The sequence below is a fragment of the Mya arenaria genome, chromosome 3 (genome assembly GCF_026914265.1).
Source record: "Mya arenaria isolate MELC-2E11 chromosome 3, ASM2691426v1".
NCBI lineage: Eukaryota > Metazoa > Mollusca > Bivalvia > Myida > Myidae > Mya > Mya arenaria.
In genome coordinates this window covers 24,319,486-24,391,574 of record NC_069124.1, presented here as the reverse complement: position 1 = coordinate 24,391,574, position 72,089 = coordinate 24,319,486, and the positions used below count along the sequence as shown (strand labels likewise).

The 72,089-nt window shown below is 33.6% G+C and overlaps 2 protein-coding genes across 2 annotated transcripts in view; both read right to left on the bottom strand.

The window, feature by feature from the left end:
• Positions 1 to 7,272, bottom strand: part of LOC128225873 (sushi, von Willebrand factor type A, EGF and pentraxin domain-containing protein 1-like) — a 20,036-nt gene extending 12,764 nt beyond the window's left edge. Inside the window, exons 1-2 of the mRNA XM_052935771.1 lie at positions 7,009 to 7,272; positions 6,279 to 6,501 (exon numbers count right to left, since the gene is read on the bottom strand). Coding sequence (XP_052791731.1) covers positions 6,279 to 6,501; positions 7,009 to 7,272 — 487 coding nt within the window. The remainder of the gene's footprint in view (positions 1 to 6,278; positions 6,502 to 7,008) is intronic.
• A 41,844-nt stretch (positions 7,273 to 49,116) lies between these two features.
• LOC128225872 (uncharacterized) lies at positions 49,117 to 50,592 on the bottom strand. Its single transcript, XM_052935770.1, has one exon. It carries the CDS (start codon positions 50,590 to 50,592, stop codon positions 49,117 to 49,119), a length of 1,476 nt encoding a protein of 491 aa, XP_052791730.1.
• Positions 50,593 to 72,089: the final 21,497 nt, after the last annotated feature.

Genomic DNA, 72,089 nt, shown 5'->3' with positions numbered 1-72,089 from the left:
CCCACCCCATTAATTCGCTATTCTTACGATGTCTTTCATATACGTATTTCTCTCTAAGCTATATCTTCAAACATTTTCATTTTAATTGACCAGTCTAGCCACCGTTTAAAAAGACAATTGATCAATAAGTATAACATGTTTACTATTACATACTGTTAATGTATGTGTAAAATGATACAACACCTACTCAGTAATTCTTCTCTTAGCAGAAAATTTAAGAAGCTGCTGGGATCTGGGATTCCTTCTTGAACCATTATCTACATAATGTATGCATATTTATAGACTTCCGAAGAGGGACAACGCATGTCGGTACAAGAATATAATGATTTATTCAAATTTGAGTTGCTTCCCTTAGACGAAAAATTTTGCGATAACTTTACCGTTTTGAGGTTTTACCATTTGCCTTTTTGAAAATTGAACTTAAAAACAGCAATTTATGGTATTTGAATAATTTATCACCGGCTTTATACTTTATAATGACAAATCAATAGTGTCGTCTGATAGTGCAAGGTATAAGGAAAATTAAAAAATCCTTACAGGGCCTCATGCAAGCGAGCGCGCGCGTTATGACGTCATCCCCGCGTGTAGTCTAAAATAATAGACGTGTTATATGGGATTCTTCCAATCCCTAACGTCTAAACGGGAATGTGCAAAAAACGGGGGTGTTTTAAAAATATTGAAATTGTTTTAAGTGAAGTATTTTATGGTTGAAATTGATCATAAAGAGTTATATTCATATTTTACCATGTAACTGAAATGTTATTTTGCACTAAACAAGCATTTAATGCATTAAAACAAGTTGTTTACCTTTCCAATAAAACGAAAGTTGACTGACACAGAAAACAATTATGTGAAGGGGAACAACTCGATACAATCGTAATAACTCGGCCTCCTCCGACAAAGCTTCGAGATAGACCTCGTTATACAATCGTAACAACTCGGCCATGGCCAAAATGTTCCGAGCGATTTAAAACTGTGCCCTGAAGCCTTGCAGGTGCCCTTCATGTATATATCGTTATGTTTTGACAGAATGAAATGAAAAAAAGCCGTCAAACTCATAATTATAAGTTGGGATATTTATTTTTTGTGTACGGAACTAATGTAAAATAACATTATCTGTTAATATTTCTTTTTTTATGATATTTTATAGACTCTATATGCTTTAACCCGGAATCCTAATCGGAACAACTACCCACTTTTGATACTAAACAATTTGTACGTGAAGGATTTGCCATATCAAAAATCTAAAAGAAATCCGCCAACGTAAAATTATTTGGACTACCCCGCGTGCAACTAACAAGGTTATAAGTGTAAACAATATTTATTTTGGTCAAATTCCACATACTACTTACATTTTAACGCAGAAAACAGCTGATATCTGTCAAAAGAGATGACGCAATAAAACGCCATACTAATTTGTGTAAAATATTTCGTTTTGACTGGTTTAAACTGGGTTGGCGAAAAAGTGGTACGGGCGAATAATAGGTCGCTAACCAGTAGAGTTAATAACTTTATTAAAATCTAAAAAAAAATAAAAAAAATATGATTTTGTAAAAACGGCTCTCCAATTGGTGATATTTCCAATTGGAGAATTCCACAGTCAATTTCTATTCATAAAATTCACCAATTGGAGAATACAGAAGTTGGAGAACACAGAAGTTGGAGAAATCACCAGTTGGAGATTTCCACAGTATTACAGCTGCTGGGTCAAAAAAAGTTGGGATATATACATGTCATCATATAATTGCTAATTAATTTAATATTGATAGAATATTCAAGAAAATAACAATGCAAGATGTTAGTTGTTACCTGATTTCGCGTATACCATCGGCATTTTCAACTTGTGTGCAATCTAAAGCAGTTTTATTATATAAAACTGCGTCAGATGTGTAGTTTTATTATTCCTTTTCAGAAAACTGTTTTATCAAAATGCATATTTCACTAATAAATCTAAAAAATCAAACTGTTTGCTTAATTTTGCATTTTCCAAAGATACTTCTTGGTGGTACTTGGTTATAATATTGAATTTTTAATCGACTTTAAGGTTAGAGAACACTGAATGTATTCCTTAAGACCACTCGGTCAAGGATTACCCGTGAAAGCGCAAGCACTTCAAACAGGGTCCTTTAATTATTTTTCAAAGCACCGATGAAGGGGTACAACTTTCATTGGTTAAATCTTACTAAAATAAACAAGCTCGATTTTGCTAAAGGTGAATAGCTGATAAAATCACTCTCGAGTCCGTTTCCTGGCTAGAAACTGTTACTGTGTCACTTTTGAAAGGCCATCCATGAGATAGTACCCCTGGTGGGGATCGAACCCACATCGTCGTGGGTTAGAAGCAGAAACCTACACCACTAAACCACTTTCATCCTTAAGGTACCGAGAGGCAGGCATCACGCGGCAAAGGGATCGAGCTAAATGTACCATGGAATGAACCCACGACTACGACTTCAATAGGCTACGCCTTAACCAATAGGCTACGGAGACGGTATTAATGCATGTACTCAATTGCAGATTCAGGGGCGGGGGGGGGGTCGGTCCCTCCACCCCTTTGAATCGTCCGTTTATACATTCTCAGTCAATATCGGGGAAAATACAATATTAAGATAAAAATGCCCTATTTCGGACTATAAATTAGAGGAGTACACCTACCCCGGCCCAACATTTTAAGCCATTCAATTTTTTGTTCTGAAGGAGGGGCGGATGTGGAAAGATTGAGCCAATGAGTTTCTGTAATCAGAATTGTTGTTTCGTAATGTTATAGTTCCTTTAAACCGTTTAAACGTTTTAGGACATCGAAATAAACAGACGCATGTTCAGTTTAAACATACTCTGTATACAACGTTCTCGTACTCCAGTGCGATGATGCTCTGCATTATATTCATCATCCGACCTCTGATGAACAGGAATGACAACGTTTAAAAGCTATTATTTATACAATTATGATCATCTGACTGACTGAGTATCTGCCAAAACTTTTCTATTTAAAGAGACTCTCTCATGTTTTGACACCAGACATATTTTTTTCTCGTAATGCATCTGAACACTTATATTTATTTTACTCCTTGGTACTGAATTTGCAGAAATAATAGTAACCAGGTTGATTTTCTTTTATACTTCAAGTGCATTTTTAAAAAAGATGGGAGCAAGCCCATGCCGGTGCAGATAACACATCATCGAAGATTATGTCAATCAATTGATTGTGCAACAGCCTTTTGTTGAATCGTGTTTGTAACGCATTTCAAAATTTTGGACTTCAAAGACTATATATTTTAGCACATATCAACATTTAGGGTTCCAAGTAAAAGATGCATTTTCAAAATTCTGAACGCTTCGCCTAAATTTACTCAAAAACTCGAGTTCGAAAGATTTAAAAAAGTATGTCATAAACATATCCCCTTTAGCGGCTGAGGAAGCCGGTTCAAACCATTCACAATATACATCTCTAATAAATTTGCCAAATAAAATTCAACATGGGTAAAAAATAACGTATTTTATGTATTGCAACATATTTATAAAAAGATAAAGTCAATTGAATCAAATGAACATTTTCAATGTACTTTCTTTCCCGCGGTAAGTGGACTTTTCATCTTACTCCAACAAGTGAGAAGTATGGCTGATTCTCTTCGTGACTGAAATCAACTTTTTTAAACACTTGGTGTATTTCAAATCTAGTCCATATAAACATCCCCTTTAGATTCTTTGACGATTGCATTTTCCATGGGAGATCACTGCGTAGGATAAACATACAAGTGTTGTTTAGCCACACTGTGGTTTCAATAATGTCAGGGGCGTAGCTACCCCTGTATTTGTGTGGATTCATAAATGTGCTGTGGGGTTCGGGGGCATGCCCCCCTCAGAAAATTTTGAAAACCATGGTGCAATCTAGTGCATTTTTGGATCATGTAGTCAAGTTCGCATACTGCTACTTTGGTTTTTTTTTTCAGAACCATGTTTTTTCAGCCGCGTATTCACGTATAGGCGGCTACACGCCTGTATGTTGTGCATATGAATGTATAATTTGGTTTATATGATGCATCCTTAATGTAACACCTCATTGCTGCTACATCGATAGAAACTTCATTGGATGTTAACAGTAAAAGAACTAGCACTGACGTTCCCAATTTTTGTCTGGGTCATTTAAATAATAGAAAACTTACAAGATAAACAGATTTGTTTTGACTTCTTTAATGAATTATATAAACACATTGTACAAACATATCATGACACTTTTAAACAAAAAGTATGTTGTCAATTAAACAGTATGCTAGCTTTAAAGATTGAGGCAAACCATTGGAATTTTACAGCGGTCTTAAAAAGGTGTATTTAAAGCTGCAATCTCACTAATTGATCGTTTTGACTACCTGCACTCTTTTATTGTTGGTCTATTTATAGCCATCTATTCAAAGCCATCATTTCAACTATGAAGTTATTTTTAACTTTCAACTTTTTTATAGCATATATTCAACAAAATATACCAAAAAATACAAGCTATGAACAATATGATTGTTCAACTTGCATTGTCCTTGACCTTTTAAAATGACCATTTTCCTGTTCTGTTTATTTGTAAGTTGTGCCCTGAGGAATGAAGTATGACTGTATGAATCACAAAAAGCAATAAAAAATCCCCGGTTACCCCTGAAATTTCTAATACAGCAGTAAAATCATACAATTTTCAAGATTGATTGTGCTGCCAAATCAAAATCAAAGCGCTGAAAGCGCTGCAAGACTGTCGTTGACGTAACTGAAGCAAGCAAACACTACCGCAAAGTTCTTTCAAATGAAACGTGATCAAATGATTTCATACAAATGATGAACACTCTTTAAGGTAGATGAAGAAGGATAAATGTGATTATAATAAGCACAAATATATTGGCCCTACTTAATCATGTATCCAATGGCCTACACGATTCTTAATTCAAATTTCCTAATTTTGAACCGCTTTAAATTAGTTAAATGCATATTCATTATGTTAAAATTGCTTCAATTTATGACGTCGCTTATAACAGTTTCAGTAAGCAATTACATTCCTTCATTTCATTAGGGTCTGTTGAAGCCAATGTCTTTAAAATGCAAATACAATACAAACTATACCCAAGATTCAAGGGACATAATAAAAATATAACTTTAAAATGATGCTCTTTCAAGCCTAAAAATGCCTCCCAGAACTTCTATCAACAGAGTCCACATATGTACAAAATTTGTGCTCGAGTTACTTTCTTTGATATAAAAGTGAAAACAAATCTGCATGGTGCTGTGGCATCATACCATGAAAAAAACTAATATCTTTAAAATATGTTTTCTAGTTTGTTTTTATTATAAAAGTGTTAATAAATCTGCATGGTGCTGAAGAAAAAAAACTAATGTCTTAAATTTCAAACCTGCAGCATTAATTAGCGCCATGTTGTCAAGAATATTTGGACAATTGAATGAAATATGCATGGACCGAAATGACTGCTGGTTTTTCATTGACAAAAGATGCCTTTAAAAGCACTATATTTGATTTTGTGGTATTGACTATTAGTTTCCATAGATCACAATAATTGGAATATGTGTTAATAACATATTGTAGTCCTATTTCTGTCTCTGACATGATAATTGTGTCATCAGCATATAATAAAATAAATAATTTAAGGAACGTATGCATATTGTGATTATGAGCAGGATCTTGAATATCAACACCGTCATTCATTATATTTTGGGTAAAATAGGAGTGCAAGTCATTTAAAAACAGCGATAAAAGGAGGGGGGGATAAATTTTCGCCTTGGCGGACGCCAATATTACTTGGAAAGAAGTTTGAGTATTCTGAATCTTTAATAACACAAGATTTTATCTTCGTTATATATGTTCTGTATAAGTTGCAGATATTTTCCATTGATACGAGGGGTGATCAAGAATTAACGGGATTGAGTTAATTCCTTTTTAAGTATACGTGCGAGGGTAAAGAAATTCGTACAGTTGTATAAACAATCTTTACTGGATTATATCCGAAAATTTCAAAACAATATCACAATTAATATTCATATTACGTTCATAAACATAATGTATACCAGCAACATGCGGGGACAGTCAACGTTCACAAATGACGTCGTCCGGCGTCGTGTAACAGGTGGTTTCATTAATCATTTTTCAATATAATCTCCCTTGACGGAACTGCATTTTTGATGCCTTGAGATCCATTGGTCAAACATGTCTTTAAACCACTGAGTATCTAAATCCGAAACAGCACGATGTACTGCATGTGACAGTTCAACAAAAGTATCAAATCTGGTACCCTTTAAGGCAGCCTTTACCACTGGGAATACACGAAAATCCAGCGGAGCTAAGTCCGGAGAATAAGGAGGGTGTTCCACTGAATCGCAACCAAGTATATTTATCTCCAACTTGGTGGATTCTGCCGTATGAGCGGGGGCATTGTCCTGGTGTAACACTATATTATCCATGGTAACGTCGGGCCTCTTCTTCATCAACGCACGTGGCAAATCTATACGCAGAACCTGAATACAGAAAACATCAATGTCTTAGAATAATTTTCAAATCTACTATTTATTTGACTACTTTCATATTGAGTGCCTATAATTATAATATTAAAATATTGTGTTATGATTTGTTTTAAATATTGACCATACCATTATTAAAGAAATATTTTTTATATTCTAAATTTTCAACGAACCTTTCCATAGTAAGCAGCATTAACCGTCTGTCCAATCGGCACTGCGTGTTGTAGAATCATCCCATGGCGGTCGGCAAAGAAAATGTACATTTGCTTGCCTGTTGTTCTGGTAACTTTGGCCTTCTTAGGTGTCGGTGATCTCGGAGTCTATCACTGACGAGACTGCTCCTTAGTCTCAGGATCAAAAAGGTAAATGAAGGTCTCGTCACAGGTGATAATGCGGTTCAAGAAAGCCTCCCATTCCCGTCGATAAGCTTGTAAATACTTCCTGGAGGCATTAATCCGTTTTGTCCGGTGTTCATAGTAGGCGGGGTATCCACCTAGCACTGACCTTTTTCATGTTCGGTTGTTCAGAAATAACTCTCTGGACTGTACCGAAACTATAACCAGTTATGTTACAAACATCTCGTATTTGTGTCCGCCTATCTCTGAAGATGACGTCCTTTACAGATGCCACTAACGTTGCGTCTACGGAACTCTTACGACCACGCCCCTTTTCATCTTCCACAGACGATCTGCCGTCACGAAAGCGCCGATGCCAATCAAAAACCCGAGTCTGAGATATCTTCTGTCCTGCAGACGTCTTCTGTATCATTTCATAGGTTTTCGTCGGCGAATAACCACAGCAAAATCTAATGACAGCGCGAATTTCTAGCGGATTTTTTGACGCCATAATTTTAAACAGGTAGTTACGCTTGAATTGCTGTTGTTTTTAAACGGAAACAACAATGGCGTTGAAAATTTGTCAGATGACGTAAAATACGTCTAACGTTAATCGTGGTATTTGGTGCTGAAATATCTCTCATCATTATAAAGAAATTGACTTGCACATTTTATGCGATAAGTTGTTAACGACAGCGTCCCCGGTATTACGTCACTTGGTTGCTATAGTGATTAATAATATGGAATAACATAGATCTGCAATAAAACTAATTTCATAAATATCTTTGCCGTAGATAAAAGAGTGTATTCAGATTTTTTTATGAAAATCTTTAGTAAAATAAAGGAAATGTAGGGACAGTCCCGTATTTGTATTAATTAGTTTTTGCCATAAGCCTGAACGCCATACAGTGTCAAATGCTTGATTTAAGTCAATAAATGCACAAAATAATTTCTTTTTTTTCTGTTATTCAAATACTGTATTAAATGGTTAAGTATAAACATGTTGTCCGTCGTTGAATATCCTTTTCTGAAACCGGCTTGACTGCCATTAACAAGGTTATAAAGGTTATTGGATTCAACGTATTTATCGAGGCGATTATTTATCATACAAGTAAATAATTTACCAAGGCAACTGAATAATGAAATTGGTCTATAATTTTCCGGACGGCTAGGATCACCTTTATTTTTATAGATAGGGTTAATAACACCGGTTGTCCAACACTGTCGGACAACTCCTTTGTCTAAGATTAAATTGAATAAAATTACATATATATCTTTGAATATATTAAACGTGCTTTTTATATGCTCATTTTTAACATGATCGATGCCACACGCCTTATTGTTTTTGAGTGTTTTTACTGCTTTTTCAATCTCTTCGACGGTTATTCTTGCATTAATTTCTTCGTTAATGTCATTATTGTGTTCGTTTTCTATATCAGCTATTTCTACAGCTGGAGAAAAAAATTACATCTTTAAAGAAATTATGCAAATCGTCCAAGCTAGCTTCATTTTTACTCATTTTTTTATTACTTAAAAACTTCAAGTATTTACGCGGGTCTTTGATTTTTAAGTTTCGTAAGTTATTAATATTTTTGTTTTTATCTTTATTTATGAATTTATTCATCGTTGATTTTGGTCATATAATTTGCTTTTAGTTTTAAGATTTTCCTTATTCTGTATATTTTTACGAAGTTTGTATATATATTTAGCCCTGTGAAAGTCTCTGCGTGCTTGTTTACATTTTCTTCGAAACCATTTTGGCACGATATTATATTCATGATCTTTCAATTTATTACAACTTTTGAAATTTGTAAGACCAAATTCACTTTCGCACGAATTTTTGAATACATTATTTAATGAGTCGACAATGTTATCTGCTATTTCTTGAGTAAAACTATTTGATTCGGAGCATGTTTTGAGACGTTCGTGGATAGACGATACTTTTTGTTAATCAATACTTTCAATGAATCTTTTACTTTTTACATTATTCCATAAGATCAGTTTATATCCCTTGTTGAAAAAAATGTTATGCATGTTATCCTGCATTTCGAAGTTGTATGTCAAACTAACAGAGTTGTGTGCATCGGATAAAATTTGGCAAAAATCATTTACTTTAAGACAGTTTATATACTTAAATAAGCTTGATGTACACATAAAATAATCAACTGTACTAACGCCTTTACAGGTTGGGTTTACTGTCATATCACCATGTGTTCGTCCATTCAAAATATAAAAAATATTTAGCTGAAGGTATTCGATAAGCCTACTTCCATATTATTACTGGATTTGTCACTACTATTGCGTTTAATAAATACATTTTCCGAGTTTTCAAACTTACTAAGTTCTCATAGAAACTCATCGTAAACTGCTTCAAAGTGTTGCCTTTCAGCATCAAAGCACTTAGTTCTGGCATTAAAATCTCCGAACATGCAAGTATAATTGTATTGGTGAGAAAGCGTCTCAAGATCGCTCTGTATATGTAAAAAGGGGTCCTCTATTGAATATAACGAATTTTCAGGTGCTAAATATACTACACCGCATAAAATATCTGTATCTGTTTTACTAGTTCTTTACTTATGGAGAACCATAATACTAACGTACTATCAGTGTTTACAATCGTTATATATTTAGATATATAACTTTTCACTAAAAGCGCAATAAAGCCTGATTTGCGCGAATTAGTAAAAATATATTTTCTACTTTTAGTGAATATATCATACCCTTTCAATTCTATGAAATCAAAATCATCAATGTGCGTTTCTTGGAGCCCAATAATGTCATATTGGTTTTCTAAATTAATGAATTCGGGGCAATGCAGCTTAGATTTAAAACCGCATACATTTAGAGACAAAACATGTAGATTTCTAATAGTGGTGTTTACATGTACGCTATTTATATCTTTATTTTCACCAACACTTAAATATTCTGAGGATGCACTGTAATTGTTAGCACTTTTATCAAACGGTAACCTATTTTTTGAAAGATCTTCAGTTTCATGCAACGTACGGTTTTTATACATGTTATAATCGACTGGAAAATTCGTATTATATTGATATCGATTAACACCCAGTTCTCTACTTAAACAACTAGTATTTTCATTTTCATAATACAAACAATCATTATTTATGTAAGCATCAACTAGACAATTCAAATTGTAGCGATTGACATATAAATCGCTAAGCAGGTTATCCACCATTATATAAGATAAACAATTATCATCCAAGTACCCATCAACTAAAAAATTCATGTTATATGAATTAACATACATTCGACAGCATAAGCACAGTAACTTACACAATCAAAAGTATCATATTCATAGCAATATTCATTTTCAAAAACATCTAATTTTGATTGATACAAATTTGAATCAACCTGCTTTTGTTCGTAATAATTGGATGCAATTTCAAAACTATTTTGAATTTCGGTATTGCTAATAAGTGAAATACATTAAGAATTGTTAGGGTATGAATTGCGTGCAGGAAAATAATCCCCTACAGCTATGCAAGCATTACAATATTATTATATAAATCATCAGTGTTTGGATAAGGCTAATTATGCACAAGATCGCTGTTGCTACTTAAGGGGTCATAGATCAACAATGACTCTCCTTGCCTGTCTTAATTTCGGAGACCGTCTACAGCGGGTTGAGGTTTGGCGGGGGGGGGGGACAACCAGTTCGATGGCGGCACTGTAGTCCACGTCGAGGATCTCTTCGGTCACTGTCGGAAGTGTAGGGGAGCCAGCGTCATCGATCCGTTTTGGGGCGGTTTCAAGCTCGAGGGGTGACACAGCCTTACGTTTGCTGTCAGTCAGTATGGTTCGATTAGGGGTATCGGCGAAAAGCCCTGCAAAGCGATTCGGAGTTTCAAACCCTGCTCGGTTGTCACATGGATGGTGGGTTTGGGATTGTGTTTGTTCCGAGAAGAAGTTCGGTGGGGTGTGCGGCCTTGGTCTAACGTCCGGTCGTCGGGGCACCGTGTTGCTGTAACGGAACGTCGGTGAGGGGCCTCCCATCGGTATATGGTTAGAGTGCTGCCTGTGTGGTTGTCTAAGGGGAGAAGCCATTGACGGATGGGGTACAGGGGGGCGATGCTGGCTGTGGTGATATCCGCCTTGATTCCACTCCGTGAACAGTTCTCGGGACGTTCCGTTGTGGTGAGCCTCAGACGTGTGTGATCTGGTGTCATCAAATTGGTTCCCAGGGCGGCAGAATGATTTCGTAGTCGTAGAACCGTTCACATAAAGCTTATCGAGCACTAATGACACCTTGTTCCCAAAATCAAGATACTCCCTTACAATCGGGTACCTTGTTTTCCTGATTTCTTCCACTTTGCGTGGGATATGTTCATATATTTTGTTACGTCTTTGGGTCTTATTTAGTATTTGCCCGGCTCGTCGTACTACCTCGCGCTGTGATAATGATTCGAATGAGGAAATGATGGGTCTGGGACGTCCATTTGAAGAAGGTTGATTTGGTCTAGCAATGCGGTGCACTTTAGTGAATTTTATATTCGTATCGTCGACGCCACAGTGTGGCTAGAAACTTCGTGACGTTCAGCTAGTTCTTCATGAAGCACTGCCCGAAGGACTTCTTCCGTATTTTCTCTAGGTACATTTGGTCCATTAGGACCTTGCAGGGCCTCATCTACACCAAAAACAATCAGATCGTTCTCCATGAATCTTTGTTGTAAATGAAGACACCGTGATTTTAAGTCTGCGTTTTGTTGGAAATAAGTGTTTAGTTTTGAATCCATTTCTTTGTTATATGTGTTAAGTTCCGATATTTGTTCTTGGATATTCCTTTTATTGGATAAATAGTCATCAGCAATGTCACTAAATGTTTGGCAGGTTTGTTCTACTTCTGATATCCTTGATGAGAGTGATTTGTTTACATCCAGGACGACATCAAATTTGGATTTCAGGTTAGTGATATCAATCTCTAGTGCCATAAGTCGTGTCATACTGTTTTCCATTGTAATTAGCAGAGAGTTTACCTCTCGTGTACACTCGTGTCTTGGCTTTGTGTTTGGTGCATGTACCCTTAAAAACCGGGTGGCTGGGAGTAGTATAAGGGGTGGGGTCCGGGGTATGGTGGTATGAACACGCTAGGATACTGTGAGTGCTCGTGTTTTGTCCTAGGGCCTGGTTGAGTTTTTGGAGTTCCATTTCCGGTAGCGTTGTTTCCCTTTGAAGATTTTTTGGATTCTTTTCCAGACATTTTGCTAGACATATAGTTCAAATTATTAAAAATATTACATATAGTATATTACCAGTATATTCCACTGTATATGCAATTTAATTTCCGGGATTTTCTTAAATATAGGCGGAAAATTGTCTGGAAAAACACAGCCTAAAATTAAGGCGGTATCACACTGGTACGCCATAATCCAAATCCTTTGTGTGTGCACTTTTAGAGAAAAAAGGCTCAGAGTCACAAAAAACACTTGATCTCATAGATATTTTTTCACTGTTCACTAGATCAATAGTTCCTATCACTTTTTACAATAAATGTATCCACTTTTTTCTTCAAAACCTTTTTTCTACACGCTAATTAAAAAAGGTGCTCAATTGTTTCGATAAACAAAAATATTTTCCCGGTAATTAATATCCTCACATTTGAACATATGTTTGTTGAGTGGAATAATAATTAATTCAGTGCATTGTTCAGGGAAGTAACACTTATTCACATCGTTATTACTACATATCACACATAAGCAAACAACGTATCTACAGTTTCAATAACATCAATAAACAAATACGCATTGCCACATGCATTCAATTGTTTCAATGATTAACAGCATTTATTACTTATTGAATATTTCTAATTTCATCCAGTTCTTGGAAGACAGCATTTAGTTAACAAAAGCTGTGAAGAATATTCAATTTAGAGGAATTGCATTATTGATTGTACTATGGAAATATATACTAGATATATCAATGAACGTTTGGTAACATGGGCTAAAACAAAAACATATGCGTTTAATCAGAAGCCGGGTTTCGTTCAAAAATTGGATCTACTGACAATGTTTTTGCTTTCCATAGTTTGATAAATCATGTTCTAAATATGAATGAACAGTTGATTTGTTCATTTGTTAGTTATTTTTTAAAAAAATGATAATATTGAACGACCTAACATTAGGTATTCATTATATCTTAGGTAAATAATTCGATGAAACTGTTTAAAGTTATAAAAAAGTATATATAGTAGTGGTTTTTGGAGAAATTGGTGAATTGTTTTCACTAGTCTGGCGAGTACAGTTTACTACATTTAGGGATGATAACTCTCAACTTACTTTATTTTGACAATGAAAATGTTAAGCCAAAGTTAAAATTATCTCAGTAAATACAATGCTTATCTGTAGAAAGCAACTATTGTAGCTGCATTTAACAAGAAACGGTTCCTTCTATTATAATTTTAACTATATATGTATGGAATTGAACAGAATCATATGTACGCTCATTTCAGACGGATGATTTTACATTGTGCAGACTAAATACGAATATGACAATTAATCATTCTATTTATGCGTAGCTTACTTGGATCACAGACTGGTCGAGTGGCCCAACCGCTTGTCAAACATGCAATCATCTCTGAACCCGACGATGTATATCCAGAATTACACGAGTACGTTACTCGTGCACCGAGGAATGTGTTTGTGGGGGCTGTGTACGTGCCGTGTGGCACCGCTAGTACAGTGCCACAATCTGTGTATTAAAAGCTTCTTGAAGAAAAGATAGGACAACTTCTTAATAGTGAGCTTAAATTCTATGATTTAAATTATATATTTAAAATTGCTTTAAATGGTTTTATTCTAGTATATTAACAATTCAAGTGTATAATTATGTAAAAAATATAAACAATAGTTCTTGCATCGGTAAGCTAAGTTTAATTAATCTTTATTATTTATGAAATAAAACAAATTATATTCACAATCTTTACTACGATGGGAATTAATTAAATTTAAATGATTTCCAAATATTCGTATCAAACCTTCAGCATTTTATTATTATTAAATGGACATTTTGCACGGGTTCAGTACTTTTACACAATGACATGAATTTTTTTAACCAATAAATAAATTGGTAAGCATTTACTTAACGAAAATGGTAGGCCAGCGATAAAAAAAATATGTAAGTTCATTGAACACGGTTTTAATTGGACCTTTATTTTTTTCAGAGCTGTGGTGTTTTGTTCACACTTAAAACTGAAAGCAGTGTTCTGTGCATGCAAAAAAAACAGGAAAATTTGATTTCACAAGCCAGTAACCTAATATGTATACATAGAGCCCACATACCTCGAGTACAAGTTGGGGATTCACCACCCAATTGGCCGTCAGTTTGACATGTCCGAACTAAATTGCCATCAGTATGGATGTGACCTCCTGCACATGTGTACGTTACGGTCGTGTTGTAAACAATCGTTGCTCCCGAATCTTTAGAAGCGTCTATAACGTCCGCTACTGAACAGGTTACTATGGTAACGAATAAATAACAACATCCTTGGGTATTTAGATTTTATTACAACCTTAGCTAGATATACATAGAAAGTTTAACTATTGTTATATTTAAAACTTCAAATTTATGTAATAATAAATGAAATTCGTCAGACGGATATTACGTTGTTGAGAAAGTCAAACCTAACAATATCTGAATCAAATCGATACACTAAATACGAAGATGACGATTAATCGTTTTATTTGTTTGCAACTTACCTGGATGACAGACTGGTCGTGTGGCCCAACCGCTTGTCAAACATACAATGGTCTCTGTACCCGACACCGTATATCCAGAATTACATGAGTATGTTACACGTGAACCGAGGAGTGTGTCTGTGGGAGCTTTATACGTGCTGTAAGGCACTGCTGGTACGGTGCCACAATCTATGAATAAAGAGCCCTTATTTACTTTTAATATTTTTTCAAATATTCTAATTCAGATTATTAACGATATGTGTTTTAATGTTGTACAAGTACAATTTTGTATATGATTAAACTCATACTGATTAACGTTTATTATTTATGTATAAACACAAATAATATTTATCATTTTAAATACGACAAATAATAATCAGGGGGTCCAACGTGTTTTGTGGTTTCTGAATTTTTAGTGAGGGAAATGTGTGATGCGGAATAAAATGGCGGTGTTCGAAGAGATTTTTGTGTTTTGGAAGGATATTTTCACCACATAAGTAAGTTTTATCACTTTCCTCGCAATATAAATAAGCCTACCCGGAGGCCACACGTGTAAGGTTCTCTCATTTTTTTAACGAAATGTTTTTAGAGACATCAACAAAAAAGTTATTAAATGTAAAAGCTGAACGATTGCTTGTTAACAAAGTGAAAAAAGAAAATTGCGTGACTTGAAACAGTTTTTTTTAGTCGAAGTTAAGCAAAGTGAAAATAGAAAATTGCGTGACTTGAAACAGTTTTTTTTTAGTCGAAGTTAAGTTTAGCAGATCACAAATGCGGAAAAAATATCGACATTTTCATTAACAGATTCATTTGACAATTGGTCATTGCCACACTCATTTAATTGAAAGAACCGATTAACAACATTTATTATTTATTTATCTGATAAAGCTTCAAAAGTTTTGGGTAGACTGTATTTGGTTGATAAAATTTGATAATATCATTAAAACAAGAATCATAATTATTATCATCAAAAGTATTGGTAATAATGTTTTCGAAATATTAGTAAAATTTATCAAGTGGTAGTTTATTTAATTAATATGAAGATTATGAATTAAAATACTTTGATAGCCATCTAAGTTTACTTTTCTAAAATTTTAAAAATTTTAAAATACATCTTTCAATTTCTGTAATTAACATTTGTAACGAAAACTGACTGACACAATATTTTGTTCCACATGAATCTGTTTGCATTAAATTTAATTTAGCTCCTCTCAATACAAGCTGCATAAGTTAATTAATAATCAAACGAACTTGGTCATAAAACTTTCAAATACAACCTTGATGAGACAAAATATTCACAAAGTTGTATTTTGCAACTGCTAAAAACAACTCGCTATACTAAATACGAAGTTTACGATTATTCGTTATATTAATGCACGTCTCACCTGGATGACATACTGGTCGTGTGGTCCAACCGTTTGTCAAACAATTAATGCTCTCTGTTTCCCTCGCCGAATATCCAGAATTACACGAGTACGTTACATGTGCACCGAGGAGTGTGTTTGTGGGAGTTGTATGTGTGCTGTTAGGCACCGATGGTACAGTGCCACAATCTGTGTATAATAAGCGTGTTGAAGAAAAGAAAACATTCTAAGTAATGGGCTTTTATCCCTTTAGTAAATTTAACATTTTTCAAATCTGTTTTATTATAGTTTATTTACAAGTGCGGTGTCATTTGAAGAAAAGTAATGCAACTAGGATTTCGTGCATCAGTAAGCTCATTCTGACTAGCCTTTAACATTTTTGTATTAATACCAATAGTATCCATCTTGTTAACTACGGTAGAAATTTAGGTTAAATTCAGTTCCACTTTATTTTGTTATAACCTTGAGCGATTAATTTTTACCAAATTGACGTTATAACAGGTTCAGTGTTGTTACGAAACAAAATTATTTGGCTTACAAAATAAATACAATACTGAATTGGATTGTTAAGTCTTGGGTTTTCAATTATACAACGATAATGGTAAGCCCACGATATATATCATGTAATTGGAAACACAATTTAAATATAACCTATAGTAGACCGGTGTTTTTGAAGTTTGCATTTGTTTACTGAAAGCAGTGTTTAATAAAGGCAAAAACGATTAGAAAGTTCAAATGTTCTTCATTAAACAGTATCCGAATATTTATATCTCTAACTCACATACCTCGAGTACAAGTTGGAAAAGTACCATCTAATTGGCCGCCAGCTTGACATGTTCTTACTAAATTGCCATTAGTATGGATGTGGCCTCCTGCACATGTGTATGTTACGGACGTGTTGTAAACAATCACTACCCCAGTATCTTTGGCAGCATCTTTCACGTCCGGTACAGAGCAGGTTACTATTAAACGAATAAATAACAAACAAAAGACTTTGATTGCAACTTTGTACACTTCGAATATGATTGCTGTATTTGGGCACAACGTACGATAACATAAATCATCATTCGAAATACAATCAAGCTAGTTACTTTTTGATTTCAATTACGTATGCTCATATTTATTTTTTTAAATATAATTTATATATGGATTACATGTTAAGTGTTAAATAAACATGTTATAACTAGGGTTATTAATTCAGGTTCAATGTATATTTATAAAAATGTGTATTATCAAAATACTAATCTTAATAGCCGGTTATCATCTCTAACACTATATGCCAGAGTATACATATAAGCAAAAAAATGGTATCTACAGTTTCGATTTAATATTCATAAAACGGATATCATATAGCTTCATCAGAGTTGTTTCATTACATAGGCTACTTAAATGTTGATGATATAGATAGCTCTGGTCACTTTCCTATTGTAACTCAACTTTCAATTTCTATGCAAGACACTAACGATACTTATATTCGTAATAAGCAAGCGGACCGCGAACCTAATATACAAACGTTTGATAGTTTCTGGGGTGAACGCATGGCAGATAAGTTTGTATCTTATTTTTCTTCTACGATTGACTTACACAGTCGTTCAATTTTAGATTTAGTCGAAATCTATATAGATAGTGCAATTTCTATGCTATTGGATATTTATAAACGAGCGACGGGTGTCATTCAGTGTAAGAAAAAGATACCGCCTAATAAGTCGGATCAACCAAAATGGTGGGACCGAACTTGCAACCAGTTGAAACATATTAAAACAGTATTATTGCGCCATTTTAGGCATACTAATGACGAGTTTGAGTTTAATATGTATAAAGAAGCACGATAAAGATAACGCCTATATTGAATATAATATTTAATAAAAACCTTTCATAGGGTGAATTTCCAGACAGTTGGGGTACTAGTTTAATAACACCTATATATATAAGTCTGGTGCTAAAAATGACCCAGCCAACTATCGTGGTATTTCTTTAACTAATGTTATATATAAGATATTTTCAAGTATTGTTACAGAAAGAATCACATACTGATCATAGCAATACAGTGTTTTAGATAAATCGCAAGCTGGTTTTAGGGCAGGTTATTCTGTTGTTGATAATTTGTTAACATTACAATGCCTTATACAAAAATATTTGTCAAAACTAGGCGGCAGATTTTACGTGTTGTATGTTGATTTTCAAAAGGCCTTTGATTCTTTGGGTTACTACAAACTTATTATTAATATGATAAACAAAGAAATAAAAGGTAAACTCATAAACGTAATACTTTCGATGTATTCTAAACTCAAAAATCATGTAAAATTAAATAATCATGGTTGCTGTTTTGATGACGTCATAACAAATGATGACGTAAAGACATTTTTTATGCTACTGAGTGTTTTAAGTGTAATATTGGGACAAGGCAGGGAGTTTTATATTCTCAAGTTTTATTCAATCTTTTTATCAATGACCTATGTCAATATCTTAAAGATATAGAGGATATTTGTTTATTTCAGTGTAAGATCGTATTTTATTACACGAGTGTCATAGAAAAACATATTTTCACGAGTGGCGAAAATATAGTTGTTCTATGATCACGAGTGAAATTAAATACGATCTTACACTGAAATAAATACATTTTCTGTTTCTTTTATGCTTATTTTCGGAGTTTTATTAGTTTTTAAATTTATTTCTTAATTACGCCCTTTTTTGAAAAGCGTGTTATTTACGCCGCTACCAGTGGGGCGCCCCTCCCGCAAAATTGTAGCTGTTTACTTTTCTATTTCCGGTTTGTTGAGAAATAGTTCTCTGCTATTCATTCTTATAGTTTATTATTTGCTCGTTATTTAGTGCAAAGCTTTTATGAACAGTAATCAATGAAGATTTTTAAGAGCACATATGTTCCAAAAAATAACGAAAATACTTTTATTAAGAGGGGCATGAATACATAACCAAATTACTACGCCGCATTTGATGAATGATAAGTTGGAAGGTCATATGTGTTAGCAAAACAAATGCGGATACTCATTGGATTTTAAATATTTTCTCTTAGTTTAAGACTGCTTGTTTTTTTATAGTAAATGAATATTTAGTCATCTTACTGTCAACGACCAGTCTGTTTTGATCAAAAGGTTGTTTTCAAGGTTAGGAGTGAATGCCACGCTAGTTTGTTGACAAATTTTGAGGCGTGGGTGGGTTAAATATATCGGTTATCTGTAAATTGTTGTGTGAAATTTCCGGGAAGCAAATACATTTGAACGATGATATAAAATTATATTTATGTTCGAACGGTTGTTTTTGTCGGTAATTTGTTTGGTATGAAAGCAAATGTTCGAACATTCAGCTTCAAGATCAAGAAAATGTTTGAAAAACGGGATAACCGGTAATCAACGGTAAGTTGTTAATTCCCAGATATATATTTATCTAAATTTATAAAATATTTCTTTAAATTTTTAACATTTTTTTGCCAACATTGACTGGTTCAAAGTGAAGGGTTCTGTTTTGATCAAGGGGAGTAACTTAAAAAAAAATTAAAAGTAGTTCTGAAAGTTAAATGAAATTTTCGCTGTTGTTATTTCACTGTTAAAACCCCATATTTTATCGAAAAGCGTGAAAAAAAATTGTAACCAGGGTGCTTTTATCAGGGACAATATTTCTGATATACCCAGTTTATTGTACGCAGATGATGTGGCAAATTGCGCTGATACTGCTATAAACCTTCAACGACAATTAAACGCTATTTTCGATTTCTGTAATGAATATGGGATGAAGATTTATCTGAATAAAACTGAAATTATTAATTAAAAACGGAGGCCCATAACGCCAGTATAAAAATTGGACACAACTAATAAAAAATCGTCAGAATTACATCGATGTACAGATTTATGGGTTTATTGTTTACTCCAACATTATTCTGGTCTGCAGCTAAATCTAAAATAGCAGCTCAGGCATGGAAAGCTATTTTTCCAATTAAAAACTATCAGTTGTCATTTGGTAAGTTTAATCATAATGATTTGTTTTAACTTTTTGATACAATGGTCTCCCCGATATTGACATTTTGCTAAGACATTTGGGGTTTCAAGGAATGTACTGAGATTAATAAAAGAAAGCTTTTATTTTGTAAATATTTTCTCGGATTTATGAGGTCTGTAAATATTTATGTGGCTTTAGGTGAATGTAGTAGATTACCAATGTTCACTATTTTTGTCTCGAAACGTGTAAAATATTGGTGCAAAATATTACAAATGCCTGAAAATAGATTCCCTAGGAATTCAAGTATTATGATAAAAAGTCTGGATAGTTTAGGTAGGCGTATTTGGGCAACTTATATAAAAGAAATATTGTTTACAAATGGTTTTGGGTATGCTTGGATTGCCCAGGATGTTGGAGACATAAATATATTTATATATCATTTTAAAACAAAAAATGCTGATTGTTGTAGACAAACCTGGCTTGATGATGTAAATAATTCCTCACGTTGTGATACTTATAAATGCTTAAGTCATTATTTATTATTGAGAGATAATTTAATATCAGTTTACCGTTTCCTGTACGAAAATCATTGGCTAGATTTAGAACCGCTAGTTATAAGTACCATATTGAAATTGGTCGATTTTTTAGTATTGATAGAAATGATCGCTTCTGTATTTATTGTTTATTGGATAACGACATACTTATTGAAGATGAATAGCATGTAATTTTTAAGTGTTCAAGATTTAATGACATGCGGGAAAATTATTTGTTTTCTTGTCTTTACAACAATCTCCACCACCACTACTACTACCACTAAAACTAGATGTTTACCCCCCCACCACCACCAGCACCACCACCAAAACTTATACTACTACCCTACTACTACTACTACTTCTACTTCTACTACTACTACTACTACTACAACTACTACTACTACTACTACTACTACTACTACAAATACTACTACTACTACTACTACTACTACAACTACTACTTCTACTACTAATACTACTACTACTACTACTACTACTACTACTACTACTACTACTACTACTACTACTACTACAACTACTACTACTACTACTACTACTACTACTATTAACACTACTACCACTACTACAACTACTACCACCGCCACACCACCACCACCACCACCACAACCACTACAACAACTAATACTACCCCCACCACCACCATCACCACCAACACCACAACCAGCACCAACATCACCGCCACCACCACAACTGCTACCACCACTAATACTACTACCACCACCATCACCACCACCACCACCACCACCACCATCACTACCACAACCACAACCACCACTACTACTACTATACTATACTACTACGACCACTATTACTACTTACCCCACCACTACTACTACCACTAATAAAATACTGCATGCAATTTTTTAGACTTGGATTTGCTACATATTATTCTACAAGAACAGTAAGCCTACAGTGAATAACATGTTAATGTAGGGAAAGAAGGTTAAAACTGAAAACAGTGTTTAATGAATGTAAAATCGATTAGCTGCCACAAATATGAATGTGACCTCCTACACAAATGTACGTAAAGGCGGTGTTTTAAGAAATATTTTCCCAATCTTTTGAAGCGTATTCTACGTACGGTTACAGGTTAATGTGATAACGAAGATATTCCAGACATTAGCTCTTCGATTGCAACTTTGTATTTATGCTTAAAATACATAAACGGACTTGAACAGATTGCATCTTGAATGCAATCCAGCTAGAAAACATTCGATTACAATTGCATTACTTTGTTTTTAATTAAAAGTAAGCGCCGCCTGCAGAACGTTTATATGATGATGTTCAATATAATTACTGGATGAAACTACTGGTTAAGAGTAAAAATAAGGAAGATAAGTTTATAAAATTGATGTTCTGAATTCACGTTTAATGTTTTTTAATTACAATGTGTCAAAATTAGTTGTATTTGCCGATTAACGTACATATCGCGACATATAATGTAAATGTCAATCTAAAGCTTGCTAATTTATTTATCTGGCTATTGTTTAATGTTATGAATGGCAAACATAGATTGAGAAGAAGCACCACCTTTTCGATATATTACCTATTTATACATTGGCTCAAAACTTGAACTTTTTTCTGAATGACACAATTAAATTGGTATTAAATCTGGGGATGTTCGGTGGTATCCGTCGCTCAAACCGTGACACGCCGGGTGACGCCAGTAAATCAATGGGTTACAAAAATAAATTGATTGATGGATGGATGGATGGATGGATGGATGGATGGGATTGATTGATTGATTGATGGGTTAAAGGGAGGATAATTGATTTATGTAAATTGTACATCGTCAACAAGACGTATGTTTACAATAAATCATGTCAACATGCATATTAACAAAAAGAATTATTCGTTTGTATATTCAAACATAGCATACAGATCAATTGGGCGACAAACGCATTCTGCGCATGCTCAGGTGTATGAAGTTTCTCTGTGTGGCGGGAATTTCTCAACATATGGAGAACACGTGTGTTAGACAGTTACGAGTTACAAAAAATTTCACAATTAAGTCTTGGTTATTTAACGTTCGTTGTTGTTTTTCAAGTTATTGTAAAAGGACGCACTTTTTTCTAACGTTCCTAATCTGAGATTTATTCGAGGACGTTTAGGACCATTTTCTTTCAATCCCAGAACGGCAAGGCTCCAAAACTAAACATTTGGGTTTAAAGGATAATTAAATACACTTTATCCTGAGTTCAAATAAAGAGCAGCAACGTGAAGTTCGCACATAAGGTTCTCGCTCCCAGAAGTCTTAATATCGGTATTTCACAATCACCATGAAAGTATTGCAGCAGCCAAACCAACACAATGGCTTATTGAAAAGTCCAAGTTAATCCTCTTTGAAGTCTCAACAGCGTTTAGTGTGTCGATTTTTGACCGAATGCGTAAACAATACAACATTGAAATGTTCAGGTAAAAACCTTTAAAATTCACAGCGTGTGTTGATTTTAACCTGATGCAAGAAACACGCTGCTTGTTGAAATGTAAATTTAAAAACCTGTGTTAAACACATGCCGTCATTCTGTTCTCACCAAGGAACATTTAGTATTAATATCTTGTTGTGTTTTGTTTTCCGTAGCGACTTTTCATAACACCATTTAACTCTAATGAACTAAACCAAACAATTGGTATCGCCCACCTGAACAGTACGTACATAAACGTGTTTTCTGAACATATTTTCAACCTTTCTAAATAAACACGGACTATGACGCTTGTAACCTAAAGTAATTCATCTGAAATACCATGATACACATGTGTTTCTTGAGGGGAATAATTATAATACATTCAGTCCATTATTGAGGGAAATAAAACGAGTTCACCATTAAGTTAAGCAGATCACAAATGCGGGAAAATATCGACATTTTCAAAAACAAATTCGTGTAAAAAAATAGTCATTGCCACATTCATTAAATTTTAAAACGATTAACAACATTTATTATTTATTTATCAGATTAATCTTCACAAGTTTTGGGTCGACTGTATTTGGTTAATAAAATTTAATAATATCATTAAAAATGCCTTATAATTATTATCACCAATAGTATTGGTTCTAATGTTTTTAAAATATTCGTAAAATGTATCAGGTGGTAGTATATTTAATTTATAGGAATATAATATATTAAAATATTCTGATAGGCATCAAGGTCTACTTTTCTAAAATTGTATTTTTTTGAAAATACACATTTCTGTTTCTGTAATTAACATATTTACGAAAACTGACTGACACAATGTTTCGTTTTACATGAATTCAATCTATTTGCATTAAATTGATTTTAGCTCCTCTCGATACAAGCTGCATAAGTTAATTCATAATCAAACGAACTTTGTCACAAAACGTTCAAAAACAACCTTGATGAGACTAAATATTTACAAAGTTTTATTTTGCAACTGCAAAATCAACTCGCTATACTAAATACGAAGTTTACGATTATTCGTATTAATGCATGTCTCACCTGGATGACATACTGGTCGTGTGGTCCAACCGTTTGTCAAACAATTAATAGTCTCTGTACCCCTCGTCGAATATCCAGAATTACACGAGTACGTTACATGTGCACCGAGGAGTGTGTTTGTGGGAGTTGTATATGTGCTGTTAGGCACCGATGGTACAGTGCCACAATCTGTGTATAAAAAGCGTGTTGACGAAAAGAAAACATTTTAACTAATGAGTTTTTATTCCTTCAATAAATTTTACATTTTTCAAATTATTATAGTGTATTAACAAGTGCGGTGTATTTTGAAGAAGAGAAATGGAACTAGTATTTCGTGTATCAGTCAGCTCATTCTAACTAGCCTTTATTAGTTTTTGTACAAATAGTATTCACATTGTTAACTACGGTAGGAATTAGGTTAAATTCAAATGGTGTCCAATTTATTCCGTCATAAACCTTGAGCGATCAATTTTTACCAAATTGATGTTTTAACAGGTTCAGTGTCTTCACGAAAAAAAATGAATTGGCTTACCATATAAATACAATATTGAATGGGATTGTTAAACCTTAGGTTTTCAATTATCCCACGATAATGGTAAGCTCAGGATAAATAGCATGTAATTGGTAACACGATTTAAATTTAACCTATGCCAAACCGGTGTTATGAAGTTTGCTTTGTTTACTGAAAGCAGTGTTTAGTGAAGGCAAAAGCGATTAGTAAGTTCAAATGTTTTTCATTGAACAGTATCCGAAATTTTATATCTCTAACTCACATACCTCGAGTACAAGTTGGAAAAGTACCATCTAATTGGCCGTCAGCTTGACATGTTCTCACTAAATTGCCTTGAGTATGGATGTGGCCTCCTGCACATGTGTACGTTACGGTAGTGTGGTAAACAATCGCTGCCCCAGTATCTTTCGAAGTGTCTTCTACATCCGGTACAGAGCAGGATACTGTGATAACGAATAAATAACACACAATAGCACTTTAATTGTAACTTTATATATGATATAATATGCTGTATTTGTAAACAACGTACGAAAACATAAATCATCATTTGAAATACAATCATGCTAGTTATTATTCGATTTAAATTACGTAATTTATATTTTACAGTGAAAGAAAGCAGCGCCTGTTGTATGTTCATATTCATTTTTTTTAAATATAATTTCTGTATGGATTACATGTTAAGTGTTAAATAAAAATGTTATAATTAATAATTAGGCTTTTGAATTCAGGTTCAATGTTTATTAATTAAAATGTGTATTGTCATAATAATAATCTTAACAGTGTTGCCGGTTACCATCTCTAACGCTACATTTAATGTATATATATATATATATATATATATATATATATATATATATATATATATATATAAGCAAAAAATGGTATCTTCAATTTCGATTTATTATTCATTAAACGGATATCATAAAGCTTCATCAGAGTTGTTTCATTCCATAAGCTACTTTAATGTTGATGATATAGATAGCTCTGATCACTTTCCTGTTGTTACTCAACTTTCAATTCCTATGCAAAACAATAACGATACTAATACTCGTTATATACAACGGGACAGCGAACCTAATTTTTCTTGTTTTAAATGGAGTGAACGCATGGCAGATAAGTTTCTATCTAAAATTTCTTCAATAATTGATTTACACAGTCGTTCAATGTTAGATTTAGTCGAAACTAATATGGATAGTGCTATTTCTATGCTATTGGATATTTATAAACAAAGCGGCGAGTATCATGCAGTGTAAAAAAGGATATCGCTTAATAAGTCGGATCAACCAAAATGGTTTGACCGAACTTGCAACCAGTTGAAACATTTAAAAAAAGTATTATTGCGCCATTTTAGGCATACTAATGACGAGCTTCATTTTAGTATGTATAAAGAAGCACTGTCATCTTTTAAGAACGTATGCAGAAAGAAACAATCAGAATATCAAAAGCATGCACGTCAGATGTTAATAGACAATAGTAAAAACCCAAAGTTATTTTGTTCGAAATTAAAGCAATATACATATAAACAGCGCTGAATTCTATATAAAAAAATACCATTTCATTGATAACGCCTGTATTGCATATAAATTTTAATAAAAACCTTTCATAGGGTAAATTTCCGAAAAGTTAGAGTACTAGTTTAATTACACCTATATATAAATGTGGTGCTAAAAATAACCTAGCCAATATTAATGTTATATCTAAGATATTTTCAAGTATTGTTACAGAACGAATCACAAAATGGTCAGAGCTATACAGTGTTTAAGATGAATCGCAAGCTGGTTTTAGGGCAGGTTATTCTGTTGTTGACAATTTGTTTACATTACAATGCATAATACAAAAATATTTGTCAAAACCAGGTGGCAGATTGTACGTGTTGTAAGTTGATTTTCAAAAGGCCTTTGATTCTGTGGGTCACTACACACTTTTTACTAATATGATAAACAAAGGAATAAAAGGTAAACTCATAAACGTAATACTATCGATGTATTCTAAACTCAAAGATCATGTAAAATTCAATAATATTATTTGCTCTTTTGATGACGTCATAACAAATGATGAGGTAAATACATTTTTTATGCTACTGAGGGTTTTAAGTGTAATATTGGGACAAGGCAGGGAGATTTATATTCTACAATTTTATTCGATCTTTTTATCAGTGATCTTTTTCAATATCTTAAAGATAATTGTAACCAGGGTATTTTTATCACGGACATTATTCCTGTTATACACTGTTTACTGTACGCAGATGATGTGGCAAAATGTGCTGATACTGCTATAAACCTTCAGCGACAATTCAACGCTTTTTCCGATTTCTGTTATGAATATGGGATGCAGATTGGCCAATTACGCCAGCATGAAAATTGGACACCACTAATAGAACATCGTCAGAATTACATCGATGTACATATATTTGGGTATATTGTTGACTCAAACATTATCCTGGTCTGCAGCTAAATCTTAATTAGCAACTCAGGCAAGGAAAGCTATTTTTTCAATGAAAAAGTATCAGTTGTCATTTGGTAAGTTTAGTCATAATGATTTGTTTTAACATTTTGATACAATGGTCGCCCCAATATTGACATTTTACTAAGACATTTGGGGTTTCAAGGAATGTAATGAGATTGAAAAAGTACAGCTTTTCTTTTGTAACTATTTTCTCGGAGTTAAGAGTTCTGTAAATAATTATGTGGCTTAAGGTGAATGTGGTAGATTACCAATTTTCACTATTGATGTCTCGAATCGTGTAAAATGTTGGTGCAAAGTATTACAAATGCCTGAAAATAGATTCCCTAGAAATTCATATATTATGATAAAAGGTCTAGATTGTTTAGGTAGGCGCATTTGGGCAACTTATATAAAAGAAATATTGTTTACAAATGGCTTTGGGTATGCTTAGATTGCCCAGGATGTTGGAGACATAAATATATTAATGTATAATTTTAAACATTACTTGATGATGTAAAAAATTCCCTACGCTGTGATACTTATAAATGCTTTAAATCATTATTAAATGTTGAAAGATACCTTAATATTAGTTTACCGTTTCATGTACGAAAATCATTGGCTAGATTTAGAACCTTTAAGCATAAAATTCATATCGAAATTGGTCGAATTTTTAGTATTGATGGAAATGATCGCTTATGTTTTTATTGTTTATTGGATAAAGACATACTTATTGAAGTTGAATATCATATAAGGTTCAAGATTTAATGACATCCGGTATAATTATTTGTTTTCTTGGTATCGTGGAAATACTGACATTGTTCATTTCTATAATATGATGGCATCGGAAATTGATACCCATATTCAATCCATTGCGCAATACGTTCATAAATTGATGTTAGCTATAGATAACACTAACTTTGTTAACCAATAGACACTCTTATTTAGTTACATATTTGTATTTTGTTATATTTGATTTTCATTGTATCATGTATTATGGACTGGAGGCCTTTTATTCAATAAACTTTCGTTCGTTCGTATTCACATTTCCAAAGTCTTTACATCTTTTAAATGATTTAATGCATGCATTTTATTTTGAATTTTAATAACTTAAATAACTTCAATCCGTTCTTAGAAGTCCGTATTTTGTTGAATAATTACTAGCATTAAAGTCTTTGGCAGCATAACTATTACTATCAAAAGTATTGGTATAAATATTTTTAAAATATTCATAAAATTCATGTGTTTTGTTAGCATAAATAATGTTGAAAAATCTCCATTTCTTATTAAGTTCTCAATATCTTATAAAAACCTTTTGGTAACTTTTACGTCATTATAAATTGCCTTTTTGCCTCTTTATACAAGCTTCGTGTCATATTCTATCATAGTAAACCAACTTTAATCACTTATAGTACTTTTTCAAAATATTATATATATATATATATATATTTTATAACCCTTTCTTTAAGAGATAATCATCTCGCATATAAATAACAGAATCATTTCTCGGTAAATCATAATGATTTCCTGTGGTTTAAACAGAATTATTCTAGAAAAACAATAGTTTCAAGCAGTGGAAATGCACATAGTTGGAACAAAATTCACTACTACCACAACTACAACTACTACAACCGCCACCACCGTCACCAACACCACCACCACAACCACCACCACAACTACTTGAACCACTAATACTACCACCACCATCAACGCCGCCACCACCACAACCACCACAACCAAAACTACCCTACATCTAATACTACTACCCCACAACCACCACCACCGCCAAAACTTAAACTACTACCCTAACCACGACCACCATCACAAACATCACCACCACCATCACCACCACCACCACTTCTACTACCACTAATTTTACTACTATAACTACTACTACTACTATAACTACTACTACTACTACTACTACTACAACAACAACTACTACCACAACCACCACCACTACCACTACCACTACTACAACTACTACCACCATCACCTACACCACCGCCACACCTACTACAACCACTATTACTACTACCACACCACCACCACCACCACCACAATCATCACCACCACCACCACCACCACCGAAACTACTAAAACCACTAATGCTACTCCCACACCATCACCACACCCACCACCACTACTACTACTATCACTAGTACTAATACCCCTACCACTACTTGCATCATTATTATTATCATCACCAAAAGTATTGGTGCTTAGCCTAATGTTTTCGGAAAAATACCTGGTAGTAAAATGTATCAGGTGGTAGTTTATTTAATTCAGTGGTAGATTATGAATTAAAATATTTTTATAGGCATCTTGGTCAACCTTTCTAAAAAAATAAAATACATCTTTCAATTTCTGTAATATTTTTTTTTTGACAAAAACTGACTGACACATTATTTTGTTTCACATAAATTCAATTTTTTTGCACTAAAATTGTTTTAGCTCCCCATAATACAAGCTGCATTAGTTAATTCATAATCAAACAACCTTGGGCAAATAACGTTTAAAAGCAACCTTAATGAAACAAAAAGTTCACTAAGTTGTATTTTGCAACTGCTAAAAATAATTTGATATACTAAATACAAAGTTTACGATTATTCGTTATATTAATGCACGTCTCACCTGGATGACATACTGGTCGTGCAGTCCAGCCGTTTGTCAAACAAACAATGGTCTCCGTACCCATCGCAGAATATCCAGAATTACACGAGTACGTTACACGTGCATCGAGGAGTGTGTTTGTGGGAGTTGTATATGTGCTGTTAGGCACCGATGGTATCGTTCCACAAGCTGTATATAAAAAGCTTGTTGAAGAAAAGAAAACATTCTAACTAATGAGCTTTTATACCTTTATACCTTTATTAATAAATTTAACATTTTTCATTTTTTTATTATAGTATATTAACAAGTGCAGCATATTTTGAAGGAAAGTAATGCAACTAGGATTTCGTGTATCAGTAAGCTCATTCTGACTACCCTTTATTATTTTTGTATTAATACAAAAAGTATTCATCGTGTTAGCTACGGTATAAATTTAGGTTAAATTCAAATGGTGTATAAACCTTGAGCGATAAATTTTTACCAAATTGATGTTTTAACAGGTTTAGTATTTTTACGAAACCTCATGATTTGGCTTAACAAATAAATACAATACTAAATGGGATTGTTAAAACTTGGGTTTTTAATTACCTATCGATAATGGTAAGCCCACGGTAAATAACATATTACTGGAAACACGTTTTAAATTGAACCTATGCCAAACCGATGATTTTTTTATGTTTGCTTTGTTTACTGAAAGCAGTGTTTAGTGAAGGCAAAAGCGATTAGAATGTTCAAATGTGTTTCATTAAACAGTATCCGAAATTTTATATCTCTAACTCACATACCTCGAGTACAAGTTGGAAAAGTACCATCTAATTGGCCGTCAGCTTGACATGTTCTCACTAAATTGCCTTGAGTATGGATGTGGCCTCCTGCACATGTGTACGTTACGGTAGTGTGGTAAACAATCGCTGCCCCAGTATCTTTCGAAGTGTCTTCTACATCCGGTACAGAGCAGGATACTGTGATAACGAATATATAACAACCAATAGCACTTTGATTGCAACTTTATACTTTGTACACTTTAAATACCTTCAGGAGATTTTACAAACTGCATCTTGACATATTTGTGACCAACGTACGATAACAGAAAATCTCAGTCAAAATAAAATCATGCTAATAACCATTCGATTTCAATTACGTAATATATTTTTTACAATGAATGAAAGTCTGTTGTATGCTGATATAAATATAAATAAATAAATATATATATATATATATATATATATATATATATATATATATATATATATATATATATATATACAAATCCAACCTTTGGGATATTTTGCCTATTTTAACAACCTTTGGAAGACATTATCATTACATGCTATATATCCTATAATAATATATCCTTTGCATTTTCCTTCATAAAATATGCATATATAAATGTAGTAAAGCATTATTAATGATGCCTTTTTTCAAAAATACTAGCCATCGAGAATATACAATTTTTGACTGTCGCCTAAAGGTTAAGCGCCGGATGTTCATGAAAAAGTACAACCTTTGGGTTAAGTACCCCAAAGGTTGTACTGTATATGTCGGTAAAAGGTTCAATAATATATAATGTAACTTAACTACTTAACTCAGTCGGTAGAGAGGTCTGAATGTCTCGCGGCAGACCCTGTTCGAATTAAAGCGGTAAATATCGGTTAACCTAATACTTTAGTCCTACTGACAACGTTAAGATGCCAGTTCGGTAATCATGATTTATGTAGCCATCTCCTCAATCCTTTCAATATATTGTCAAATTATTATTCCTTGCATTTTGTTTGCTGTGTTCATGACAATATTTGAAGTTAATTTTAATTCAAAGTCGGGCTAGGTTGTGATCTTACCCTCACACTAAGACGAAGGTTTATGAACCTTAATAAACAATAACAACAAAAGCTATGTCATTATTATTAAACCAAATACATGTTGCTTGTCCAATGACATACTCTATTGCCGTTTTCATCATTGCATTACTCTTGTAAAAAAGCAGCATTGTTTGCAATCATGACGGGGTTGCTTAATTGCTTCAATCACCCGTTGGTGTGTAAGCTTCTTTACACTCGCACTCGGGCCTTGCCCATTCGACGAGTGCTCTGGTAAGGGTATTAGTTATTTAAAATATTTCGAGAATGGTGCACATACACAATACAGCCCTGGTTTGAGCCAATCCAATTCTTTGACGTGCCGCAAAGTACAGGACTGTCACACGGGACCCTGATTAACGTCCATCCCGGAAAATGATAAGTATATTAATGGTGCGGTTGGGAATCGAAACTGCTGTCCCTGGATTGACTAGTGTGACCACGGAACCACCAGGAAAACGTTGACAAGCTAGTAACCGTGTATTTTGGTATTTTCTCCCTATATATGGCGATACCGGTGAGCAATGATATGGTTGTCGGAATACATCCTCCGGCGGGATTATGTATGTCAAAAACGTGTCCCCTGTATCCAAAAGCGTAGTTAGCAGCTAGCCTTTTTTCATTTTCGTGTGCTGGAAGAACATCAATAATGATGAAACGGGTATAAAAAATACAAGTTATTATGACTATATGTACATTGCAGCATGAATGACTCATTTAAGTAATAGTTTAATACGAAAAGTTGAAATTGTTGTGTATGATGCCTTAATCCTGTTATGTCAATGCCAAAACGAAATTGTCTGATGGAGGCGCAGACATCGACGACCCTATACTTGGAGGAAGAATTGGCTATTGGATTATATATATGTCTCTGGTGTAATGTCGTCTGCGATTTCATACGTTTTCTTCTCAACTTAAACAGACGTGTCGTTACAAACCAACTGTTCTTGTACTTTCAATAACAAATAGAAACTACTCTTTGCTAATATCTACCGTTATGGGATTCCTTAAAGTACAAGGGACACACGTAGTGCACGTGCGGTTTTCAAAATCATTTCAGAACTGAAATAAGAGTGAAATCTATATACAATGTAAACTTATTATGTTTTTAATTTGAAAAGCTGAAATGCTATGAAAATATGTACATATTCATTTTGATTAAGTTTCACTCGTATCTGTTTGATTGTTAAACCATTCGAATTAATTATATGACGCTTTTTCTAAGAAAATAATGATAAAATAAATCAGTAACGTATTATTTCACTTGAGAAACAACCACCAGAAACCATACATTAAAATTACACTTAGAAAAATGATTTGTTTTAATGAATGTAGTGCAGTTAATCTCTCCAAAAAAGATTTAAAGGTGCACTTGACATTATAATTGAATATTTGATACTGTATAAAAGCGGTAACAGCAGGGGAAAAATGCACAATAAACGATAAGAAGGTACAACATTCGCTCCAGGCGGTAGGTCCCGGCGCGAGCCCAAGACTGTCTGCACATCATCTTTCCGCGTATCTATAGCCCATTTAAACAAAGCGACACACGAACCTTCCCTAGATTGAATAGCAAACTGATATTGCCACTAACCGTTGTTTTCTTGATTCCATCGTGTATGCGGTCGAAGAACTTCTTCCATGTGTCGATCTCTTTGTGGTTGTTAAAGGAGATAGGTTGCCCTTCTTTCCCATTATGTTTTTATTGAAATCCCGATAACGGAAAAAGATTGATCACAAGTTCAGAAAACGTATTGACTATTTGACATAATATTTTGTTCAATTTTGACTGACGAAGAGGTGTATCACTGTTATATTATTAAAAGGCATTTACTGCATAACAAACACTTTGCAAACACATCCTAGCAGTAAATGCACAGTTGTTTATTATGTAAGGTTTCTTCGTGTTTCTTAACATGACTTTTACCTCAATTATACACCAATGATATATCTAAATCAATACGTTGAATAAATAACTGAGTCGGAAATAAAAACGTATGTTTTATAATTATCAAGGTTTAAACAAAATCCTTATTGAGTTTACATGGAAAAGAGCTTTCATATGAAATACGTTTAAGCGACATGCAATATACATTGATTTTTATTACTTCTTCAGGAAGGATCGCTTAAGATCATATCGTTATTTACATGAAGCTTACAAAGGCCATTTTTCCTGCAAAATAATAGAGGGAAGAACAAAACAATAACACTAACATAATTTTACGGAATATTTACATTTGTTTGAATTTTATTCATAATCTACACTGAGCAGAGATTATCGATTGAAAATTAAAAAAAAAAATGCACTTTTGGGACATATAAATTTGCATAGGTCCTTAAGTACGAATGTCCTGAAAATCTTGTGACAAGCATATCATCAACTTTTATGTATTTACTTCAATCTTTGATTTCGCATAACTTGACGTAAGAAGGTGAAGGATTCTGTATTTAAGACACAACCGTTTCATTCATTGGCAGGTATATTGTCTTTAAGTCTATAATAAATTCATATAGTGTACTAGATGCCATTTTTTTTCTAAATCGAACAACTTATAGAATATTCAGTGTTTCACATATATTTTACTGTTTGAAATTATGGAATAAAACGAAAAGGACTTTATGGACTTATGCATGGCATAAAGAACGATATATTAATCAACTTTTAACCCTACCGAGCCCGGTAAACAAACACTTACTATTACAGTTATTTTGATGATGTATTATCCACGTTGTGGTGACAAAACTTTTCTTTTTCTTTTCTGATTTCGTTTTTACATGAAAGGATTAGGTATTTCAGAGTATGATTTTACATATCGGTCTAACCATAAACTATTAAATACATGTCACCACAAAAAACATAACGTCAAACGAACGAACGCATCAAGAAAGAAAATATCGGAAAAAATGTATATGTTATAAACAATGTTTCAATTCTTCTCATTTAAAGCTTGTACACAACCATTGTACTAATATAAGTCCAGAATGATACAACTGGAAGGCAACTGGAAATTCAACAACAAAGAGGTCAGTTCACATTATTATATATGTATACACAGTGGACGAAACGTCCTGATCTAAGAACACTCTCTTGCCAATGAACTGTCCACGAGTCTTACTCATCCTTTAAAAATATCAAAGTTACAGTACTCTAGCTTTTAGATTTTTAAGACACGCATGCTATCTAATTTCTAAATTACAACAAGTCAATACCAATGAAAAAAAATATCCAAAATTCTGAGCTGTGAGACCACATATTTCATTTATAGTAGAGCCCGCAGTTATTCATTTGGCAATTTTCCCACAAACAAATGGGATTAACCCTCGGCCTCAGAAATATGTTTCAGTCTCACTTGGGGCTGTGACAGAGTCAAGCCATAACGCAGCCTCTATAGAGTGCGGGCAGATCTTTATAATCTCAACAACGGCAATAATAGACGCCAAGTGGCGACATGTCAAGCCCGCTAAATAAGCTTCAGACACAGTCAGACTATTTTCCATGTTATTGCAACACAGACTTGCATGGAGTTCAACAGTAAGACGAAACCTATTTAAATTTAGTATGATATATAATTTGGTAACGATCAACTTTAAAATTTAACAAACTCGAACATCTCAATTTATTGTGTACTCAATTAATTAATGTTTCAATAGAACTATTTCAAATGTTGACCTCTCAATGTTACCTTAAGGTCTGGCTGATGTGTGTGCTACGGCGCCTTATAATTGTGAAACCGTTTTGAAAATCTTACTATGCATGATCAATACAGCCAGGACAATGTTTGCTTAGGATCAGTTGAAGTACTTTGTGTACTTACGTTTTGTTGAAAATACTAGTATACATGGTAAATTTCAAACCGGACTAAGTTCAGTCAAAATAAGTTCCATTTACATTATTCATTTTGATATTTAACTTGTATTGTGTCCTTGACATTTGACGTACAAATCATTGCTGTGCGTTCATACCGCTTGTAGGCTCGTACTTAGGCGGGATTCCGATCGTCCAAACTTCATAAACAGACAGAAAAAAGGTACATACATTATCACTACGAATCGTGGCTTAATAAAATCAATCTTTATTGACAGAACATAATTTACCATTCCGAAACAACAGTTTTTCTTAAGATCCGCTTTTCTACGATCATCATAATTATCAAATCACTATTGAACCCTCGGACAAATCCCGCCAAATATGAGATTCTGCGATGACAGTGAAAGTATGCAACTCACTGGTATGTTTTGCTTATTAAGCGAAAACAGTAATCTAAAATCTACAGCGTGCTTAAAAGATGAAAGAGTCATTTAAAAACGTTTAAAATTATAATCATATACACATATATGTTATAGCACCATAACTGATGATAACATTTTACTGAAAATAATGTATATATGCCATATTCTAACATGGCACATACTACTCTTACTGACAATATATTTTCTGATCCCTAAACTTTACTGTTAGGCAGAGATAATATATAAATGTCATGCGTAGGCAATTAAAAAGGCAATTTACATCTTTGTCCTTTTGTATTAAAATGTGTTTACACCTCAGAAGAATAAAGAACCAACAAAAACAAAAACAACCAAAAGTAAATAAAAAGCAAAAAAATAACAAATGCGATAACATTAAATGTAAAAACCCGTATCCAAAACTATATTCTTTTTTTAACACAGTGACTTTTCGGTAAAATTTTCTGATCCTAAACAAAACTTACTTTTAGGCAGAGGTAAAATATTCATGTCATGGGTAGGCAATTAAAAAGGCAATTTACTTCTATGTCCTTTAATAATAACAAATGCGATAACTGTAAATATAAAAACCCGTATGCAGAACTGTATTCTTTTCAAACACAGTAAATTTCGGGCAAAAGAAAATTATGTCATGTGGTAAAATAATTCCATGTCTCCCAAAGGTTGTTGCGATGTTACCCAAAGGTCGGATTGTGTTAAATGTTTCGGACACTATATTAAATCATTTTCTTGCTCGACATATGTTACGGGTAACAAATGTCGCATGTGTCAGGTTCAAACATGCAATTCGCATTTTTGTAATGTTATATGAAGTTACAAGAATGTGACCTCACCCTACAGTTTGTGGTCCAAGTAGGCTTATAATAGGTCAAAACAAGTCCTGAATTGTGCCCAAAGTGACCCCGGTTTCTGGTTGATGCCCTAATAAATACATATTAGGGACATAATATGCACGAAGTGAACCGATAAGGATGATGCATAATTTGTCGCCCTAGTGAACGTATCAGCTAGAATTGCTAGTCCTTAGCTGAATTTATAGCTATCTCCGCCTACTGGTTATTGTCCTAATAGGCACATGAGAGGGAAATTCCAGTCCGAGCTGAACAATTACTGCTTCCGTCCACTGGTTGTCGCCCTAATAGGCACATCAGAGGAAAATTCCAGTCCTAGACGAAAACTTTTATGTTTATAATAATATATCATTTGGTTACGATCAACTTTGAAAAAGCAAAAAAATCGAACCTCTTAATTTATAATGTATTTAGTTAATGAATATATCAACAGTACTATATAACACTTGACCTCTGAGTGTTACCTTAAGGCCTGGCTGATGTGTGCACCACGTCGCCTCATATTGATGAACCTTCATGGCAAAGCCGTTTTGAAAATCCTATTATGAAATATCAAAATACAGCCAGGACAATGGTCGGTCAGGATGGATGGATGTACTCACGTTTTTGTTGAAACTCATAGAATGCATTGTTCATCCCGGACTAGCTTCAGTCTAAATCAGTATTATCAACAGTGTTCATTTTGATATTTAACCTGTAAGTGTGTCCTAGACATTTGACGAACACATCTGTGTTTATGCTCTAAGGGCTTTATGGCTTTATACTTGGTTAAGATACAGTTCGGGTGAAAGCACTTACAAACTTTTACCCAATCAGCGATCTTTTCAATATCATTATTTAACATAACACAAACGCTGACGTACCAGTCATTCAATATGTATGCGTTTCAAGCCTTTGGATATACGGTTACAATCCTGTTATCAGTCATTAATATTTTCCGTAAATGCATTAATTAGTGAGTTGTTAAATATTATTCTCTCAATATTCGTCTTTGTTATACATGTGTATGGATTGAATTTGAATGAGAGTGTCACTTTAAGGAAAAAGAACTATTACTGTGCGTTCATACGGTATGTAGGCTCGTATGTAGGCGCGCGCCCGATCGTTCAAACTGCATAAACCGACAGAATAAAAGGTACATACATTATCACTAAGAAATTGTTGCGTAATAAAACCTATCTGTATTAATGAGACCATTCAAAAGCAACAGTCTTTTTTCAAATCCGCTATTCTACGATCATCGTTATTATCAAATCACTATTGAACTCTCAGACGAACCCGCCAAATATGAGATTCGGCGATGACCGTGATATTATGCAACTGACTGGTGTGTTTTGCCTATTAAGCGGAAACATTAATCTTAAGTCTACAGCGCGCTTAAAAGACGAGAGAGACATTTAGAAACGTTTAAAATTATAAACATAAGTATGCGTTGTGGCACCATTATTGATAATATTATTTTACTGAAAATAATTCATTTATGCCATATTCAAGCATGGCACATACTACTCCTGCTGACCATAACTTTTCTAAACCCTAAATAATACTTGTCTTAAAGGCCCAGGTAAAAAGGTTTATGTCATTTCTATGCAGCTAAAAAGTAAATATACATCTATGTCCTTTTATATCAGAATTGTGTTTACACTCATCAGAACATTGGATCTACAAAAATAATAAATTGGATAACATGAAATTCAAAAACAAACATTTGGAAAAACAAATAATTATTAAATATAATACCGTTTGGATTACAACCGATTAAACCGTCTGGTACATACTTTTTTGTCTTCAAAATGTTGCAACGATGTTATCCAAAGGTCGGATTGCCAAACCATTTCGGACCCTTTTTTTAAGCATTTTCTAGAAAGATTATTGTTGTTCTTCACATATTACTGACCAAAATGTCGCGTATGTCATGCTCAAAGTGCTAGTTGGGGTGGGGGGAGAAGGGAAGGGTGACTTTGTACATGTGATATATTCCTTTCTAGTTAGAATGTTCATTATTCAGTTATAGAATTCTCATTGTATACTAATACATAATAGCCTTACTCGGTACCTCGATTTTATGTAAAGTGACAACAGAGTGACCTCATCCAACTGTTTGTGGAACAAGTACCCATAATAGGGACACACTAGTCCTGAACATAAAGTGACATCCGCATTATGGTATTAAGAATCATGATATACACATGCTTGTTCTGAATTAAACATATAGTGTCTATTGGCATGCCATGGTGGGCTAGTAGGCATAAGGGGGCTACACTGGTACTCAATTGTACATTACGTGTCATCTCCTTAGTAAGCACACAATATGAAAATACCAGACATGAACTGAAACTATATTGACCTCATCCTACATTTGTTCGCTCGGCTGTACATACTTAAGCGATAAATAAGTCATATAAGGAGCATCAGGTGACATTTGCCGACTGGTTGTCGTCAAAATAAGCACATATAAGGGGCAAATCGGACCTAAGCCTCACATAGTGTCCTCCTCCTTCTTGTTGTCACTCCAGCAGATACCCTTTTAACCAGGCATGAGATGCCTTTAATCACATTTACATTTAAGATTGTTTCTTGAAACAAAAGATATTAACGTTATTTCGGTTTTAATGTTGTTTAAAGAATGATTTAAATTGTTGTTCATTTATTCTGTATGTATGTATGTATTCGCGCCTCCGATCGTTCAAACTGCATTGATGAACAGAAATCGTATATCACTAAGATGTCGTGACGTCACAAAATCTATGTTTATCAACTGATTATACCATAAAGAAACACATTGTTTCATGAAATCCGCTTTTCACCCATCATCATTATCAAATAACTTTTTAATACTTGGACAAAGAGTAGCAATATTGTCAGGGTTATTGTGTTACACCTGTAATCTCACGGTATTAATATACATTAAATGCAGAAGCCCGGTAACCTCAAACTCTAAATGTTGTTATAAGGTTATACTATGTTCGTATTGTCCTGATTTTTCTATTTTCTATCCTGTGATAGATCCCCTCGGAGATGGGATTCTGCGATGAACGTGATATTATGCAACCGACTAGTGTGTTTTGCTTATTTCAGCGATAAATTTTAGTTATCTTAAATCAATACTGCGCTTCAATGACGAGTAAAATATTTGTATTCGCTTCTAGTTATACATTTAATTATGTAAATATAATAGCATTATAACGGATGGTAAAGGTTTAATGAACATAACTTCATTGGCATATTATAGCATGGTACATTCTACTGTTACTGACAATACATTTTCTGATAATTAAACAATACTTACTTTTAGGCAGAGGTAAAATATTCATGTCATGGGTAGGCAATTAAAAAGGCAATTTACTTCTATGTCCTTTAATAATAACAAATGCGATAACAGTAAATATAAAAACCCGTATGCAGAAGTGTATTCTTTTCAAACACAGTAAATTTCGGGCAAAAGAACATTTTGTCATGTGGTAAAATAATTCCATGTCTCCCAAAGGTTGTTGCGATGTTACCCAAAGGTCGGATTGTGTTAAACATTTCGAACACTATATAAAATCATTTTCTTGAAAGGTCACTGTTGCTCTTCATATGTTATGAGGAATAAATGTCGCAAGTGTCAGGTTCAACGTGGGGAAAGGGCAACTACTTCAATTTAAAACATGCAATTTATTCATTTGTTTTGTTAGAATGTTTACTATATAGTGATAAAATACCCGTGTATAACAATACACGACAGCCTAAAGCGTACAGTCGATATTATTTATAATGTTATGTGACAAGAATGTGACCTCATCCTACAGTTTGTGGTCCAAGTTGGCACTTAATAGGTCAAATCAAGTCCTAAGTTGTGCATAAATTCACTCCGGTTTCTGGTTGATGCCATAATATGTACCTAATAGAAAAAAATAATGTCCCGAACAGATCATTTAATGTACTTTGCCATGACAACGCGGCAAAGTAGTCAAAATGTGGGGACAAACTGGTACTCAGCTGTACACAAAGTGTCATCGCCCAATAAGCACATACTAGGAACATACGAGATATGACCTTAGGCTATTTATGTGATGTTTAAAGTTGGGGAGCGGTATTTATTTAATTTTTATGTATGCAAAATATTCCTCTTTCGTTAGAATGTTCATTAAACAATAATAAACAATATCTGTGTATAGAATTCATGATTTTCTAAAGTGGACACTCGAGCCTCTTATAATGTTACATCGTGTGACAACAAAGTACTGTTTGTGGTCCAAGAGAGCACATAATAGGAACAAACTGGCACATCACCTGACTCTATATTGATCTCCGCCTACTGGTTGTCGCCTTGATATAAATATTAAAGCGATAGCGTCTTGAAAGGAGCATCAAGTGATCTCTGCGTTCTTGTGTTTGCCCTAGTAGACACATATTAGGGACATAATAGACACGAAGTGAACAGATTATGTCTTATGTACATTATCTGAACATATAGTGACCTCCTTCTACTGATTGTCATGTCATGCGAGTGTTGACAGCCAATGTAAATGGCCCATTTCTTAAATCTTATATAAGGCGAGTTTTGTAGCCAATTAAAACGGAGGAAACTCATATTAGCCGAGTTATGTTGATATTGGCAGAGTTTGGTCGATATGGAACGAGTTCTGGAATATATTTTCTTCAATTATCTGGTATTGCTACCGCAATTGTCTAATAGTAATAGTTGATTAATAATCAAATGTATGCATGCCTTGTTACAATGTTATAGAATAGTATATAGAAAATCCCAATTTTGATATAATATTATCAATTAGGTGCTATCATAGTGGCCTAGTTATTTGTCCGAGGTTAGATGTATTTGCCTGAGCCCAAAAGGGCGAAGGCAAATACATCTGACCGCGGACAAATAACTGGACCATTATGAAATCACCTAATTAATAAATGTTTTATTAATTGACTTTTACCATTTTTGTTAAAAACATTTTTATAACTTACCAATTCACATTGAAGCCATAGTTATTCCTTATTCATTCATGGTGTCTGCTTTTCTAGAATCGACTATGCTGATTTTGACATTCATCTTTAAAGTGACATTGCAAATGCTTATGAAAAAAGCTCTGTACATTATAAGAAAGCATTTCTTTTTATCTTAATTTCGTAAATCGTTAGCCAAATGTTAAATGTTATACCTTCGTCGTCCATTTTGTCGGTGTGCACAAAATATTCGTAAAACCTACCAACGGGTTAAATACAACTGTAATATCAAACCGTAAAAAGTGGTTCAAGTATTCAAAATAAGTTAATGCGATGCTCACAGCCAATGAAAATGACCCATTTCTCAAATCCTATATTAGGCGAGTTTTGTAGCCAATCAAAACGGAGGAAACTCATATTGGCCTAGTTTTGTTGATACTGGCCGAGTTTAGTTGATATTGAGCGTGTTTTGGCGGCGTAAATTGGCTTCAATTGTCTGGTATTGGTACCGCGTTTCCTCTGTATCTCGTCAAACAACAAATTCGAATAAGTGACTACTAGGGTGACGACCGGTCGGCTAAAGTCACTACGTGTTTGGCTTGGACATGTATGCCTATTTTAATGGTGACAATCAGTAAGCGGAGGTTATTATTTTCAGTTCAGAACTATTATGTCGCTATCATTTTTTTTTTAATTGAATAATATTTTATTGCATGAGAACACATTTCACAATGACAATATCAATACAAATTTTAACACAATATTTAGACCGACATTATAAAATCAAGCATGCAAAGGGATTAGGCCACGAGTTATGCCAACATCAGTTACGGCCCTCTCCCGTCGCTATCATTAGCCTACTTATGCGACAGGTAGTAGGCGAAGGCCACTATTTCCTGTTCAGGACTTCAGTGTCGCATTTAAGTGCATTCTAGGACGGTAACAAGAAAACAAAGATCGCTTTATGTTCATTTCAGGATTTATATGTCCTTGTTATATTTTTACAGGGACTTGATTTAAAACAAGTATAATCAAAGTTATTTGTTATTAATTAAACACTGTTTCGACATAATTATATACTGAACTATCACTCAACTAACATTCATAACGGTGTTAAGGTGTTGCGCATTTTCACGACTTTATGTTTTATGTCACTAATAAATCGCGCATGCTGTTTTGTCTATAAATTGTTTGTTCGACATACCGTCAATCCATATCCCGACTTAGGATTAACGGTGTAAAAATGAGTATATTGACATCGGCTTACCGATTATTGCCCTAGTAGAAACAAACCCGAGACATGCTAGTACAAATCAGAACTGAACTGAACATAAATGGATATAAGCCATGGCTGGCAGCAAAGAATTCTCATAAAACGGACATAGTAAACATCCACTATACATTAAGTGTTGTATGCGATCTATATCATTCGAGTTTTAAGAACTATGTTTGGAAAAATACAAGAATATAAGGATAATGGGGATATATAGTACATGTGGAAAATAAAAATATTGGAAATATATTGTCATAAAGTTATTAAAAACTATCGATTATGCTGGCGAGGAGGAAACAAGTCAATGTTTATGAAAAAGTGTAGAAATCTAACTGCTATGCGATTTGGGTCAAAAGAAACGCGTCAGTTGGAAACTAGCATTATATGTCTGAAGATCTCAGCAAGTTGACACCAACGTCTGCAAAAACAGTGATATCTTGCCACCAACTTGTAAAGTATGCCAATATGAGCATAAATGTAATCTTAATAATTATTATAATACGCCTCAAAAAAGAGTGATACGTTTGGAATCGTTCCAAATTATCCAAATAAATATGTATTTCTTGTAGCACCATAACTTATGATAAAATTTTAATCATTATTAATTATTTGATATATATATTCTAGCATGGCAAATACTAATTTTACTAACCTATTAGGCTGAGGTTAATATTCATTTAATTTTTAGGCAGTAAAAATGATTATCTTCTCCATCCAATAATACCATAAGTGTGTCCATCCACATCTCATCAGAACATTGCAACTACATAAAATATATTATATTATAATTTAGATGTATTGGATTACACAAAATGTAATGAACCATGTGCCAAATAATGTTTTATTAAACACAATACCTTTTGGGCAACATGCTATATAACCATCTGATAACAAGTACAAGTTTCCCAAAGGTTGCAACCATGTAACCCAAAGGTCGGATTTGTTTAAATATTCCGTAGACGATTTACAATCTTTTTCTAGAAAGGTCACGGTTGCTCTACTGCTCTACACACGACAATTTCACATAAACCATGTTGAAAGTTGATGGGGGTCGACACTCTAGTTTCCTTTTACTGTTGCCTGAACTTACAAAATAGTGACCTCCACCTACTAATTGTGGTGCGCGTATTCACAAAATAGTACTAGCACCCACTGGCCGATGCCCTAGTAGACGCATGAGACGTACTTGTCCTGAATAGAACATAATGTGACATCCACTATGACTTTATGCCCTAGTGGGTTCATAAAAGGAAAAAAACAGAGCAAATTCAGCTGTTCATATAGTGCCATCCGCATACAAATTGTCACCCTAGTACGCACAAAATATTAACATGATATGCGTGAACTGATTGTTTATTGACCTCCGCCTACTTGGATTCACCCTGTTACGCACATGCTAGCGTTAAATGCAATAAGAATTAATATGAACGAACTGGTCTAAGGCCGGACATACATTGACATCCAGATACTGGTTGATGGGCAGACACCATCATAGAGACAAATTTGTTTCCAAATGGGTTTATTGTGACGTCCGCCATTCCTCGTCGCACTATTATGCACATAATTGAGTCAAACGGTAACATATATTGCCATCTGTCAACTGGTTGTCATCATAGTAAGCACATAAAAAGAACCTACCGTACATGAACTAAATAGTATTGGCTACTGGTTGTCGCCCTGATAAACACATGCTAGTGAATGGTTAGTCCTTAAATGAACATAAATTGGCATTGTCATGAACCTACTGGCTGTCGTCCAAGTTAACACATATAACACATATAAGGATATAACAGTAATGAAGTGAACAAGTTATGACCTCAACGTACTGGGGTTTTTTTTCTTATTAAACAAATGATATCCATTTGCTATTGGTTTTGGCCCTGGTAGGCTCATGATAGCGACATACTAAGTATGAGCCCAAAACAGAGTGATACCAGCCTATTGACATCGCCTACTATTATCTACCTTGTCGGAACATAATAGGGACTTACTGGGCCATATCGGAACACATGGTGACCTCCGCCAACTAGTTGTTATCCTACCAGCTGCATTGTAGTGATAAACAAGACATACTGTACTCGTATAGTGAACTGCACCTACTGCTTGTCGCCAAAGAAAACGACATACTAGTCCTGACTAAAATAAGTGACCTCCGCCTACTGGTTGTTGCACTAACTGGCACAAAATAGGAAAATACTTCGATTAAAAAAAACAAAAAGCCGAGACTTTCGCCAACCGGTTTTCATCTTCGTAGACGCAAAATAGCGACCGAATAGACATGATAGTGATCGCCCCTACCGTTTTTTTTCAATAGAACGCAAATAATAGGGAGGGACTATTTCTAGACTATAAGGCAAATTATAGAAACATCATAGACGTGAAATGTTCATTATGACCTGCTTGTGGTTCTTCCACTAATAAGCACCCAAAAGGCCTAAGCGGAACAAGAGTGACCTCCTGCTACTGGTTATCGCTCTTGCCATAGAAGGGATATTTAAGGGACATTATTTGTTTGAACTAAACACACAGTGACATTTGCCAACATGTTATTTCCCTAGGACGAACAAAATAGGGACATATCGGAGCTGAACTTAACATAAAGCGATCTCTGTCTATTGGCTGCCACACTTGAAGGCACAAAAGAGCGACATACACACCCTGAACCGAACTGGATATAGTTACTTTTGCCTACATTTCGTTGCACTAGTAAGCACCAAAAACGATATACGAGCTGCACACATATTTCTGCATAAAACATTTCAACATAACTTCTTTAGTTTAGTATAGCATGGCACGTACTACTGTTACTGACCACATATTTTCTAAAGACCTAAACAATGCTTTTAGGCAGAGGTTAAATAGTCATGTCATGTCTAGGAAGTTAAAAATCAGATATACCTTTATGTCCAGTTATATAAAAATGCGTTTACACAACATTAGAACCATGGATTTACAACAACAAAACAATAAAAACACAAAAAAGAAAGAAATGCGATAACATTAAATGTAAAAACTCGTATGCAAAACTATATTCTTTTTAAACACAAAACTTACTTTCGGAAAGCAGAAGATTTGACCATCTGGTAACATCATTTCATGTCTTTCAAAGGTTGCAACAATGTTACCAAAAGATCAGATTGGTTTATATATATTTTAGACATTATAAAAAATCATATAAACAATCAGCCTCAGCTGAACACAAAATGACCTCCATCTACTGGTTGATACCTCAGATGGCATATATCTTAAACCGCACCATACTATTTCTCGCCCGAGTAGGAACATAATAGCGACATTTTATCCCTGAATAGAAGACCAGAAGACCTCAGCCAACTAGTTGTCGAATGTTTGGGATCATAAAAGGGACATTTTAGTCTTGAACAATACATGTACGAGTCTTTACCTTAATCAACAGCGGTCTTCATCATGACCTGGTGCCCTATAAAAACATTACCTGGGCCTGAAGAGAGTATATCATGACCTCATACTTCTGTTGCCATAGTTTACTCATTATAGGGAGTTACTAGACGTGAACTGGGCATAAAATTGCATCAAACTACTGGTTATCGCAATAATAGACACATAAGTGTGACGTATTTGACCTAAAGTGAATGCGCAGTGACTCTGCATGTCCTAGTGCCCTAGCGGACATATATAAGGTCATCATTCAGGCTCAAACATTAGCAGGCCATGCTGCTTAATGCACAAGTATCTTTATCATTGGAACATACAGAGCCTGAGTAAACATAAATTGGCCTGCACGTACCAGTTGTCGCCCTCATGTGCACATCTAGTGAATCAGCCTACTTGTTGTCTCCCTGTTCGGCACGAAAAAGACATACCAGGCCTGATTTGATCACATAGTTAATGACCGCCGCCTACTGGTTGTCGCCCAGGTAGACATACAATAAAGACATATGAGTCCTGAACTGAACAAAGAATGATATCCGCCTACTTGTTACCGCGCTAGAAGACACAGTGTAGGGATATACTAGGCTTGAACTAAACAGATTGTTGAAAATCAATATGGTTGGATCACACAGTCTCATCCTCGTTATGCTTGACGCCCTAGCATATGCATAAAAGAGACTTATTAGTTCTGTACTGATTGTATAGTGACTGCCGGCATGACCTTGGACCCTAGCTTATACTAAGCCTAATCTGAACATATGGTGACAGCCGCCTACTGGTTGTCGCCCTAGTATACACATATAAGGTAAATACTATACCTGAACTGCATTGTTGGCACATATAAGGGACAAAATAACCTTGGAATAGGCTGAAAATATAGTAACCTCCGCCAGCTGATAGTCCACCGAGTAGGCACATGTTATGAACGGCTTGGGCCTGAGCTGAACCTTTGAAAACCACCACCTGCTAGTTGTCGACCTTGTTCTAAAAGCGCATAACAGGGACCATACTAGACCTGAGTTTAACACATATTAACCTCTACAATCTAAAAGTCGATCTTTTAGGTACATACTAGGGACATGGCCTCATGTGAACTAAGCTATGTGTTCTTTACATTTGGCTTCGAAATTATATACCAATTGAATGGATTACATGGAACTTCAAATTATTTTCTTAGCCGCGTACCAAATAAGACGTTTTTAATTATCTATACAGTCGAACCCCGTTGGCATGACATTTTCATTAACAGATATAGAGCAACATTAAGGATATGCGCAAAAAAAATGCTTGTAAATAATTTCAAATGTATTTTTTCAAATACAACCTTTTGGTAACATCGTTGCGACCTTTGGGAGACATTGAAAATTTTCACCAGAAGGTCATTTCTTTTTCTCGCTAATAGTCAATGCGCGTTTAATAATAATAATATATTAATGCTAACGTTTTTTATGTAACATGTTTTATTAGCCCAGTTGTTATTTGATAAGTATATTTGAATTGTTGTTTTTTAACCAACGTTCTGATAAAGTGGCTACACGCGTTTTTATTCGGACGGAAATTGATTTTTGTTATTTAACTCCTAAACATCACACCTCAATAATACTTTACTTAGTACTAAAAAATAAGGCATCGTTTATTGTAACAAACAAATATTGATTGCATGGTACTTCAAATTAAATTTCGTTGACGCGTACTCAAAAAGACGTTTGCAAATATCTATACAATCGAAACCCGTTGGCTCGATTTATCAGGGACTGGCTGAAATACTTCGAGCCTCTCGAATATCGTGTCAAGCGGTATATTTGTGTATATTTAGACGTTTAAGAATGACTTGTTAAGGTGGAACGCGACTATGAATTTTTTTTCGAGTTACTGTCTGAAAATTGGTATACGAATAGAAGAGCATATGCCCAGTTAGGAACTGTTTTTACTTTTTCAATATTCGAAATAGTTTTGAAACTACGAGTCTTCAAAACATGCCACTGACGTCAATTTTGAGACGTATGTCATATTTTTGCATTCCAGCTACAATAACCGATATTTTCATCAATTTTTCGTTTACCGCTATGAAATTTCAACATCAAGTGCGTATTGTAAAAACGTTTACGCTCATATAATTTTCATTCTCTTATTTTACGTTTTTTGTATTAAATGTGTCTAAAACGTCAAATTTCGCGGAAAATACGGCGTGGCGTTTCGCTAAAAAAATGCGCCTTTCTTTATTTTTTGTAAAAACTGCTCGTTTAATTTTTGATTTTTTTAAATATATTTATTTAAAATTTTATTACAAAACGCCTGGTATCAAAAAAAGTATACCTCACCGACTTCGTTTTTGAGTAATATTACTTTATATAACCCCTATACCTGTTTCCCAATCAATACGTATTATAGTGAAACGTTTAGAATGACAGTTGACGTTTAGAATTTTTCTCAATACACATAAAAATGTTTCAATTTATTGGGACTATGCTGATTAGTTCCTTGTTGATAACTATTTAGCTTCAAAAAAATACCACAAAAAAACAGTTCTACTACTTTATTAGTTATATTTATTTTAGATCTGTATCAGAGAGTTGTATGGATAAAACTTTAGATTAAGCAACAACACTGTAAATCTACTTTGTGGCATACATCACTTACACAATTAAACTGAAAACCAGAAATTGACAGAAATCTGTACCGCATTGTAATATGTACAAGCGGATCCAGGCGGGGGTGCACCCCCCCCCCCCCCCCCCCCCTGCACACAACGAACACATATGCATGTATATACATTACAGATATTTATAAACATTTTATATTTCAGTTGAAATACAATGTTTAAATTGCTAAAACGATCACAATTTATATAATTAATGCAGTAAAATGCTGTTTGATTTTATTAATCACTGCTTTGTTTTTTGTCACTCTCGCCTTGTTATTTTGATTTTCTGATAATAGCAAACTAATCCCACACTCGGGATTTCTGTTGTGCGCTAACTGCAAGTGTTCGTATGACAGACCACTATTGGCAATTTTATTTGCCATGTATGGAGTTATGCTGGATGTTCCCGTACACAATTTACCTTCTAGGATAGAGCGGTTGCCACTATTTATAATCATGGAAACCATTTCGTTGATCGAAACGAAATTCGAAATTATCTCTTTTCGGTGATATGAAAATGTGCAAGTATGGCCGCAAGCGCAACAATGTCCGCTTCTGCATCATGGGCGTTGAAAGTATCGGCGGAAAACGTTTCATACAAATTTTGCACAGAGTATGACTTTAAACCCGGTCTTTCTTTTCTTAGAATTGTAAGAGTGTCAGTAAACCCATATATAAGTTCTCTAAATTTTGGCAATATTTTGAATTTGATAAGATATTTTAAGAGTATTCTATTGTCAAATGACTTTCCATTGTGTGCAGCGAGAACAATATTTTCTTTATCTAAACTAGAAAGCCAGCCTAAAAAATCACGCAAACCATCGCCAATAGTTCCGGCATGCATATCCCGACCGTTTTTGCACAAATAACGGTTTCCATTTATGTCCCGTTTGACCGTCAACGAATTGACGTTCGATGCTTTAGGATCAATATCGCCATCTGGCAGAAAGTAGCAACTGAATGATGTGTCATCACTCTTTGCGGCTAGCTGTAGTATCTCCGCATTTTTCCCTAAACAGGTTGTTTCTAAATCGAACAATACAATATTTATATTTTTCTTCTCCATGTCATCAGTTGCTTTTGTTATCATATCTGGAATATCCAGTATGTCTAAATCACTACTGTCAAAACCACAGAATGATTCGTATGATGTACCTTCTTTGATTTCGTCACTTTTCGCTTTAGTTGATCTTTCAAATTTAAGTTCAAGCCTTCTTCTTTTAGCATTTATGGAACTTTTGTACATTTTTTGCCGTTTGCGTTCTTCGTCCATTTTCTTTGAATACATCTCTGTGTGTTTTTGTGGCGTTAAGATTTTTTCATTTACAATCTCGTTAATGTACGAGTATCCATCATTAAACTGCAACACCGCTGCGGAAAGGCGATAATCAAAGCTTTCACTTCGATTATAATTTCTTGATTTTGGCGTTTTACTCCACGCAGCGTTATTGAGTGACTCGTTTGCTTGAGAGCTGCCTGTAGTACGTAATTTTTCCGCATTAATTATGTATGGCGCTAGTAAATTTTCAAGCGAAATCTTCAAGTGAGTGTCCTGGAGAGGTGCACCGAACGGAAGGTTTCTGTGCCCGGCATCAGCTCCACCCCTCGAACGGCACCATTCTCCACAGTTTCCATGCTCGCCATACATATGTGGCACGATCGTCTGCAAGGCACACATCATCTCCCGTTCACTTTTGTCTGCATTTTGTTTTATGGCATACGTGAAGTTTTTTAGAAAGCTGTCGCGGACTTTAGCTGTAAGCGCCTTATGACATTTCTGCACATTTTCTAACTTAGATCTAACGTTTCTTTTTACATGGCCGATGTCCGAATATTTTACAAGTTCCGGGTTTACTTTTTGTTTGATATGCGCAATGGAGCTGGAGTCATTATCACCTATTACGGCTGCATATTTGAGGCATTTATCTCTCGCCCTCGTGTGCAGCTCAACCGCTTTATCTGGTTCCATTGCTTTTGCACTCTTCGACCAGTTTTTACGACAGTTATGTGTTTTTTTTCATGTTTTCGATTACATTGGCTACACGTTGCGCATCGTTTTATTCGTGAAGAGAAATCTAAGCATTTCTGTGTCTGCACACCTATGACATGACCCCATCCTGAAAACGAATGACAAAATTTGTATAAAAATAGATAATCAACATTACATCGACAAACATTCAGCACGGCCCTCATAATCATTATTCTATAATTAGGCCCGAATGTTGCTGTTAAGTAGATTTTACAAGAACAATATTGCGGCTGATTCTACTTCTGCCACCACTACTACGAATTTTAATATTATTACTACTGGTGCTATTGCTACTGCTTTTATTAAAAATGATTATACTAATTATTACAACAATATTTTTTATTACAAAAATAATTAGCACAATCATAAAAATAATTGTTTATACCGGAAAGGCTGTTCATTGCACGGCCGCGTTTAGACCAAGCTGCATCCTGGCTTACGGTAACGGCTGTTGGTGCGTCCCCTGCCGGACATGGTACCGTCTGTGGCGGAGTTTTAACTTAAAAATTAGAAACAACAATCATACATTTGTTCAACTGTTATATTTGATCAAACGTATAGCATTCTGGTAATTTTTATTTCCACTATAAAGAAAATTTCCAATGTAAACGCGTTGAGAGTCGAAAAATATGGAGCACAATTTTTATTATTATTATTATTATTATTATTATCATTATTATTATTATTGTTATTATTATTACTATTATTACTATTATTAATATTATCATTAATATTATTATTATTATCATTATTATTTTCTACTAATATTTATAGTATTTTCTCGCAGTCATTTTATTACTGAATTCTTACTAGTTATTAGTATTTCAAAAACGTCATGGTGAAATTGACCTTTGGACTTCGACATAAAAAGCAATAAATGTTAAGATATTAACCAATACATACACATGTTACACATGGCTTCTTATGTTGGGCTTCTAGGGTGACAAACATTCATTCTCATTATAAGAAATCGTACCTGTAACTTGGTCATGATGTATCAATCGGTTTAGGGAAGATTCTCCGAAACGTTGCGTCTGCGTATTCTCTGCTAACACGGACGTGTCCACAAATAGGAAAGGGCCCGATGTTTCGTTTGGATTGTCTGTTCCGTCTGAAAACATTGAATTTATTAAACTTAAAACAACATTCCCGTTTGGTATCATATCTCAAAGTGCCCAAATGCGTTCTCTTTTTCAAGACAGTGTCTTTAATATGACAAAGTCACCTAGCCCCCCCCCCCCACCCACCCGACCCTTTCACCAACCCCCTACGACGCGATTGTGGTGGTCTAATATCTCGGAGTTACTGAATCCCACCACTTATTGTAACTTGTTATTATCATCGTAATGTATTTCAAATATAACACTACATTTATATGATACGTTTGGGTTCATGCGTTTTTATATCGTTTTATATGTATTTTTCTTATCGAAATCCAATTACTACACGCGTTGGTTCAGTAGAAAATATTAATACCTGTTCAGCGAAGTATATTTATTTATTTAGTTTCAAAGTTGACATACGATAATTTACCTGTTTCAAGTATAATCATGGCTTCGTCAAAGGAAATTATGTCGTCTTCAGGTGGAATACCCAATTTAGTCACTTCTTTTTCTTCAGGTGGAGTACCCAATCCAGTCACTTCTTTTTCTTCAGGTGGAGTACCCAATTCAGTCACTTCTTTTTCTTCAGGTGGAGTACATTTACCTGTTTCTGTCAATAATTTTTCTTGCGCACATGCCCTGTTGCAAGAGTCACGTGCGTGCCTCTCTACTAAGGGTCCAAGAACTCGCTCCATTTTTTTTTTAAAGATTTCTGGTGTATCCCTGGAATTCCAAGAGAGGCCAGGAAGCCATTTACATGTGTTGGCCCTATGCCTGCATGCAGCATTCCTGAAATTTGTTTTGGAAAAAGGATAACAAATGAGGTATGTTGATAAAAGAGCGAGTACTAATATGTTAAAATTATGTTAAAGATGAAATACTCAGTAGTATGCATGTATATCAATTTTTTTTTTACATATTTCTCGTACAATTAGCGGAGTTTGTTTCACATTAAAGCTGCACCCTCACCTTTTAACTGTTTTTACAACTTTTTTTTTCTTTTTTTGCAAACAAATGATTAAAGATCGTTGACGAAAATACATATCGCAGATTTTCATATTTCCAATCGAAAATTAGTTTCTTAAGGCTTAAACCCTTACTAACGGTTTAAAAATTGCATAAAACATCACTTATTTAACTCAAATACAAAATGAACACAATCCTATACTTAATATCTTAAATAAAAATAAAAAAACAACATAAAGACATAGGGAACTCATACCTAAAGACGCCTTGATTTTTACTGTATACGATCCATCCTTTCCTTTTGATCGTTTAGATGTTTGTATCTTGTTTACAGCTTGGCAATGCCGACAACGGAAATGTAACTTGGAAGCAAGTCCAAACTTATGTTCTTTCACAAAATCCTTGAACCTCAGTTCCCTTTCACAAACTTTACACCCTTTCGCAAACTGCTTGAAAAAATGCTGAAAGTCTACAATACGCCTTCTTGGTAAATGCTCAAAATCTGAATTTGTTTTATTACACTTTGTAAAGTGTTTTGATTTATTTACGGTACATTTTGAGGCAAATTTGCCCTTCTTGCGCCTTCCGTGATCCATTATTATAGGAAATGACGTACTAAAACGTTACAAACGTCTTCATGACGTCATTATCATACATTAATAGTTTGGCGTACTTTTTAAGGTCTTTCAAACTATGCATAATTATGCGATATCATCTGGTTTGTTGATTTTTCTCTTTTGGGGTAGGGGTTATATAAAGTAATATTACTCAAAAACGAAGTCGGTGAGGTATACTTTTTTTGATACCAGGCGTTTTGTAATAAAATTTTAAATAAATATATTTAAAAAAATCAAAAATTAAACGAGCAGTTTTTACAAAAAATAAAGAAAGGCGCATTTTTTTAGCGAAACGCCACGCCGTATTTTCCGCGAAATTTGACGTTTTAGACACATTTAATACAAAAAACGTAAAATAAGAGAACGAAAATTATATGAGCGTAAACGTTTTCACAATACGCACTTGATGTTGAAATTTCATAGCGGTAAACGAAAAATTGATGAAAATATCGGTTATTGTAGCTGGAATGCAAAAATATGACATACGTCTCAAAATTGACGTCAGTGGCATGTTTTGAAGACTCGTAGTTTCTAACTGGGCATATGCTCTTCTATTCGTATACCAATTTTCAGACAGTAACTCGAAAAAAAAATCATAGTCGCGTTCCACCTTAACCTCGTTTGTTGTTTGCTACGTTATATCCTAAAGCGTTATTATTACCGTGTGCATATCGTACAGTTCACAACATGACACATTTGATAATATGAAATAATTTGACCTTTTCCTCATTTTATTTAAGCAATACAAATATAAACCAATCCATAGAAAAGTAATAAACAAGCAAACTTAATACTTATTAAGTAGGAATTCTTATGAAGAAAAGTGTTGTATGTGAACCCAATCTTAACAATTAATATAATGAAACATAGAATAGCATTTTGACGATTCATGTGTTCTTAACATAAACTTATAAAATTGATTAAGGTAGTTTCAGAGGCATCGATAGTGGAGAGAGAATGTGCACAAAATAAAAAATGCGTACTGTCGAAACAGATTATCATTTTCTACTATTGGTGTGTCCATATTGTAGATATCTGAGATCTTCATGTTTACCAAGAAATTATTGGTCTTGGCCAACTTTAGAACTCTACATGGATTTTGATATTTAATGAATAGTTATTAAGTAGGTACGATAAATAAACTAGCAAAATGTATACATCTAGCATGTGACCAACGTTATAATTAAATTGTATATATGTACACGTTATTGTTTTCTACAAATGAACTAGAACAACAAGGTAAAGTGTTACCATTTAAAAAGATAATACATCAATATATAAATCAAAACCAGAATTAAAACCAACATTTAGACACTAAAAAGTATCATTCTATTAAACATACACAGTTAGCGATATGTCAAACACGAAATCCTCGTGCACGTTCTTTTCAATGCGATATTTATGTCAAATTTGTTCTTATATTCAACAATATTCAAACCATATAATTTCTTCAGACATGTTATTTACAAACATAAATTATTATTGTGTAAATGGGGAAGTTATGGATAAATAAGATTATTCTAGTTCGCTTTTTAAATATTTAACAGCATAGTTTTCTCATTATTAATAGGTACATTTGTGTGTGTGTAGAAATGACTTGTTTACCGAAACTTGACTTTGACATACTTTTCATGTCTGTATTCGTGCAAATTAAAGTGAAAGCATGTTTGCTCAAACTGTTAAACCATTTGAATCTGATAATGATTATAATACCAATCAAGCGAATTTAAAAATTTAAAAGTATATATACAGTGCTTAGCAAAGCAAACAAATCAAGATGTGAAAATTGACATCGAGTAAAACAAACAAAACAAAAGGCTAAATCTTTACTAAAGACCGCAATATTACATCGAGCGTTGAGAAATATTTAACCTCAAAATACCAAGCTAACCGATCGAATTTTATATGAACATGTTGAAAAAACAACAACTTTAAATCTTGTTCGAGCCAACGAGGATATCGAACCTTGCGATACCGAGACACCGAGTTTCGACTGTAATCGAATATTAATTCATTGGCATCAGTGGCCGATCTGCCGACATGAAACCTATCATATTTATCATTTTGTCACTTCCGATTGCACTTAAGTTTGGGTCGCAATTTTTACACCTTATTTAATATATTGCTTAACGCTATGCCTCTATAATTTTTATATTTACTCGCTTCACCACGTGTTCAGTTATATATTGGTGTTATTATTACCCTCTCTCAATGACTCCGGGTATTCTGTGTTATTTAACATTATGTTCAACAATTAGAGCAAATTTGGCGGAACTCATTGCAGATGAATTCTTAAAAAAACACCATTAACATATTGTTGCCGGGGCTTTTTCGCTATAGAAGATATATAATTTTTAAGTTCTGATTCCGATATTATCCCATCTAGCGACTCATATGCCTTAAAAGGCACATTGAATTATTTTTCACTATTCGCAACACCAAAAGGTTTTTAAAATGCTTATACATCTCATCTATAGATAAGCCTTCTGAGCTGGGTATACTTTTCTTGTACTGAGTTTTCAATTTTTCCCAAACTGTTTTGTTGTTTTATTGCCATGTTAGCAATTCTACACCCTCATTCTATGTTATAATAATTATTATTATTATTACAATCATTTACCGTATTTCTATCTTTAATCGTTGTGTTTTAGCACAATTTGCAATATTTCAGTAAATAAATTAAATGGGTCAATATGTTTGTATTATAAATATTGTCACACAACGCGGATAATCGTTACTGTGCGACTGTAGTAAATTTAAGAATGGATTACGTTCTCCCACGCAATGTGTTTACTGCGGATATCCAATTGATCAAGTAATTGAACTCCTGTTTGTAAACAAATACCTTATAAACAGTGTTATTACCGAATGGTCATAGAATTGTGTGGAAGGAAGTATTTTAAAGTTGCTCAAAAGAGAGAAATATCGATAGTTAATGATAAAATAATCTACCGGTTTATTTCCGTTAGTAGTATGGCAAGTAAAGTCGCTTATTTTATTATCCTGACTAGTATTTATTTTCCGTGGTTGTCTAAACATTTATCTTTACTTATTATGTTAGGAACATTTGTCAACATGTGTTCGAACTGCTCGTTGTCTATATTATTATAAAAACATAATGATACATCATAAATCTGACATTTGTGTTTGTATATAAATTACATGTTCACCGTCTTTAAATTGTATTATGTATAATAGCAATGACATTTTTATGTTTATGCTAATAAAACTAAAACTTGACTCTGACATACTTTGAACGTCTGTATTCGTGCCAGCTAAACACCGAAATTAAAGTAAAAGCATGTTTGCTCAAACTGTTAAACCATTTGAATCTGATAATGATTATAATACCAATCAAGCAAATATAATCGATCAGCGCCTCGGCTTAGCTAAACAAATAAATCAAGGTGTGAAAACTGACATCGAGTAATACAAACAAATCAAAATGTTAAATGTTTACTAGAGACCGCAAAATGACATTGAGCGTTGAGAAAACTTTAACCTCAAAATACCAACTAACCGATCGAATTTTATATGAACATATTGAAAAAACAAAAGCTTTAAATCTTGTTCGAGCCAACGAGGATATCGAACCTCGCGATACCGAGACACCGAGTTTCGACTGTAATCGAATATTAATTCATTGGCATCAGTGGCCGATCTGCCGACATGAAAACCTATCATATTCATCATTTTGTCACTTCCGATTGCACTTAAGTTTGGGTCACAATTTTTACACCTTATTTAATATATTGCTTAACGCTATGCCTCTATAATTTTTATATTTACTCGCGTTACCACGCGTTCAGTTATATATTGGTGTTATTATTACCCTCTCTCAATGACTCCGGGTATTCTGCGTTATTTAACATTATGTTTAACAATTAGAACAAATTTGGCGGAACTCATTGCAAATGAAATCTTAAAAAAACACCATTAACATATTGTTGCCGGGGCTTTTTTGCTATAGAAGATATATTATTCTTAAGTTCTGATTCCGATATTATCCCGTCTAGCGGCTCATATGCCTTAAAGGCACATTGAATTATTTTTCATTATTCGCAACACCAAAAGGCTTTTAAAATGCTTATACAACTCATCTATAGATAAGCCTTCTGAGCTGGGTATACTTTTCTTGTACTGAGTTTTCAATTTTTCCCAAACTGTTTTCTTGTTTTATTGCCATGTTAGCAATTATGTTATTATTATTATCATTATTATTATTATTATTATTATTATTATTATTATTATTATTATTATTATTACAATCATTTACCGTATTTCTATCTTTATTTATTGTGATTTAGCACAATTTGCAATATTTCAGTAAATGAATTAACTGAATCATCAATGCTTGTATTATAAATATTGTCACACAACGCGGTTAATCGTTACTGTGCGACTGTAGTAAATTTAAGAATGGATTACGTTCTCCCACGCAATGTGTATACTGCGGATATCCAATTGATCAAGTAATTGAATTCCTGTTTGTAAACAAATACCTTAAAAAATCTTGTTATTGCCGAGTGGTCATAGAAGTGTGTGGAAGGAAGTATTTCAAAGTTGCTCAAAAGAGAGAAATATCGATAGTTAATGATAAAATAATCTACCGGGTTATTTCCGTTAGTATTATGGCAAGTAAAGTCGCTTGTTTTACTATCTTTACTAGTAACTTTTTCCGTGGTTGTCTAAACATTTATCTTTACTTATTATGTTAGGAACATTTGTCAACATGTGTTCGAATTGCTCGTTGTCTATATTATTATGAAAACTTAAGAAGCCAATTTCATCCGCCATGCGGCCGTTTAAATCGCAATTTAATGCAAGTATATAATCAGTACTATATATTTCGATTTCCTGTTTAGTTTTACCATTTGTATGCCTTTCAGTGATCGTAATATTATCTTAAACCCTATCTTTAAAAGAAATCGAGATACATCCACTATAACAGTCCGAATCTCCAATTTTTCTTAGCGGTGGTCTGTGGTGGACATTTAAATAAAATAACATGGTTTTTAATGATACTGCTGATGATCTTACAAGTATCATGATTATAAACTTAGTTTTCAAAAATGAGTAATTATAGTAATATCGAATACTAAACCAATATATTTTTTGGTTAAACGAGAGGTTGTTGTGCACATATCTTGAATATCTGAAATACGATCAGTCTAAAATAAATTACATTTCACTCGACACATTAAATAAACAAGAACAGCAGTACGAGTAAGTCAAGTATTGTGCTAATGAAAAGTCTGTGAACCTTGGAACTGTTCATTCATAATCGATGGATATCAGAAAACTGCATTGCCAATTATCAAAACGTATTGATCCTGCAAACACTGATATTTTAAAAGAATTACAGTGACCTTTAATACTTTTCACTTTCAGAAATTCAACTTCTAGTTTTGTTTCAAAACACTAAACCTGGTATTTGTTAAGTTCGAACCATTCATCATCATTTCTCGAAAACATAATTTAAAATAATCAGATCAAATGCTTCCATGTATCACTATCTCCGACAAACATTTTATATCGTATATGCTACAAATGTGTAGATCATTATAATGTTATTTTGAAATAAATACTGTTTAAACCAAATGCACGTATCACATATTTAATGATGAATTCTTACAACCTTATATAATGCCTAGTGTGACAGCTAACAGTAATTCCAGTTTTCCGCAGTTTGTCTCTATTTTTCTTCAATTTATGATTTCTTTGATGTGAATGTTTTTTTTCTGAAAACAAATATCAGGTTAATTTAATATGCAAATCAATATAATTTAAATTATATACAAATATTAAAACAATAGAGTTTGAAAACAGCCATGGCGAAAGAAGAACAAGATTATGACGAACAGATTATAACAAAAGTACCTTTTAAGTACATGCAAAATAAAGATTTAATGAATACAGACTGTATAATATTCAATTTACATCAATAGTACTTGCCAATAGTGCCGATGTAAAGTTTTGAAAAAAAAAATAAAACGAGACAGTCAAACGTTTTGAAAGTTTGTGTGATTTTTTGTCTTAGAGCTAGATGTTTTGGCTGTTGGAACAGTTATGAACAGAACAGATTTTTGTGACTTAAGCATAACGGGTCATCGTCACATTACACAAATATAAAACAAAAATATAAAAAACACGCACGCATGCACGTACGCCCGTACACAAGAACAAGCACGCACGCGCGCTCGCACACACACACACACTCACGCACAAACGCGCGCACACCCCCGCCACACAACACAAGCAATCAAAACTTATATATTTACATTAGACATCGTTTTGAATGATTTTTGTATCAACAACTGATTTTTTAGAAATTTCTCAAAAATGGAAAGAAAATGAAAAACATCAACCACGTTACACACAAATCAGTGTGCAGGATGGTTGCTATGAAAGTTAGAATGTTTGATATATATCATTTAACACATGAGCCTTGAATATTACAGAAATAAATAAAATGAAATAAGAAAACAGAAGCAATATTTCCGTATATAAAGGCACCTGATACATATAGATTTGAGATACACCGTTTGTGATAAAACAGCAACAGATAAACATGTAAAAATGGAAAATAAGACTGACTGTATGTTGTTCGTTTTAATCATATGCATTGCAGCGCGTTTTTCAATTAATAATTTGAATTATACTTCTAAACGTTTCCGGTCAGAAAACAATAAGAGTCATTTTTTATTAACGAAAACATCAAAACACTCTTGAAAAACTGCAAACCTTCCATTATTTGATTTTAACGAACCTAGCCATTAATTTGTGTCATTATAACGTCTTTAAATATAAACAATGCGAGGGATTTGAGTAATACACGCCTAAACCAAGCTGACTTAAAATACCCATCACAGGACGGTAGGCGGAGTCGAACTAACAAGACCGACCAATCAACGATCCGAATCCGCTACAGAGATAAGCACCCTGTATCGAAAAATGTACTGGACGCGTGGCCTCTGTAAACACCATCGGGGATTAATGGTCTTATCTGATAAACAAATACACAACCACATACTACAAATGCATTTGCGTATACGTTTTGGAGAGGAATTATTTTCAATTTTTCAATTGCTAAAATGCATTCGATGTTATATTTAAGATACGTAGGGTATTTTTATAAATATAGACATAATTTAAAATAAAATCCTTAAACGATATTAATGTCATTTCTGCACACGTTTTTGTTTTTGATTCTGAAAATTGATAATGGTTTCCGTTAATGTAGGTCTTATACATTTGATTTAATCATAAAACATTACAATGAGGCATTCATTCAATGAACGCTACAAAACAAGTATGTGCTATTTAATATCATTGTAATGTCTCAATACCTATTTCAAACCTTCTTTTAGTGACAAATGATCCCAGTCCCGAAACTCGTGTGAATAACTTCTGGGTATTGATCTTTCTTTCAATTGTCCTGTGTTCCTTTTTTTACATAACATTTATTCAGCATTAAATAGTGTAAAAATAAGCACCAGTAGCAATATATGGTGAACTAGAACGGCACCCTCTGTATGTTACTAGACCTGTACGAATTGTATGTTCTTAAACTGTATCAATTTAAAACAGACAATTGCATTTTATACAATACATTGCAAAGCCTTCGATACGATGCGGAAAATAACGCAAATTCAAACAATTGGTGTTCTAATGTACGCACTGTATTTCAAAATGCAGGATTCAATGAAGTATGGTTATATCCGGAGTCGATTAATATTGATTATTTTATTCCATTTTTAGAAGAAGATTAATCGACTCATTTATTGGACATTGGAAAAATGATATAAACTCATTAAGTGCAATAGTGTTAAATGCTGAAAGAGGCAGATATGTTAATATTGAAAGAAATCAACGTAAATGTGTTTTATGTGTTCATAATGATATCGAAGATGAATATCACTTTGTTTTGATTTGTCCGAAATGTAATGACAATAGGAAAAAAAAACATAACTAAATTTTACTATGCAAGACCAAGCATGTTTAAATTCATTCAATTACTAAACTCGGAAAATGCTGCATGTCTATACGAAAACTAGCTTTGTATTGCAAACATACTTTTAAGCTACGATATACTGCTTTGAATGATAATGCTTAACGTTTAACATGTTGAAATCATTGATAGTTTATATATGTATATATGTCTAATACACTCTCGCATTTATCAACTATTGCCATGCCATGTGTTATGTTATTGTAACAACGATAAACTATAGATGTTAAAGTTAACAATAAATGTTCTGTTCTGTTCAATGATATATAACGTTCAAAGACAAAATGCAAAAACATATGAAACAAATCATCGTGATATCATTTCAACCAGCATGCACACTGAATTGTGTGTAACTTGGTTGATATATTCTTTTACTCTTTTATTCTTTTGATTTCTGAGTAATTTCTAAAAATTCTGTCAATGATAACAAATCGTTTAAAACGTGTTATACATGAAACTATATATATTTTGATTGTTTATGTGTGTTTTCTATATTTCTGTTTTGTATTCATATAAAATGACGATGAGCTTTTTATGTTTAAGTCAAAAATAAACTTTCTGTTCTGATTTTTTCTATCAATAGAGAAATATACTATACATCAAAGTATCAAATTCTTAACTTAATAATGTTCTCGATCGTTACAAAGATGCATACTATAAATATTTACTAACTTGGCATAGTTTTTTCCCCTGTCTGAGGAAAAGGGTAATACATTTTGTTTTGTTGGCCAAAAGCAAAAATATGGTTTACAGAAATGATTTCGTAGATTATGATGTTTTTGACATACAAAATGATATTCATCTCGATTGCATTCATATTACAAAAGCTACATATTCTATATTTTCTTGGAAAGAGATGATGCCTTCCAGTTTCGATTAAACGGTCATGTGAGGAAATGTTGTAACGACCGTTCTATATTTATTCATGTGCATACTATCTAGATATTTTCATGCTTGAGTTCATTTTTACACCAGCGATATGTTTCTAGTCTGTTCGATTCATTAATATCTGCATTCCATATATGTCAATTATTCTTTGTCTTATTATTTCGATCACAATCATAATTGAGTGTAAAATATCAATAAATCGTAGACTTGCCTTTTTGAAATTGATTTTAAATATTTTTATTAAGACTGCTCCACATCAGTCTTTTAAGAAATATTTGAGAATTAAAGTTCGAAAAATACCAATGAGAGTTATTTCTCTATAGTTCTTTGGCTCGTCTTCATTGCCCCCTTTAAATGCAGGTACTAATAATCCCCCCTAAAAGGATCTGGGATATTCTCCTGTGGTAAAGATACGATTTAATAGTTTCAATAGAAACGGTGATATATCTGTGAATATGGTTTTATAGATTTCAGCATTACAGCTTCATTAATCTTAATCTGCCAATATTACCATTTTATCAAGATTCTCATCGCAAAATCTTAATTTTCAGTTGTAAATATAATCAGAAGTACTATATAGTGTTTTGTAATGATCATATAACTCCGACGCATTTTGATTCTCAGATTTTGGTTGACTTTTTTATATTTGTTTTTATTTTATTTCTAAATATCGTTAGGGTTTGATTTGCTAAGGCTCTCACAGCTCTTTGGGAAGCGATTTTCTAGAAATTGTTTCTTTTTTTTTGGCAGACCGACACAAAGACGAATATTGAATTATCTGTATGAACGAAATCGTTGAACCATCAATGTTTAATTAGAAACTAATTGTTCTACAAATCAAGACAATTGGTTATATTTGAATGACGAATTACTTTTAAGTTACTCAATTCTGGATGGATTCCATTTAATTTTATTATCATTATTGATATTATTACACTTACTATTATTTTTGGCATTATTTTTTTCTACCTGCTTATTACAAGCGAAAACGATTCATGATTGATTCGAAAATTCGTTTGGATCTTGTATTTGAAAGTCTGAAACAGAAAATATATTTTGAAGCTGAAGTATTTAAGAATCCAATACGCCTGATTGATTCTTTAAAAAAATGTATATTCGCCCATACCTGATCGGTGTGCAGTCGACTTTTAACAAAAATGTCAAATTTGGATTGACATAACTCGATGATGCGTTTACCTTGTGTAACTAGCACATAATCTTTTGAATCACGTGGTGGAATGTAAGCACAATATGACAGCTGATTACCCGTCGAATGTTAGGTAATCTATGATTTAGAGCTACTGCCATAAAGATCCGCTGTAACCAAACATTTATGAAGTTGGTAATCCTTTTCAAAACCGAAAACAATCAAATTAATCATATCGTAATAGTTCACAGTCACTTTATCGGTTTTTCTCAGCAATTTCAAAATATTTGCTAAATGATTTGTGATGATAATATTCATTTCACGCGTTTCGTTAGTATAGCGTGAAATATTTGTCTTGGCGAAATGATAGTATTTGAATACAGTAGTGGTCAGTCTTGCACGAGGATTTCGTGCTATATTGGTATATTAGCGTCATTCTACCAGTCGACTTCACTCAGTTCACTTCGTAACCTAAATTTTCACTTCATTATTTTTAGTGATTTTGTTTCACTGTTTTATATCCATATTTGAAACAAGACAAATGAATGAGGTTCGACATTCATACGTTGTGGATCGACACTTGGCAAACGAACACAGGTTTCCAGAGTTAACCGTCTCTGGTTTTGCCTGGCCGGTCGGTTGCACTGCATAGGACTTTGCCAGTGAATTTCATTGTGTTGTGCTCTACATAAATACATATGCTCGTTTTATACTTACTCAACCTGGCTTCACGTCATCATCTAATAAACAACTCTTCTGGTATTGCACATTTGTGTTGTTGATTTTAGGGTAAAAATGAAGTATTACAAAGACATGCCACCGCTTATTTCAATTTAAATGCTTAAATAAAAAAAAATATAAGTATGTCTAGAAGTCAATGAGTCTGTTGAAAATATAATATCAAACTTATAAATAATGTCTACAAGGCTGTTATATTACTTTTGTTATTGAAATACTATTGATATTCCGTGATATAAACCTTAATTATGACTTCTCTTGACTATGCACTATTGCCAAGGCGCTTGTTTAGCTTATTTTATCTCCGATCTAGGTGGCGAGCTGTGAAGCTATAGAAATGCACCAATACATCTTGTCTTTTAGTTTATGTCGCTTTCAAATGGTGATTGTATCATAATGCCTTTAAATAAGGAAAATAATTATGTAGATAGTCCGTTTATACAATTTAACCGAAATGCGTCACAATTTGGATAGAACAATGGTGACCATTCAATCAAAATGGATTTAAATACATGTCATTTAACTATTTAAAAATAATTATTATTTCCAGTCGGTTTAATTAATAAATACATTGGCTAAGCACATTGTTTAAATGTGTTAGTAAGACAATGCCAATTTCTAATAGCAAAGCGTCTACTCTAAATGGCTCTGAACACGATACACGAGTACACAGAAAATGGCCCCAACTGTGACACCAGTGCGATTAACGCATGAACCACAGGATGGGTTAATAATGATAAACATTTTTAAACTAGTCCTTAAGCACTTTAAAAATGACAAAGTTTGCGCACTGAAATGATTCTCAAATTCACAAAATGTGGTCTACAATACAATGTTTACGTTTTCTGAAATAAAGACGGGAACCAAGATTAGCAGAGCGTATTCATAAGACGTCAAAATTACGCGGTGTACTTAAGTTATAATATAATATAACGTACTTTTCTTTATATTTCATCATAATAGTGGCCATCAATATTAAGTGTTAGAGGCTTTTATACATGTAAGCATATGCACAAACCCTAAAATCTCTGACTATTAAATACCAGCTAACGTTTTACGGGCGTCAACATCACCTCTATCTAGTAGTTTAAGCTCCCAACAAAATTCCCCACACTTGTATAGAAACATCTGCGGTACAAGACCATTTATGTATTTTTATTCAAATAGTAAATCTACCCAAAGCGCTTCATTGGTTGGGATCAGGTTTGAGCACTAGATTTCCGCTACGTGCCTTTGTCCGGTCTTCAGGTGCCACATCGCGTCTTTATAATAGCATGAAACCCATCCAGTGTCAACAAACTGGCTTATAATAGAAAAATACGTGGTTCTCAAACCTGGCCCTTGTTTGCTGATATAAGATGGTAGTTCAAATTGTCCCCTTCGTACCAGTATCCGGTCTTAAAAAGTCAAACCACAGCATTCTAGTATTATGAACCATATTATTCATAACATATACTATTATATTATATTAATAACGAATGTTAAGTAATTCACCATTCATCAGCCTTCATGAAATATTTCCTAATTTGCTGTTACGGTAATATTATTTATTAATACCTTGGATATATGTTATATTTCGACGTTACCCGCATAGTTATTTGTTTTAAGCTGCGTTATTTATTGTTTTCATTTTTATCCGTTATCCTTCGTTGGCCTATATAAGGTTCATGTCGCTCACACATGGAGTGAACCTCAGTTACAGTGATTTATAAGTTGACTGCATTTTTAAATGTTTCTGTAGATGCTCACTGTCATGCGATACACATTAGTCGTTACTGTTATCAAATAATGAATTTGAATTTAGCAACTAAGCACTCAAGTTGATTGAAAGAAGATATTGATTATAACTGTTTTTTAAGTATAGTCGACTCAGGTTATTGCAGATGTACGTGTATTACGTATTAAGTATGAGTAACTACGTTTATTGTCTCCGAATGAACATTTACATGTTAAAATATTATTTTGGGATACAATATTTGATCTTGAGGATTTGGGAAAACTAGTAAGATATGCCGCTTGTAAACCATGCACCATTAGATTAAAATGTTTGTTTTTGGTGAGGAGGTTTAACCCTGAACTGATTTTGGTTTATCAGTACATGATAACACATTTCGACGTATTTTATGATTTTTGCCGTCTATTTGAACAATAGATTATATTTGCTTAACATATTTCCGCTTTTATGTCGGAATAATTGATTACAAGACGTTTCTTCGGGTTATGTTTTATTTGAAGTGTTTCGTCTGAAATTTTTATCTAGTAACCCAGAGCATTTTTATCTAGACATGAAGAAAAAGTCTTGTTGTTATGGAAAACATGTACCTTACTTTAATATATGAACTCATAGTAGATTCGTCATTTTGATGTTATTCTAAAATGTAATCAATGCATCAATATAAATGTTAATCAATACAAAAAAAAACATTAAAACAATTCTATATCATTATCTGAAATTTACTCTTTAAATCAACTAATGATAGATGACTTCTCTTAAATTCTAAATGTTGGTCAGTTATTAATAGGCAGGAAACTTGAAGCAGGAAATGACATGTTATATGTAAACCTATTTGTACCAGCATCTAAGGATTGAGGAGATATGGCGAAGTTGCTGTTTACTGTTTACTGTTTACACTGCATAAATCAATAGCAGATATTTGTTTATCTACTTTGCAGAACATGCGTATCCCCTTGAGCACGAAACATTCTTAATAAGCTTAAAACAACCTTATCTATTAGAACAGAGTGATGGTTTTATGCGTTAGATTTTAATTGTTAAAACTTTGATGGATGAGAATAAATGCAATCCAAATTTCTAATTACATGACCAAAAAAAATCCGATAATCCATTCAAATTATCGCAGGTAAAATATCATACGCCAAGAAATTGATTTTGTTGATCACTGAATATATCTGTAATGTTATCACATAATTGCTTTATAAATCAATATACTTTTGTGTCTTGGCCATAATTAGATTGTTTGTAAATGGTCAAAGGCAAACATGCCGATTCGCAAATAAACTCTTGAAACTCTTAATCACGAAACTCTTAAACATCAATTAAAATTATAGAATTTTTGCTATAATCCCTTTAAAAATTGATTTTGTTTTGAACGACATTCGTCAAATTGATATTTCATATTCAGGAAAATTTATAAACTCTTTAGTTGACCAAGGGTCCATTCTGGGACACCTCATGTTTTATATATAAAAAATATATATACATCATAGGCATTCCCTTTGAAATACAAAATCTGATTGTCTTGTATATGGATTGTGTCTTACCTTATCATAATAATTAACGTAAATGCACAAAAAATAAATGTACGTAGAAACTATTCTTGCACAGCATATCCGAGTGGTGCGTATCGGAAATAAAAGCTATCACGTGTGAAGAAAATAACTAGACTTTAACTAACAGGTCCAAACAAGTATATTGCTTAGCAGCACAGATTTAACGTTTTTTACAACGTTTTTTTTATTTTTTGTACAGAAATGAGCAGAATATTTCGTAGTACTAAATATCTGCAAACCAGCGATAAAAGACAGCTGATAAAAGACCGCAGATTTTCATAGTTCCGTTCTTAAATTTATATTTAAAGCTAAATGTGTTACTAACTGTTTACAACAAATGCATAAAACATCATATTTCGAACTAGAATAAAAAAATAAATAATCTGGAACCAATTTCTGTCTGAATTCTTATATGCCTTGTTTACATTCATTTTCACATAATTTGGCTCGTTCTAAAACAGTTGTCACAACGTTCAATCTGTGAAATAACAGCTTTAAAACGCGAATAAGAATTGTTTGAAAAAATAAAACGGATTCAATATATAAACCATTGGTAGTATCAAACAGCTGCATTTGAATATAAATCCTTACTAAATCGTCACACTAGCTATTTTTGAGAAATCATTACTATATTTTATACTGCAGCATAGGACATCGTCTCTAAACGAAGAAGATATCGCTCATTTTAGGCATACAAAACACAGCCTGGTAGTGTTCTTGATTTGTATATAAGTTGACATCCGCATTATGGTATTAAAAATCATGACAATTTCTTATTTCAATATGAGATATTCATGAAAACACACACCTTCCCCACCATTGTTTTGTTTTTGCTGCCCGCCATTTTTAAGGAACATTTTATGTGACTGCGCGAAACAACTTGAGCCAGCCAATTCTTTGAAGGTTTGTGTAATTTTCCGTCTTAGACATATGCTTTATGGCTGGTTGTTGGTACATTCATGTTTTCTGTTCTTTTTAATAATAGTCAGTGTTCTCTGTGACATCTTGTTAGGAAGAGGCAGTGCATTTTTTCTTTAAATCATATAAATTTGACTTCCCAAACCTTTTCGGTCAGAAACGATCACAATCAATAATGAATTAACCAATACAAAATACTGCCATCTAACTGTTATGCTTTCATCAAGGCTTCAAATTATAAACAATGTGAAATATTTGAGTTATAAACGATTAAACCCAGCTGATTGTGAAAATGCCGATCACCAGACGGTAGGTGGAGTCGAGATAACAGGACTGACTAATCAACAACCGTATCCACTAATGCGGTATGCATCTTCTTATAAAGAAATCTATGTAAACACCCTGAGATATATAAAGTCTTAACCGATAAATCAATATACAACCCCATAAAAATGCACTGAATATAAGTATGAAAGTTATATGATGCAAGTTCACTTTTTATGATTTATGGCATTCGAAATCATTTTTTTTCTTTTGCTAATAAAAGTTAATTTGCTGTTATATGTATCTTTATAAATGTATATGTATTTTGAAATATAACTTGAACTTATTTTTTTTTTGCTTTTTCTTGCGAATAAAAGATATGGTTTCCCTATTCCTTGTCTAATACATTTGACTTTATCATTGACCTAATAATAAGAATTTCAATGTATGAACGCTTCAAATATATGTTTATTTATTTGCATTTAAATGTTTCAAGCTTGTTTAGATTGAACCAACTATAGGCGCTATAAAATGCTGTTTAAATAAAATAAAATTATATCGTCCGCATAACAATGTTTACATTTTCTAAAACGAAGTGGGTAACCAAATATAGCAGAGCGTACTCATAAGGGGTCGCTGTTTAATAATTACTTCCTATACTGACGTCAAAATCATTCCAGGCGTACTGGAGGTTATAATATACTACTATTATGGCGTTTCCTCCATATTTTATCATACTAATAACAACCATCTTCTAACTAGTTTAAGAGGCATTTCTAGTTCTTCACATTTGCACAAATGCGATTGTTTTAACTGGTAAATGTTTAATCAATACTTTGAGCGAATAAGCCAGGACACGGTGCCTTTGAGTGCCATTATTCGCTTATACCAAGTATTAGCCCTATATGTCCCATACGTACCGGTACCCAGTCTTTAGGCGTCACACCACCCCATCTAGTAGTATTTACCCCCAACAAAAATCCACACCCTGGCTTATAAAGGAAAACTCTGTGGTCCTTGACACTTAAAGTCATTTTGAGTAGACCTACCCGATCATCCCTTATTGGCTCGGGTCCGGATGGTGAACTAAATGTCACCTACCTGCCTGTATCCAGTTTCCGGAAGTCACATTGCGCACTTATTATCCTCCCACCCCAGAGTCCACATACTCGCGTATAATAGCAAATTCCGCGGTTCCTGACATTAAGACTCATTACTAGTCAACTTGACTCAAAGCTGGCCCTTATTGGCTGGTATCAGATGTTAGCCCTATATGTTCCCTACGTACCAGTACCCGGTCTTTGTGCGTCACGTCACCTCCATCTAGTAGTTTCAATCTTAAAATTTGCATATATACCTATTTCGTTTAATTATGTAAAGGATACATTTACACCGTTGCCCATATCGCTATTTCTGAAAAAGGGTATAGGCGTAGACAACTTTAGTATATATATATCTAATATTCACATGTTATTTAGCAATTCACCATTAAACAGTCTAAGTCATCTTTGTCTAACTGGCTCCTACGATGATATTATATGCTAATAACTTGGTTATACTTTTTATTTCGGCTTATCCAATCTAGTGATTGGCTTCTGGTTGTAGTTATCATCTTTTTCATTTGTATCAGTTATCATCACTTGATCAAAATGGGGCCTATTGTTTCATGTGGCGCTTGTACCCCCTAAACCTTCAGCTCAGTTTGAGGTTTAAAGATTGTTTCCTGAAATAATTAAGTTAAATCAATACAAATGATAAATTAAGATGGTTGGCTTCCTTTTAGACAATACATTATAAAAGGTGCAGGGGCTGCTGCCCAATTAAACTGCATATTTAATTTAATTAAAAAAAACAACAGAAACTTATTAAGTTATAAAATGTAATCGAATCAAATGCATGATTATTTTATTTCTGGTACAAAAGTCAGCTTTTAAATTAAGCTATGCATGTAGTTTTGAAAATCTTGTTGTTCAACTGTACGACTTGTTAGGGGGCATTTCTACATCTTAAATCAAGAAATATCATTACAAATGAACTATATATGTATGTAAAACATGAAATATAATATGCATGCAAAACTTGATTTTAAACACATTGATTTTACGATTCGATTTGTGAACAAAGATCTGTGCACTTAATTAAAACCATACCCGATTAGTTTTAGCAATATTCTAATGCATTCAATTAGACCACTTTTTTCTAATATAATAGTTAATCAATATAAATACAACATAATATTCTCGATTGTTATATCTAATATGCAATAACACCCTAATGATGGCTGACTTCACTTGAATTTGGAATGCTTATGTGTAAAACAGCTAGGCTGGAAACTCGAAGCAGGAAACTAACTACTAAATTTATCAACTTATCTGTACCAGCATCTTAAGGATTTGGGGAAAATGGCGAAGTGTATGTTTATACAGTAGATATCAAAAACAGTGTTTGTTTATCTGCTTAAACAACCTAATCTCTTTACCCAAGTGATGATGCTATGCGTTAAAAATACCGTTATCAAACCTCTGATGAGAATGAATACTAATCCAATGTCTGATTACATGACCAAAACAACTCCAATAATCCTTTCGAATGCAGACAATTGATTTCCCCATCCGGATGAAAATATCATAGCATTTGAATAGGTTAGTCACGAAGTTCTTAAGCATCAATTAAAATATATAATTTTTAGCTATAAGTCCTTAAAACATTTAATTTTGTATTTGAACGAAAGACATCAAATTATTAAGCTTGAAATGAATATTCACGAAGATTAATAAACTATGTAGTTCTCCATTCTAGGACTCATCATGTTTCTTATGCATGAATGTAAATATAGCATTACATGTACCTTTGAATTACAAAATATGATTGTCCTGTATGCAGATGGTATTACAAGCCAGAAATTGAATGTTTGCAGAAAATAAACTTAAACAGCTTGTTTTCTGTCTTTTTGCAATGGAAAACTAAAATATATTTTGTCAAACTATCTTATATGTATTGCTATGTTCATTATTCGGGAACTAAGGGACACATTCAGAACAGCCGCTTACACTAACACTCCAACCACATTCCCGCAAGGGACACTGAAGTGACTTTAGTGGTACAAGGGGGATGACACTCAAGAGATATGTTCGTAATCACACGCCTCACTAACACTCCACTTCATCAAGTCACCAATACAATAACAAATACATGTACTTGTTCATGATCATTTCGGATTATGGCGGTGTTTTCAGTGAACATTAAAATATGTTTATATAAGATTTGGGTACCTTGTTGTTAGAAATGGTGTCAAAAAACAACAATTACTATTATAATTTGAAATTAATATTTTAAAACAATCAATCGCTTGAATAAAAGTTTTGGAAATACACAAAAAGATGAAAAACGCATTGAAATGCACGTGTGTGTGTGTGTTTTAATATGTAGCCGTTATGCAATGTATCACGTTAATTAATGTGTTTCGTGTATAAATTTATTTTTTGTTTGTTTGC

What these genes read in the sequence shown, in the direction of transcription:
- LOC128225872 (XM_052935770.1), bottom strand. Translation starts at nt 50,592, where the DNA reads ATGGAACCAGATAAAGCGGTTGAGCTGCACACGAGGGCGAGAGATAAA.